Raw genomic sequence first — 72,089 nt, 5'->3', positions numbered from 1 at the left:
ACGTCAAAGTATCTTATTGTTACAGGATAAATCATCTGACTGTTATAGATTGACTCTGACACTATGTCTATATGTCACATTATCGTTATTGTTACAGGATAAATCATCAGGCTGTGATAGATTGATTCTGACACTATGTCTATAGCTCACAGTATTGTGATATGCTTACTCTGACGCCATTTCTTTTGGTCAAGGTATCATTATTGTTACAGGATCATTCATCGGACTGTGATAGATTGACTCTGACACCATGTCTATAGGTCACAGTATCATTATTGTTAGGGGATAAATCATCTGACTGTGATAGATTGACTCTTACACCATGTCTATAGGTCACAGTATCATTATTATTACGGGATTAATCATCTGTCTGTGATAAATTGACTCTGACACTATGTCTATAGGCCACAGTACCATTATTGCTACAGAATAAATCACCTGACTGTGATAGATTGACTCTGACACCACGTGTATAGGCCACAGTGCCATTTTTGTTACATGATAAATCATCTGATGGTGATAGATTGACTATGACACCATGTCTATAGGCCACAGTACCATTTTTGTTACAGGATAAATCATCTGACTGTGATAGATTGACTCTGACACTATGTCTATAGGTCAAAGTATCATTATTGTCACAGGATAAATCATCTGACTGTGATAGATTGATTCTGACACTATGTCTATAGGTCACAGTATCATTATTGTTACAGGATAAATCATCTGACTGTGATAGATTGACTCTGACACCATGTCTATAGGTCACAGTATCATTATTGTTACGGGATAAATAATCTGACTGTGATAGATTGACTCTGACACCATGTCTATAGGTCACAGTATCGTTATTATTACGGGATAAATCATCTGACTGTGATAGATTGACTCTGACACCATTTCTATTGGTCACAGTATCATTATTGTTATAGGATAAATCATCTGACTGTGATAGATTGTTTCTGACATCATGTCTATAGGTGACAGTATCATTATTGTTACAAGATAAATCATCTGACTGTGATAAATTAACACTGACACCATGTTTATAGGTCACAGTATCATTATTGTTACAGGATATATCATTTGACTGTGATAGATTGACTCTGACACTATGTCTATAGGCCACAGTATCATTATTGTTACAGGATAAATCATCTGACTGTGATAGATTGTCTCTGACATCATGTCTATAGGTGACAGTATCATTATTGTTACAGGATAAATCATCTGACTGTGATAGATTGACTCTTACACGATGTCTATATGTCACAGTATCATTATTATTACGGGATAAATCATCTGACTGTGATAAATTGACTCTGACACTATGTCTATAGGCCACAGTACCATTATTGCTACAGAATAAATCACCTGACTGTGATAGATTGACTCTGACACCACGTTTATAGGCCACAGTGCCATTTTTGTTACAGGATAAATCACCTGACTGTGATAGATTGACTCTAACACTATGTCTATAGGTAAAAGTATCATTATTGTTACAGGATAAATCATCTGAATTGTGATAGATTGACTCTGACACTATGTCTATAGGCCACAGTACCATTATTGCTACAGAATAAATCACCTGACTGTGATAGATTGACTCTGACACCACGTGTATAGGCCACAGTGCCATTTTTGTTACATGATAAATCATCTGACTGTGATAGATTGATTCTGACACTATGTCTATAGGTCACAGTATCATTATTGTTACAGGATAAATCATCTGAATTGTGATAGATTGACTCTGACACCATGTCTATAGGTCATAGTATCATTATTGTTACGGGATAAATAATCTGACTGTGATAGATTGATTCTGACACTATGTCTATAGGTCACAGTATCATTATTGTTACAGGATAAATCATCTGACTTGTGATAGATTGACTCTGACACCATGTCCATAGGTCATAGTATCATTATTGTTACGGGATAAATAATCTGACTGTGATAGATTGACTGTGACACCATGTCTATAGGTCACAGTATCGTTATTATACGGGATAAATCATCTGACTGTGATAGATTGACTCTGACACCATTTCTATTGGTCACAGTATCATTATTGTTATAGGATAAATCATCTGACTGTGATAGATTGTTTCTGACATCATGTCTATAGGTGACAGTATCATTATTGTTACAAGATAAATCATCTGACTGTGATAAATTAACTCTGACACCATGTGTATAGGTCACAGTATCATTATTGTTACAGGATATATCATTTGACTGTAATAGATTGACTCTGACACTATGTCTATAGGCCACAGTATCATTATTGTTACAGGATAAATCATCTGACTGTGATAGATTGTCTCTGACATCATGTCTATAGGTGACAGTATCATTATTGTTACAGGATAACTCATATGACTGTGATAGATTAACTTTGACACTATGTCTATTGGCCACAGTACCACTAGTGGTACAGGATAAATCATCTGAATGTGATAGATTTACTCTGACGACATTTCTATTGGTCAAGGTATCATTATTGTTACAGGATAAATCATCTGACTGTGATAGATTGACTCTGACACCACGTCCATAGGTCAGAGTATCATTATTGTTACGGGATAAATAATCTGACTGTGATAGATTATCTCTGACACCATGTCTATAGGTCAGAGTATCATTATTATTACGGGATAAATAATCTGACAGTGATAGATTGACTCTGACACCATGTTTATAGGTCACAGTATCATTATTGTTACAGGATAAATCATCTGACTGTGATAGATTGTCTCTGACATCATGTCTATAGGTGACAGTATCATTATTGTTACAGGATAACTCATATGACTGTGATAGATTAACTTTGACACTATGTCTATTGGCCACAGTACCACTAGTGGTACAGGATAAATCATCTGAATGTGATAGATTTACTCTGACGACATTTCTATTGGTCAAGGTATCATTATTGTTACAGGATAAATCATCTGACTGTGATAGATTGACTCTGACACCATGTTTATAGGTCACAGTATCATTATTGTTACAGGATAAATCATCTGACTGTCATAGATTGACTCTTAAACCATGTCTATAGGTCACAGTATCATTATTATTACAGGATAAATCATCTGACTGTGATAAATTGACACTGACACTATGTCTATAGGCCACAGTAGCATTATTGCTACAGGATAAATCACCTGATTGTGATAGATTGACTCTGACACCACGTCTGTAGGCCACAGTGCCATTTTTGTTACATGATAAATCATCTGACTGTGATAGATTGACTATGACACCATTTGTATAGGCCACAGTACCATTTTTGTTACAGGATAAATCATCTGACTGTGATAGATTGACTCTGACACTATGTCTATAGGCCACAGTATCATTATTGTTACAGGATAAATCATCTGACTGTGATAGATTGACTATGACACCATGTCTATAGGCCACAGTACCATTTTTGTTACAGGATAAATCACCAGACTGTGATAGATTGACTCTGACACTATGTTTATAGGCCACAGTATCATTATTGTTACAGGATAAATCATCTTACTGTGATAGATTGACTCTGACACTATGTCTATTGGCCACAGTACCACTAGTGGTACAGGACAAATCATCTGACTGTGATAGATTTACTCTGACGCCATTACTTTAGGTCAAGGTATCATTATTGTTACAGGAAAAATCATCTGACTGTGATAGATTGACTCTGACACCATGTCTATAGGTCACAGTATCATTATTGTTACGGGATAAATCATCTGACTGTGATAGATTGACTCTTACATCATGTTTATAGGTGACAGTATCATTATTGTTACAGGATAAATCATCTGACTGTGATGGGATGACTCTGACACTATGTCTATTGGCCACAGTACCACTAGTGGTACAGGATAAATCATCTGACTGTGATTGATTTACTCTGACGCCATTTTCTATTGGTCAAAATATCATTATTGTTACAGGATAAATCATCTGACTGTGATAGATTGACTCTGACACCATGTCTATAGGTCACAGTATCATTATTGTTACGCGATAAATAATCTGCATGTGATAGATTCACTCTGACACCATGTCTATAGGTCACAGTATCATTATTATTACGGGATAAATCACCTGACAGTGATAGATTGACTCTGACACCACGTCTATAGGCCACAGTGCCATTTTTGTTACAGGATAAATAATCTGACTGTAATAGATTGACTATGGCACGATGTCTATAGGCCACAGTACCATTTTCGTACAGGATAAATCATCTGACTGTGATAGATGGACTCTGACACTATGTCTATACGTCAAAGTATCTTATTGTTACAGGATAAATCATCTGACTGTTATAGATTGACTCTGACACTATGTCTATAGGTCACATTATCGTTATTGTTACAGGATAAATCATCAGGCTGTGATAGATTGATTCTGACACTATGTCTATAGCTCACAGTATTGTGATATGCTTACTCTGACGCCATTTCTTTTGGTCAAGGTATCATTATTGTTACAGGATCATTCATCGGACTGTGATAGATTGACTCTGACACCATGTCTATAGGTCACAGTATCATTATTGTTAGGGGATAAATCATCTGACTGTGATAGATTGACTCTTACACCATGTCTATAGGTCACAGTATCATTATTATTACGGGATTAATCATCTGTCTGTGATAAATTGACTCTGACACCACGTGTATAGGCCACAGTGCCATTTTTGTTACATGATAAATCATCTAATGGTGATAGATTGACTATGACACCATGTCTATAGGCCACAGTACCATTTTTGTTACAGGATAAATCATCTGACTGTGATAGATTGACTCTGACACTATGTCTATAGGTCAAAGTATCATTATTGTCACAGGATAAATCATCTGACTGTGATAGATTGATTCTGACACTATGTCTATAGGTCACAGTATCATTATTGTTACAGGATAAATCATCTGACTGTGATAGATTGACTCTGACACCATGTCTATAGGTCACAGTATCATTATTGTTACGGGATAAATAATCTGACTGTGATAGATTGACTCTGACACCATGTCTATAGGTCACAGTATCGTTATTTTTACGGGATAAATCATCTGAATGTGATAGATTTACTCCGACGACATTTCTATTGGTCAAGGTATCATTATTGTTACAGGATAAATCATCTGACTGTGATAGATTGACTCTGACACCACGTCCATAGGTCAGAGTATCATTATTGTTACGGGATAAATAATCTGACTGTGATAGATTATCTCTGACACCATGTCTATAGGTCAGAGTATCATTATTATTACGGGATAAATAATCTGACAGTGATAGATTGACTCTGACACCATGTTTATAGGTCACAGTATCATTATTGTTACAGGATAAATCATCTGACTGTGATAGATTGTCTCTGACATCATGTCTATAGGTGACAGTATCATTATTGTTACAGGATAAATCATATGACTGTGATAGATTGACTCTGACACTATGTCTATTGGCCACAGTACCACTAGTGGTACAGGATAAATCATCTGAATGTGATAGATTTACTCTGACGCCCTTTCTATTGGTCAAGGTATCATTATTGTTACAGGATAAATCATCTGACTGTGATAGATTGACTCTGACACCACGTCCATAGGTCAGAGTATCATTATTGTTACGAGATAAATAATCTGACTGTGATAGATTGACTCTGACACCATGTCTATAGGTCAGAGTATCATTATTATTACGGGATAAATCATCTGACAGTGATAGATTCACTCTGACACCATGTTTATAGGTCACAGTATCATTATTGTTACGGGATAAATCATCTGACTGTCATAGATTGACTCTTAAACCATGTCTATAGGTCACAGTATCATTATTATTACAGGATAAATCATCTGACTGTGATAAATTGACACTGACACTATGTCTATAGGCCACAGTAGCATTATTGCTACAGGATAAATCATCTGACTGTGATAGATTGACTCTGACACTATGTCTATTGGCCACAGTACCACTAGTGGTACAGAATAAATCTTCTGACTGTGATAGATTTACTCTGACGCCATTTCTTTAGGTCAAGGTATCATTATTGTTACATGAAAAATCATCTGACTGTGATAGATTGACTCTGACACCATGTCTATAGGTCACAGTATCATTATTGTTACGGGATAAATCATCTGACTGTGATAGATTGACTCTTACATCATGTTTATAGGTGACAGTATCATTATTGTTACAGGATAAATCATCTGACTGTGATGGGATGACTCTGACACTATGTCTATTGGCCACAGTACCACTAGTGGTACAGGATAAATCATCTGACTGTGATTGATTTACTCTGACGCCATTTTCTATTGGTCAAGGTATCATTATTGTTACAGGATAAATCATCTGACTGTGATAGATTGACTCTGACACCATGTCTATAGGTCACAGTATCATTATTGTTACGCGATAAATAATCTGACTGTGATAGATTGACTCTGACACTATGTCTATAGGCCACAGTATCATTATTGTTACAGGATAAATCATCTGACTGTGATAGATTGTCTCTGACATCATGTCTATAGGTGACAGTATCATTATTGTTACAGGATAAATCATATGACTGTGATAGATTGACTCTGACACTATGTCTATTGGCCACAGTACCACTAGTGGTACAGGATAAATCATCTGAATGTGATAGATTTACTCTGACGCCATTTCTATTGGTCAAGGTATCATTATTGTTACAGGATAAATCATCTGACTGTGATAGATTGACTCTGACACCACGTCCATAGGTCAGAGTATCATTATTGTTACGGGATAAATAATCTGACTGTGATAGATTGACTCTGACACCATGTCTATAGGTCAGAGTATCATTATTATTACGGGATAAATCATCTGACAGTGATAGATTGAATCTGACACCATGTTTATAGGTCACAGTATCATTTTTGTTACAGGATAAATCACCAAACTGTGATAGATTGACTCTGACACTATGTCTATAGGCCACAGTATCATTATTGTTACAGGATAAATCATCTGACTGTGATAGATTGACTCTGACACTATGTCTATTGGCCACAGTACCACTAGTGGTACAGGATAAATCATCTGAATGTGATAGATTTACTCTGACGCCCTTTCTATTGGTCAAGGTATCATTATTGTTACAGGATAAATCATCTGACTGTGATAGATTGACTCTGACACCACGTCCATAGGTCAGAGTATCATTATTGTTACGAGATAAATAATCTGACTGTGATAGATTGACTCTGACACCATGTCTATAGGTCAGAGTATCATTATTATTACGGGATAAATCATCTGACAGTGATAGATTCACTCTGACACCATGTTTATAGGTCACAGTATCATTATTGTTACGGGATAAATCATCTGACTGTCATAGATTGACTCTTAAACCATGTCTATAGGTCACAGTATCATTATTATTACAGGATAAATCATCTGACTGTGATAAATTGACACTGACACTATGTCTATAGGCCACAGTAGCATTATTGCTACAGGATAAATCATCTGACTGTGATAGATTGACTCTGACACTATGTCTATTGGCCACAGTACCACTAGTGGTACAGAATAAATCTTCTGACTGTGATAGATTTACTCTGACGCCATTTCTTTAGGTCAAGGTATCATTATTGTTACATGAAAAATCATCTGACTGTGATAGATTGACTCTGACACCATGTCTATAGGTCACAGTATCATTATTGTTACGGGATAAATCATCTGACTGTGATAGATTGACTCTTACATCATGTTTATAGGTGACAGTATCATTATTGTTACAGGATAAATCATCTGACTGTGATGGGATGACTCTGACACTATGTCTATTGGCCACAGTACCACTAGTGGTACAGGATAAATCATCTGACTGTGATTGATTTACTCTGACGCCATTTTCTATTGGTCAAGGTATCATTATTGTTACAGGATAAATCATCTGACTGTGATAGATTGACTCTGACACCATGTCTATAGGTCACAGTATCATTATTGTTACGCGATAAATAATCTGACTGTGATAGATTGACTCTGACACTATGTCTATAGGCCACAGTATCATTATTGTTACAGGATAAATCATCTGACTGTGATAGATTGTCTCTGACATCATGTCTATAGGTGACAGTATCATTATTGTTACAGGATAAATCATATGACTGTGATAGATTGACTCTGACACTATGTCTATTGGCCACAGTACCACTAGTGGTACAGGATAAATCATCTGAATGTGATAGATTTACTCTGACGCCATTTCTATTGGTCAAGGTATCATTATTGTTACAGGATAAATCATCTGACTGTGATAGATTGACTCTGACACCACGTCCATAGGTCAGAGTATCATTATTGTTACGGGATAAATAATCTGACTGTGATAGATTGACTCTGACACCATGTCTATAGGTCAGAGTATCATTATTATTACGGGATAAATCATCTGACAGTGATAGATTGAATCTGACACCATGTTTATAGGTCACAGTATCATTTTTGTTACAGGATAAATCACCAAACTGTGATAGATTGACTCTGACACTATGTCTATAGGCCACAGTATCATTATTGTTACAGGATAAATCATCTGACTGTGATAGATTGACTCTGACACTATGTCTATTGGCCACAGTACCACTAGTGGTACAGGATAAATCATCTGACTGTGATAGATTTACTCTGACGCCATTTCTTTAGGTCAAGGTATCATTATTGTTACAGGAAAAATCATCTGACTGTGATAGATTGACTCTGACACCATGTCTATAGGTCACAGTATCATTATTTTTACAGGATAAATCATCTGACTGTGATAGATTGACTCTTACATCATGTTTATAGGTGACAGTATCATTATTGTTACAGGATAAATCATCTGACTGTCATAGATTGACTCTTAAACCATGTCTATAGGTCACAGTATCATTATTATTACAGGATAAATCATCTGACTGTGATAAATTGACACTGACACTATGTCTATAGGCCACAGTAGCATTATTGCTACAGGATAAATCACCTGATTGTGATAGATTGACTCTGACACCACGTCTGTAGGCCACAGTGCCATTTTTGTTACATGATAAATCATCTGACTGTGATAGATTGACTATGACACCATGTCTATAGGCCACAGTACCATTTTTGTTACAGGATAAATCATCTGACTGTGATAGATTGACTCTGACACTATGTCTATAGGCCACAGTATCATTATTGTTACAGGATAAATCATCTGACTGTGATAGATTGACTATGACACCATGTCTATAGGCCACAGTACCATTTTTGTTACAGGATAAATCACCAGACTGTGATAGATTGACTCTGACACTATGTATATAGGCCACAGTATCATTATTGTTACAGGATAAATCATCTGACTGTGATAGATTGACTCTGACACTATGTCTATTGGCCACAGTACCACTAGTGGTACAGGATAAATCATCTGACTGTGATAGATTTACTCTGACGCCATTTCTTTAGGTCAAGGTATCATTATTGTTACAAGAAAAATCATCTAACTGTGATAGATTGACTCTGACACCATGTCTATAGGTCACAGTATCATTATTGTTACGGGATAAATCATCTGACTGTGATAGATTGACTCTTACATCATGTTTATAGGTGACAGTATCATTATTGTTGCAGGATAAATCATCTGACTGTGATGGGATGACTCTGACACTATGTCTATTGGCCACAGTACCACTAGTGGTACAGGATAAATCATCTGACTGTGATTGATTTACTCTGACGCCATTTTCTATTGGTCAAGGTATCATTATTGTTACAGGATAAATCATCTGACTGTGATAGATTGACTCTGACACCATGTCTATAGGTCACAGTATCATTATTGTTACGCGATAAATAATCTGACTGTGATAGATTCACTCTGACACCATGTCTATAGGTCACAGTATCATTATTATTACGGGATAAATCACCTGACAGTGATAGATTGACTCTGACACCACGTCTATAGGCCACAGTGCCATTTTTGTTACAGGATAAATAATCTGACTGTAATAGATTGACTATGGCACGATGTCTATAGGCCACGGTACCATTTTCGTACAGGATAAATCATCTGACTGTGATAGATGGACTCTGACACTATGTCTATACGTCAAAGTATCTTATTGTTACAGGATAAATCATCTGACTGTTATAGATTGACTCTGACACTATGTCTATAGGTCACATTATTCTTATTGTTACAGGATTAATCATCTGGCTGTGATAGATTGATTCTGACACTATGTCTATAGCTCACAGTATTGTGATATGCTTACTCTGACGCCATTTCTTTTGGTCAAGGTATCATTATTGTTACAGGATAATTCATCGGACTGTGATAGATTGACTCTGACACCATGTCTATAGGTCACAGTATCATTATTGTTAGGGGATAAATCATCTGACTGTGATAGATTGACTCTTACACCATGTCTATAGGTCACAGTATCATTATTATTACGGGATTAATCATCTGTCTGTGATAAATTGACTCTGACACTATGTCTATAGGCCACAGTACCATTATTGCTACAGAATAAATCACCTGACTGTGATAGATTGACTCTGACACCATGTGTATAGGCCACAGTGCCATTTTTGTTACATGATAAATCATCTGATGGTGATAGATTGACTATGACACCGTGTCTATAGGCCACAGTACCATTTTTGTTACAGGATAAATCATCTGACTGTGATAGATTGACTCTGACACTATGTCTATAGGTCAAAGTATCATTATTGTCACAGGATAAATCATCTGACTGTGATAGATTGATTCTGACACTATGTCTATAGGTCACAGTATCATTATTGTTACAAGATAAATCATCTGACTGTGATAGATTGACTCTGACACCATGTCTATAGGTCACAGTATCATTATTGTTACGGGATAAATAATCTGACTGTGATAGATTGACTCTGACACCATGTCTATAGGTCACAGTATCGTTATTATTACGGGATAAATCATCTGACTGTGATAGATTGACTCTGACACCATTTCTATTGGTCACAGTATCATTATTGTTATAGTATAAATCATCTGACTGTGATAGATTGTTTCTGACATCATGTCTATAGGTGACAGTATCATTATTGTTACAAGATAAATCATATGACTGTGATAGATTGACTCTGACACTGTGTCTATTGGCCATAGTACATGTACAACAAGTGGTACAGGATAAATCATCTGACTGTGATAGATTTACTCTGACCCCATTTCTATTGGTCAAGGTATCATTATTGTTACAGGATAAATCATCTGACTGTGATAGATTGACTCTGACAACATGTCCATAGGTCAGAGTATCATTATTGTTACGGAATAAATAATCTGACTGTGATAGATTGACTCTGACACAATGTCTATTGGTCACAGTATCATTATTATTACGGGATAAATCATCTGACAGTGATAGATTGACTCTGACACCATGTTTATAGGTCACAGTATCATTATTGTTACGGGATAAATCATCTGACTGTGATAGATTGACTCTGACACTATGTCTATTGGCCAAAGTACCACTAGTGGTACAGGATAAATCATCTGACTGTGACATATTTACTCTGACGCCATTTCTATTGGTCAAGGTATCATTATTGTTATAGGATAAATCATCTGACTGTAATAGATTGACTCTGACACCATGTCTATAGGTCACAGTATCATTATTGTTACGGGATAAATAATCTGACTGATAGATCGACACCATGTCTATAGGTCACAGTGTCATTATTATTACGGGATAAATCATCTGACTGTGATAGATTGACTCTGACACTATGTCTATAGGTCAAAGTATCATTATAGTTACAGGATAAATCATCTGACTGTGATAGATTGATTCTGACACTATGTCTACAGGTCACAGTATCATTATTGTTATAGGATAAATCATCTGACTGTGATAGATTGATTCTGACACTATGTCTATAGGTCACATTATCATTATTGTTACAGGATAAATCATCTGACTGTGATAGATTGACTCTGACATAATGTCTATAGGTGACAGTATCATTATTGTTACAGGATAAATCATCTGACTGTGATAGATTGACTCTGACATCATGTTTATAGGTGACAGTATCATTATTGTTACAGGATAAATCATCTGACTGTGATGGGATGACTCTGACACTATGTCTATTGGCCACAGTACCACTAGTGGTACAGGATAAATCATCTGACTGTGATAGATTTACTCTGACGCCATTTTCTATTGGTCAAGGTATCATTATTGTTACAAGATAAATCATCTGACTGTGATAGATTGACTCTGACACCATGTCTATAGGTCACAGTATCATTATTATTACGGGATAAATCACCTGACAGTGATAGATTGACTCTGACACCACGTCTATAGGCCACAGTGCCATTTTTGTTACAGGATATATCATCTGACTGTGATAGATTGACTATGGCACGATGTCTATAGGCCAAAGTACCATTTTTGTTGCAGGATAAATCATCTGACTGTGATAGATGGACTCTGACACTATGTCTATAGGTTACATTATCCTTATTGTTACAGGATAAATCATCTGGCTGTGATAGATTGATTCTGACATTATTTCTATAGCTCACAGTATTGTGATATGTTTACTCTGACGCCATTTCTTTTGGTCAAGGTATCATTATTGTTACAGGATAATTCATCGGACTGTGATAGATTGACTCTGACACCATGTCTATAGGTCACAGTATCATTATTGTTACGGGATAAATCATCTGACTGTGATAGATTGACTCTTACACCATGTCTATAGGTCACAGTATCATTATTATTACGGGATTAATCATCTGTCTGTGATAAATTGACTCTGACACTATGTCTATAGGCCACAGTACCATTATTGCTACAGAATAAATCACCTGACTGTGATAGATTGACTCTGACACCACGTGTATAGGCCACAGTGCCATTTTTGTTACAGGATAAATCATCTGATGGTGATAGATTGACTATGACACCGTGTCTATAGGCCACAGTACCATTTTTGTTACAGGATAAATCATCTGACTGTGATAGATTGACTCTGACACTATGTCTATAGGTGACAGTATCATTATTGTTACAGGATAAATCATCTGACTGTGATGGGATGACTCTGACACTATGTCTATTGGCCACAGTACCACTAGTGGTACAGGATAAATAATCTGACTGTGATAGATTGACTCTGACACTATGTCTATAGGTCAAAGTATCATTATTGTTACAGGATAAATCATCTGACTGTGATAGATTGATTCTGACACTATGTCTATAGGTCACAGTATCATTATTGTTACAGGATAAATCATCTGACTGTGATAGATTGACTCTGACACCATGTCTATAGGTCACAGTATCATTATTGTTACGGGATAAATAATCTGACTGTGATAGATTGACTCTGACACCATGTCTATAGGTCACAGTATCGTTATTATTACGGGATAAATAATGACTGTGATAGATTGACTCTGACACTATGTCCATAGGTCAGAGTATCATTATTGTTACGGGATAAACAATCTGACTGTGATAGATTGACTCTGACACAATGTCTATAGGTCACAGTATCATTATTATTACGGGATAAATCATCTGACAGTGATAGATTGACTCTGACACTATGTCTATAGGTCACATTATCATTATTGTTACAGGATAAATCATCTGACTGTGATAGATTGACTCTGACATAATGTCTATAGGTGACAGTATCATTATTGTTACAGGATAAATCATCTGACTGTGATAGATTGACTCTGACATCATGTTTATAGGTGACAGTATCATTATTGTTACAGGATAAATCATCTGACTGTGATGGGATGACTCTGACACTATGTCTATTGGCCACAGTACCACTAGTGGTACAGGATAAATCATCTGACTGTGATAGATTTACTCTGACGCCATTTTCTATTGGTCAAGGTATCATTATTGTTACAAGATAAATCATCTGACTGTGATAGATTGACTCTGACACCATGTCTATAGGTCACAGTATCATTATTATTACGGGATAAATCACCTGACAGTGATAGATTGACTCTGACACCACGTCTATAGGCCACAGTGCCATTTTTGTTACAGGATATATCATCTGACTGTGATAGATTGACTATGGCACGATGTCTATAGGCCAAAGTACCATTTTTGTTGCAGGATAAATCATCTGACTGTGATAGATGGACTCTGACACTATGTCTATAGGTCACATTATCCTTATTGTTACAGGATAAATCATCTGGCTGTGATAGATTGATTCTGACATTATGTCTATAGCTCACAGTATTGTGATATGTTTACTCTGACGCCATTTCTTTTGGTCAAGGTATCATTATTGTTACAGGATAATTCATCGGACTGTGATAGATTGACTCTGACACCATGTCTATAGGTCACAGTATCATTATTGTTACGGGATAAATCATCTGACTGTGATAGATTGACTCTTACACCATGTCTATAGGTCACAGTATCATTATTATTACGGGATTAATCATCTGTCTGTGATAAATTGACTCTGACACTATGTCTATAGGCCACAGTACCATTATTGCTACAGAATAAATCACCTGACTGTGATAGATTGACTCTGACACCACGTGTATAGGCCACAGTGCCATTTTTGTTACAGGATAAATCATCTGATGGTGATAGATTGACTATGACACCGTGTCTATAGGCCACAGTACCATTTTTGTTACAGGATAAATCATCTGACTGTGATAGATTGACTCTGACACTATGTCTATAGGTGACAGTATCATTATTGTTACAGGATAAATCATCTGACTGTGATGGGATGACTCTGACACTATGTCTATTGGCCACAGTACCACTAGTGGTACAGGATAAATCATCTGACTGTGATAGATTTACTCTGACGCCATTTTCTATTGGTCAAGGTATCATTATTGTTACAAGATAAATCATCGGACTGTGATAGATTGACTCTGACACCATGTCTATAGGTCACAGTATCATTATTATTACGGGATAAATCACCTGACAGTCATAGATTGACTCTGACACCACGTCTATAGGCCACAGTGCCATTTTTGTTACAGGATATATCATCTGACTGTGATAGATTGACTATGGCACGATGTCTATAGGCCAAAGTACCATTTTTGTTGCAGGATAAATCATCTGACTGTGATAGATGGACTCTGACACTATGTCTATAGGTCACATTATCCTTATTGTTACAGGATAAATCATCTGGCTGTGATAGATTGATTCTGACATTATGTCTATAGCTCACAGTATTGTGATATGTTTACTCTGACGCCATTTCTTTTGGTCAAGGTATCATTATTGTTACAGGATAATTCATCGGACTGTGATAGATTGACTCTGACACCATGTCTATAGGTCACAGTATCATTATTGTTACGGGATAAATCATCTGACTGTGATAGATTGACTCTTACACCATGTCTATAGGTCACAGTATCATTATTATTACGGGATTAATCATCTGTCTGTGATAAATTGACTCTGACACTATGTCTATAGGCCACAGTACCATTATTGCTACAGAATAAATCACCTGACTGTGATAGATTGACTCTGACACCACGTGTATAGGCCACAGTGCCATTTTTGTTACAGGATAAATCATCTGATGGTGATAGATTGACTATGACACCGTGTCTATAGGCCACAGTACCATTTTTGTTACAGGATAAATCATCTGACTGTGATAGATTGACTCTGACACTATGTCTATAGGTCAAAGTATCATTATTGTTACAGGATAAATCATCTGACTGTGATAGATTGATTCTGACACTATGTCTATAGGTCACAGTATCATTATTGTTACAGGATAAATCATCTGACTGTGATAGATTGACTCTGACACCATGTCTATAGGTCACAGTATCATTATTGTTACGGGATAAATAATCTGACTGTGATAGATTGACTCTGACACCATGTCTATAGGTCACAGTATCGTTATTATTACGGGATAAATCATGACTGTGATAGATTGACTCTGACACTATGTCCATAGGTCAGAGTATCATTATTGTTACGGGATAAATAATCTGACTGTGATAGATTGACTCTGACACAATGTCTATAGGTCACAGTATCATTATTATTACGGGATAAATCATCTGACAGTGATAGATTGACTCTGACACCATGTTTTTAGGTCACAGTATCATTATTGTTACGGGATAAATCATCTGACTGTGATAGATTGACTCTGACACTATGTCTATTGGCCAAAATACCACTAGTGGTACAGGATAAATCATCTGACTGTGACTCATCTGACAGTGATAGATTGACTCTGACACCATGTTTTTAGGTCACAGTATCATTATTGTTACGGGATAAATCATCTGACTGTGATAGATTGACTCTGACACTATGTCTATTGGCCAAAATACCACTAGTGGTACAGGATAAATCATCTGACTGTGACATATTTACTCTGACGCCATTTCTATTGGTCAAGGTATGATTATTGTTATAGAATAAATCAGCTGACTGTGATAGATTAACTCTGACACCATGTCTATAGGTCACAGTATCATTATTGTTACGGGATAAATAATCTGACTGATAGATCGACTCTGACACCATGTCTATAGGTCACAGTGTCATTATTATTACGGGATAAATCATCTGACTGTGATAGATTGACTCTGACACCATTTCTATTGGTCAAGGTATCATTATTGTTACAGGATAAATCATCGGACTGTGATAGATTGATTCTGACACTATGTCTACAGGTCACAGTATCATTATTGTTATAGGATAAATCATCTGACTGTGATAGATTGATTCTGACACTATGTCTATATGTCACATTATCATTATTGTTACAGGATAAATCATCTGACTGTGATAGATTGACTCTGACATCATGTCTATAGGTGACAGTATCATTATTGTTACAGGATAAATCATCTGACTGTGATGGATTGTCTCTGACACTATGTCTATTGGCCACAGTATCACTAGTGGTACAGGATAAATCATCTGACTGTGATAGATTTACTCTGACGCCATTTCTATTGGTCAAGGTATCATTATTGTTACAGGATAAATCATCTGACTGTGATAGATTGACTCTGACACCATGTCTATAGGTCACAGTATTATTATTGTTACGGGATAAATAATGCATTTACGTTGGATAACTGTATATTGATTTGGGGTATGATCTACATATCATATAAGAATAAGAATAAGAATAAGAATAATTTTATTGCATCATACACCCAAAAGAGGGTCAACGCAAAACAAACAAGTTCACAACATAAAGAACATAGACAATTACAGTCCAATGATAATCACAAGATAACTAAACAAATACAAATACATAATACTATCTAAAACATGAAATACATAGAACAAATAAACGAAAAACAACAATCAAGTTTACAGGGTCAGAGTTTGATATATAAATATGCTATTGAGAATCTTACATTATTAATGGTCAATTATTATATTAAATTTAATCAATTCATTTGAAAGTTCACCTTTCAAATAAGTTCCCAAATGAACCCCGGAAATTTGTCTCCTGGTTTGATCTTCAATAACGTTTTGACGTCATATTTTAAATATTGTATATAAGTATAGGTCATTCTTTCTTAAATATTTATATAACTATAGGTACTGAATTTCAGTGAATGTTATATTAAAATGGGTACGTTTTTTGAGGAAAAATGGCACACCCCTACCAAAAAAATATCGAAGTTAATGTTAGTCAAAAGTAGCGAAATTTCTAGAAATATACCATGACGAATAACAAATAAATACAAATGAATCCAACCTCATACTGCCAAACTCTAGATCTTGAAGTAAACAACCCGCTTTACCGATCGCATCGCATGTTTACCGGGTATCTAGTGTATCATAAGAAAAAGAGGCATACAATTACCATGAATGAACATTGTGAACCTCCGACCCCAAGTAGATACTCAAGAGAGTTATTCTTACATGTTATTTCTTTTATATAGTTGATAGGGGGTGGTAAAGATTATTTTCGCGCGACTAGTTGGCCTTTTTCATTTCACGCGATTTATTGAATGACGGTCCTTATTCATTGTGTTTCGTGCAAATGATCAAGAACACTCCATGCAAGACATAGCACTATAAATCGTGCGCCGTGAAGCAGTTTTATTTTCTATTTAATGCGCACTGACCCCCTCCCTTTTCCCCCTGGTAGGACTTAATACAACACATCTCAAACAATCTTTCATTTCTATAGTAAATCATTTTTTTTTAAATTTCAGTTCTATAAGGGACTTACTTTGAAAGCAAAGAAAGGGGACTGGGCACTGTGTGTTTGTTTTTTGTTGTATTTTGCTTAGATTTTGTTTTTTCGTTTTGTTTTTATTTATTTGATTTATTTGCTTATTTGCTGTTGTTATATTTTCATTTATCTTTTTTTTAAAATTAAAAGTGCCGGAAAGAAGGGGGGGGGGGGGGGGTGTCATTCAGATTCTTGAAAAAAAAACTTATTTGTCCAGACAACGGCGACGACAAAGTATTTTTAAGTATCCTATATGACTGTCCATTTTCAATGGATAGTAACATGTAAAATTTAAAAGAAAATATATTTTTGAGATCTGAAAAATAAACCAGTTAAGACTTTTGTCGCGTTCTAAAAAAAATGGTATTGCTAAAAATTACTAGGAAAATGAGAAGGCTTTCTTCATATGTAATCCCCGTTTCAGAATCCTTGGTATTGACCCAAAAGGGGTAAGAGAAACAAAATTCAAAATCATGCAGTTCAAAAGAAGGCTCGCAATATATTTGTTTAAATCTAATGAAGTGTACATTACATTTATGGATTTTTAGGGTCATCGGACGCAAAAATGAAAATTGAAATGTCAAAAATTCATACGCATTTAAACAACAAGCGTGTTACATATAATGACTCCTAAAGGACACCGTAATTAACACCCCTGAAGAAATCAGTAGAGGACTTTGCTATGCACTTCACGTTACCCGTAGCAAAATACTGAACATCCATTTTAAGTGAACTAAGATGATCATATTCTGTGAACTATAGACATTTTGGTATTAAATGAGACTCTAGTAGGGATCATCCTGCTTGCCCTACATTCTCAGTTTTAGATTTTAATAGATAGTTGCCAAATTTTATGCAGTGTTTCTCCAGCCAGTGGAGGAATTTACAGAACAACAACACCCCCAGAAAGGATACGTTACAGGTCAGACATTTTAAAAGTTTTTGTTGTCTTATTTTGGTTTTCATTTTTTTTTTTTTATTAAATTTGACTATATACTGCACAATTATTGTAAAAAAAAACAGCAAAAGCGTACTTGGTATGTCCTACGTGGAGATTGTAAGTTCTCGTTGATGTTACAAGAAACAGTAAAATCATAAAAAAACTTCAGATCATAGATTTATTATCTATGTTCAGATTTACTGATTACTCGAATTCATGTCAATTTTTACATGCAAGTGGCTCCCCGTACGAACAATTCGTACGGCGAGTCCCAGGGCTCCTAGTACGAACTGCCATATAGATCATGAAACGGATACGAATTTCCAAATTTCGGTCTTGGAATAAATCCCGTGAATGGTGCATTGACTTTGACCAAAAAAAATCATTATGTCGAAATATAAAATCATTCAATTGATAGACTAGCCTGATGTTTAGTGACTATATGGACATGTATCCTACAAAATTTTAGATGAAAATGCCAAACACACTAAGAATACGCAAACATCTTAACTGACGATGGCTGGTTATTGTTAAAAGAATTGATGATTCAGAATAAGGAGCATCATGAATGGGATTGTTTTGCTTGTAAACAAAAACTTGGTGTTAAGGAAACTCTGGCATGTGATTGCTGTCTAGAGTGGCACCATCTGCAAATGTGTCCATCTGAAATGTGTGCCCAAACAAACGTATTGGATCTGTAAATCTTGTAAATAGTATCATGCGTTTAAGGCAAAATACAGATTTGAACTTAATATATTTAAATGTAAATTATATGTCTATTGTAACATTGAAATTAAATTTCCTACATCCATGAACCCCATAGTACGTAAGTTCAATGATGGCTGATAATTATTTTAAGTAATTTATATTTCTTATTTGATATGAGCATGATTATATTGATTCTATATTCATTATGTTTCCTTCTATTTCTCTCATTGCATGAATTTGTTTTCATTTTAAGTCATGTTTAAAATTTATTGACTGTTTTACATTTTATTTAAAATTGTTAAAGACATTTTAATCTGTGGCTCTATGTGGATTCTGCATATTTTAAGTATTTGATTTTAACTGGGATCAATATAAAACGATTGGGATTTGAATCTCTCAGTATTTCTATGATACAACAGTAAATTTTCTACGTCGTGTCTCAAACTTTCACCTATAACTTTTGATTTACTCCACATAAAATTATTCTAAAAATTATGTAGGGAAGCTGATTTATTACTGATTTGCAAGATTAAATTTTCTTTCGCATAACAATAAAATCCTAATTTTAGAAAAATAATAAAGGCATGAGGGGTAGTTTTCTTGTGAAAAGAGGTCGTAAAAATGTCAAGAAACCTTCCAATAAACAATTGAAGTTATCGATGATTAACGAGCGGCGGAATACTAGAAATCAAGAAAATTGCGTAACTTTAACTGGTTAGTTTACCTGTTAAATTCCACACTACTATTATGAAATTTAACCTGGATAAAGCTCTTAATATTGGCTTTGTAACCATATAAAATTTATGCAGGTGAGAATATTTACAGTGTGATTTTAGTTTTACTGACGTGACCCCACTAACGGAAATTTACATCAAATTTTTGGGGTTCAAAAACTGAACTTTTCATTATATATTTTTGAACTAAATATTCAACTAAATTTAAAGAAAAATATATCATAGGATGCCTCGAAGTTTCCTCTTTTCAGTCATATAATTTTAAAGTATGAAATATTTTTGGGAAAAATAGAGAGTGTTCCCAAATTCACGCCAACCAATCTCTCTCATTCACCACCAAATGTGATGCAAAGAAATTAATGAGAGAGACACCCGGTGCTGAATGAGAGAGATAAATTTTAGATCAATTAGAGGTAAGTACGTAAATTAAGACCCCTTATTCAATTTGTTTTAAAAATCAGAGAATGCTATTCTGTGGCAAATTCATTTCTCTATACGTTGGTATTCATTGCTTGCATGTAAACACAAAACTGACAACGTAAGACGTTTTCCCCTACAAACATGTCAATGGAAATACAAGAAAAAAAGTCAAACAATTGTCCAGAAATCAATGTTAATCTAATCTTATCTTACCAATTTCACTGTTGTAGAAAGTTTACCAGCAAGGTATCACTACCATGTCATATCAAGTGTCAGACTCTATCCGTTTTCTCTCAATCATTCTTTGAAGTTAGTGGTGATGCATGAGAACTAGTGGTGATGCAGGAGAAAAGTGGTGGTGCATGAGAGGACAACAAATTTCTTTATGCTTATATCAAAGTGTTCGACAATTATCATGTGAAATGACTGTTTCAAGTTTCAGTTATTCATCAAAACCTGAAATTGTCTTTCTGGGGACCTTAATTATCATGTTTACCTGGTTCAGTCGACATTGCGAAAGCAATGCGATGTCTGCCTTTTTGATTTTCTCTATTTTCTGATAATAAAGTTACCATTTTCATGTAATTTATCAAAATAGAGGAAGATTACCAATAGCAATTTTTGTCCGTCCCGCCTGCAACAAAAGTCATGAAGGCGAGACGTAGCGATCCTTAATTTCGTCATCGTCGTCGGCGTTGTGATGATCAACATCTGGCACACCCTGTGTTTAAATTCCTTTAAACATTAATAACTTAATCAAATCATTATGAAATCATTTGAAATTTAGACAGTGACTTTATGTTGAGGAGGCACTATCTATAACAATATTTTGAGAGAAAAAAAAGTTTTATTATTTTTTCTGAATTTTATTGGCAAATGGACAGTATGTTGCACATCATATTTTGTACACGCTATGGTTAAAAAAAATTTCAAACATCAATGACTTCATCAAATCTTAATCAAATCATTTGAAACTTGGATAGCAGCTTCTTCATGATCAAGAGATATAGCATGTTTCAAAACTAAATTTTGAGAAAAAAAAAAGATTTTCTTTCTGAATTTCACTGGTAATTGGAATAAGTTTTTTGCACTTTACATTTAGGTTCAGTCTGTAGTTAAAGTTCTTTAAACATCGTTTACTTTATCGGCATGTCTCTTTGGAATTCCTTCTAAATTGGATCGAGGCACCTTTATGATCAAGAAATTGTACCTAAAAATATTTATCTATTTTTCCACAATGTACTGATAAATGGACTTAGGTTTGTTTTTTTTTAATTTTTTTTTTTGCATTTCACATTAAAGGGTAGTGTATTGTTAAAGTTTTTAATTATCAATATTTATATCAAACCTTCATGAAACTAACTGAAACTAGTACCAAAGCTTTTAGTGATAAAAGTACAGTGTTTTTATCAAAATTTAACAACAATATAGATTTTTCCAAAATTGATTGATAATAAGACTTATTTTTTGTCAATTTACATTCTGGTACAGTCTGTTGTAAATCTTTCCGTCATCAGAGACTCTTATTAAGTATTATGAGGTGGGGAACATTTTTCTTCAGGACAGTTTTTGAAGATCAACAAATTAAGAGTTACATGTTATCACTGATTCCATGGAACCTTAACGAATTTTTATAGTATGGATTTATTTTTCCAAAGGCCACATCTGTCTAACCCCTCGCATGCATATGCACCAGTTCAAAGGCAGGAAAATATTGGCCATGGGTACATTTAGTAGTTCTATTTTGTATGTTTGTTGATGTTGTGACAAACTAATGTGTTATACTGTTCGATATATATATTTTTAAAATCTTGTCGGGGTCATTCAGAGCTTGATACCCTGTTGAAAAACTTGAGGTGACCACAGTGAATTTGTGTCTTGTATTATGACCGTTTTTTATTCATGCCTTTTTTCATGCCTATGCTGTTCTAAGCCAAGTCACCATTCATGCAAAAGTTACCTTTATCAATGAGCAAATTTGAAAATACTGATCATATACACCATTGGAAAAATAAAACCATATTATAAAAAACACTCCAGGTATTCTTCCTCTATTTTTACAAATTGAGATGAAAATGGTAAAGTTATACCGAAAATAGAGAAAAATCAAAAAGGCAGACACCGCATTGCTTTTGCAATGTCGACTGATTCAGGTAAACATGATAATTAAGGTCTCCAGAAAGACGATTTCAGGTTTTGATGTATAACTGAAACTTGAAACAGTCATTTCACGTGATAGTATAGAGAAATGAATTTGCCACAGAATAGCATTCTCTGATTTTTAAAACAATTTGAATAAGAGGTTTTAATTTACACACTTACCTCTAATTGATCTAAAATGTATCTCTCTCATTCAGCTCCGGATGTCTCTCTCATTAATTTCTTTGCATCACATTTGGTGGTGAATGAGAGAGATTGGTAGGCGTGAAATTAGCGTCATGAAGTGAAAAATTCTGCGGTAGATTTCTATAAAAACAAAAATTACCCAACTTTTAGAGCAAAATTTCTGTACTTTGGAATAAAACTCTCTGTCAAAAAACTATATCATCCCATGCAGGAATCTTTTCTCTTTAAAATTTTCAGATTAATCAGATGAAGCATTTTTGAGTTACTGTACGACATTCAAGAAATATGGCATTTTTTTAAAAATCAAAGTCCCATAACTCTGGACACATCGCAAAATTGGGAAAAAAAAGGTAACCAGACATTACCAATTCCAGCCTTATTTTAAAATTTCAGTTCAATTGGATGAAGCATTTTTGAATTCATGAACGACATACAAGAATAAAGAGCTTGGCCGAGTGCAGCATGATATGACCGCAATGATCGACAAGTGTTGACACACTTCTAAAGTGGACACAATAATATGTTTGACACAGTAATTTGCTGGACACAGAAATTTCATTAGTACTAAAAAGCACCACTTTGGCCCTTAATAGGTTGGAAGAACTGCAAGTCCTAGCTAAAATTATCTGTTGGAAATTTCATAAGGACTCTAAAGAAAAAAAAACCTTTGAAATTGGACGAGAAATAAAAAAGTTTGTTTTTTGGGATTGAGCACCACTTTGGCCCCAAATAGCTCGGAAACGGTACAAGCTACGTTAAATCCTTCGAGACTCTATCAGTGCAGAAGTTCATAAGGAAAACAATGAAAAAATCAAAATGAAAATAAGATGAAAAATAAAAATTTCATGAACAAAAAAGAGAAGTCCGTTTTAGCCCCTTTTAGCTCTGAACCCTTAAGTCCTAGCTCAAATCTGTAAAAATTCACTTATTTTCTATGATACTCTTTGATCTCACCAATCTTAGTATTTACAATTACGTGTATTTCATTTCTCAAACAAAATCTTCATATTAAGTGATCAATGACTTGTTTGTAGATCTTTTATTGCTGATCATTTTTGCAATTTTTTTTTTTTTTTCTATCTATTAAAACTTATTAGATAATAGCCAAAAACATTAAAATTGGCCAAAAATAGTCTTTTATATGCAATAACCCCTATGCGGGGGCCATCCGACAATTTTAACTCAAAAGTAACTAAGGTAGATCTTGTCAATCTGAACATTTGTCACCCTGTCAGATTTTCTCAATCTGTTACAGTTTCCAAGATGGCAGTTAATATTTGCATTTTACCCCTATGTTCTATTTTTAGCCTTGGCAGCCATGTTGGTTGTCCGGCAGAAATGTCGTTCACAACATTTAAACTAGTTACCCTAAGGATGATTGTGGCCAAGTTTGGTTCCATTTTGGCTTGGCAGTTTCAGAGAAGAAGATCTTTGAAAAAGTTAAAGGACTGACGATGACAGACGACGACGGACGCCAAGTGATAGAAATAGCTCACTTGGCCCTTTAGGTCAGGTGAGCTTAAAACTAGAAATTTATATACCTATAAATTTGCTTCCATTTGGTCTCATCAGTCAGGGTAGGAATCAAATTCATGGTTTCAAGAAATATCTATATCATCTGACTTTCCCTGAGACCTTCCTGGTTCTAAAAGTTAGTACATAATTGTTAATGTACATAACTATTCCAAACTTGAGCTTTTAATTTTTTAAAAATCATCAATTTTTATTTTTATTTCAAAAATTGTATTCAGAGGATATTTAATATTTGACAACAAATAAAAATAAATAATTCTAAGTTTAATTTAAACTGAACCAGGAAAGTTTCGACCTGCCAGTTAAGCATTAGGACATGCAAGTATTTACATATATATGAACATAAATACAATAAAAATTTGATGCCTGAAAACTGTAGAAGCAAGACAAAATACTCTACCAACTGAGGATTACCCCATACAATTTAGCTAATCTATTGGGAGTCCTCAAAACAAAATTATATACATAAAATAATATACAAAAAGGTGAGTTGACCAAAGAAATAAAAAACAATACCTTATATACAACAAACAAGCAAGTAAAATGTCATATGAAACAAGTATTAACTATTATATTAATTTTACACAGTATTTTCAGAAAATTTCCAAATCTTCAACTGTCCATGTTTTATGGGTGAACAGAACTTCAGCTGATAATGTGATTAAACTTTTGTTGTATACATCCTTTGTATAGTGTAATTCATTAGTTTGAAGTGCAGATTTTGAATATTCTATAGGAAAAGTATGATTTAAGGCGTATAATACAAGCATATCAATAACAATATAGACTAGCTACATCCCTTTTTGATATTTATCCCATGGCTTTTTTTCAAGATGCACTTTATATTTTCTTATCAAGTTAGTTATAAGAATAGAGGATGTGGTATGATTGTCAATGAGACAGTCATCTGGAAAGGTTCCAAGTACAAATAAAAATTTATCTACAGGTTACCGTACGGCTTTCAACAATGGACAAGAATCCACAACATAAAGTAAGCTGTAAAAAGCCCCTAAACAAGAAAATGTGACACAATTCAAGATAACAACAAACCTTTATAAATTTAGATTTACCTTTATAAATCAAGGCATCATGCATCCCCTGTAGGTCGATATTAACAGAGATTTTCATATACAATGCTATAAACCTCTTTATATAAGCAAAAGTAATACATGCATATAACTGCCAATAAGTGCACTCTAAATCTAAGACTACTTTTTAACTCATGTAATTTATATGAAAAGAGCAAAACCTAAGAAGATATAATTGTAACAGGATGCTGTTATAGATGTCCAAAGAAACACAAATTGAATTCTCCTTCAAATCAAAAACTATCTCCAGGGCCTGTATAATTCTAGAAATGCCCCTCAGGGCACTAACCTTGTATGATCAGTGAATGTGCCTTGCTAAAACATAGGGTAATCCAAGTTCGCCTCATCTGCAACATTCTTTGTACCTAAGACAAACCTATAAAACACAATAATTCATAAAAGTAAGAGCTTTACCTAAGGAGGGTCAACTATGCATGAAATGTAGGTCAAATTACATGATCCTAGACCATATAGTGACTGAGAAATGAACTTGACATAAACTTTAACCAAAGTCAATCAAGCATGAAATGTAGGTCAAATTGACCTATTTTGGTATGGATGCTGACAGGCTCCCAAAGTTACATCCCCACATCAAGTGACACGATCCTAGGTCATAAAGTATCCGAGAAATGAACTCGGATGTAAACTTTAACCAAAGTCAATAAAAGCATGAAATGTAGGTCAAATTGACCAATTTTGGTATGGATGCTGACAGGCTCCCAAAGTTACACTCCCACATCAAGTTATATGATCCTAGGCCACATAGTATCTAAGAAATGAACTTCGACGTAAACTTTAACCAAAGTCAATCAAGCATGAAATGTAGGTCAAATTGACCTATTTTGGTATGGATGCTGACAGGCTCGCAAAGTTACATCCCCACATTAAGTTACATGATCCTAGGCCACATAGTATCTGAGAAATGAACTCGGACGTAAACTTTAACCAAAGTCAATCAAGCATGAAATGGAGGTCAAATTGACCTATTTTGGTATTGATGCTGACAGGCTTGCAAAGTTACATCCCCACATCAAATTACATGATCCTAGGCCACATAGTATCTGAGAAATGAACTCGGACGTAAACTTTTAACCAAAGTTAATCAATGTGTACTTACATTTTTGATACTTACCAATCACTTGGTGTGAAAGTTGAAGGAGCCTTCCTTTTCCTCTTGCCAATTTTGAGTGATACAACTTCTATTAATTCATTATTATTATAGGTTCAAGATAGGAATTAAATATTAAACAAGATGAACTGTGAGCTATTACTCACAAAAGTCTACCCCCGCTAACCATATCATTATAGGATCTGCAAGTTCGTAAACAGGAAGTAGAAGAGCAGCAGACCTGAAAACCACTTACACAATACAGCACCCCAACCTGATACTTGATAACAAATATCTAATAGCTGTAATACATAGTAGTTGAGAAAAGTGTTACGAAAATTTTTCATTAATATCCCTGTCTAATTTATGTACTAAGTCCGTAAACAGGAAGTTGAAGAGCCACAGACCTGAAAACCGCTTACACAGTACAGCACCCCAACCTGATGCTTGATATCAAATATCAAATAGCTGTGATTCATAGTAGCAGAGAAAAGTCTTACGAAAATTTTTCATTAATACCCCTATGTCTAATATATGTACTAAGTCTGTAAACAGGAAGTAGAAGAGCGACAGACCTGAAAACCGTTTACATGGTACAGCACCCCAACCTGATGCTTGATACCAAATATCTAATAGCTGTGATACATAGTAGTTGAGAAAAGTGTTATGAAAATTTTTCATTAATACTTCTATGTCTAATATATGTACTAAGTCTGTAAACAGGAAGTTGATGAGCGACAGACCTGAAAACCACTTACACGGTACAGCACCCCAACCTGATGCTTGATACCAAATATCTAATAGCTGTAATACATAGTAGCTGAGAAAAGTGTTACAAAAAAGTGTTACGGATGGACTGACAGAGGACGGACTGACTGACGGACGGACGGACAGAGGTAAAACACTATACCCCCCTCTCCTTTGGAGCGGGGGTATAATTATTACTGTTAATTTACTTAGCTGGCACTGATAACGGTAATTAAAGAGAAATTTAAAATATGACAGGTGTGTTTTTTCTTTTATATTGTCTTAATTACATGTACTTAGCCAAGTGGCATTTATAACCATGCTAATTTTTATTCCGATTAAGTTGATGCCCTGACCTCTTTTGATCTCTAGTTAACACTTGCCAATAATATAAACATACAGACCATGAAAAGAAAACTTGTTAAGTATGAAAATGGGAAAGAACAAGAGCAAAGTCGGCTCTGGACCTGCAGCGCTGGCACTTCATGGAAACATAGGTGCTTACCAATCGCAGCATAATAGTATGTAGCATTGGATAATAAAGGGAATTGTGAAAACAAAAGGAAATTGAGTACAGGTTTTTTATATATAAAATGCAAGAAATATGACAATTTTAGCATGATATACATCTATTAAATTTTGGCCTTGGCAGCCATGTTGGTTGCCCGTCAAGGACTACGGATATAATTTTAAAAATAGATACCATAAGGATGATTGTGGCCAAGATTGGTTCCATTTGGCCTGGTAGTTTCAGAGGAGAAGATTATTATTTGCGAAATTTTAACCCTCGCTAACACTCGGGATTAAAATTTTACACAAACAATGCAACCCATGTTAAAATCTCCAATAAACCATGGCTGCCATGAATTATTTCTTAAATAGTCAAAAACGTTAAAATTGGCCAAAAATCATCATTTATGGGCAATAACCCCTTTGCGAGGGCATCCGACAATTTTGGCATAAATGGAACTTAGGTAGATTTTGACATTCTGAACATTTTTGCCTATGTCAGATTTTCTCTATCTGCAATGGTTTTCAAGAAATTAGTCAATATTTGCATTTTACCCCTATGTTCTATTTTTAGCCCTGGCGGCCATCTTGGTTGACTGACATGGACATCATACCCTAAGGATGATTGTGGCTAGGTTTCGTTCCATTTGGCCTGGCAGTTGCAGAGGAGAAGATTTTTGTAAAAAGTTAACGGACGATGACGAAGGACGCCAAGTGATGGGAATAGCTCAGTTGATCTTTCAGGTCAGGTGAGCTAATAAAAAGTAAAAGGGAACCAGGCATTACAAATTCCAGCCTAATTTTAAAATTTCAATTCAATCAGATGAAGCATTTTTGAATTAGTGTACAACATACAAGAAAAACGCATTTTTTTAACACCAAAGTCCCACAACTCTAGAACAACATATAGAAAAATCAGAAAAAAAACGAAAGAGAACCAGGCATTACCTATTCTAGCCTAATTATAAAATTTCGGATTAATCAGATGAAGCATTTTTGAGTTACTGTACGACATTCAAGAAAAATGGCATTTTTTGTAAAAATCAAAGTCCCATAACTCTGGACACATCGCAAAATTGGAAAAAACAAAAGGTAACCAGACATTACCAATTCCAGCCTAATTTTAAAATTTCAGTTCAATTGGATGAAGCATTTTTGAATTCATGAACGACATACAAGAATAAAGAGCTTGGCCGAGTGCACCATGATACGACCGCAATGGTCGACAAGTGTTCATTTGGGCAAGTGTTGACACACTTCTAAAGTGGACACAATAATATGCTTGACACAGTAATTTGCTGGACACAGAAATTACATTAGTACTAAAAAGCACCACTTTGGCCCCTAATAGGTTGGAAGAACTGCAAGTCCTAGCTCAAATCTGCTAAAATTCTCTATGTTGGAAATTTCATAAGGACTCTAAAGAAGAAAAAAAAACCTTTGAAATCGGACGAGAAATAAAAAAGTTTGTTTTTTGGGATTAAGCACCACTTTGGCCCCTAATAGCTCGGAAACGGTACAAGCTACGTTAAATCCGTCGAGACTCTACCAGTGCAAAAGTTCATAAGGAAAACAATGAAAAATGAAAAAATCAAAATGAAAATATGAAAAACAAAAATTTCATGAACAAAAAAGAGAAGTCCGTTTTAGCCCCTTTTAGCTCTGAAACCTTAAGTCCTAGCTCAAATCTGTAAAAATTCACTTTGTTGGAAAAAATATGACTACTTTTGACATAACTGAAAATCGAAATTGTCAATTTTATTTAATATAAAAAGAAATTCAGGTTTAAAGATATTTTTTAGCCTACAACTTTTGAAAATTTACTGGATTTTTTTTCCTTAAATTGACGATTGTTGTTGGAAGGGACTTGGACAATATTCATGACATGGTCAAATTACAACTAGATGGAAAATTAGACGCCTTTTTCGTGCCACCGTGACAATAAGTGAAGGGCATATTGTTTATACTGATCCATCTGTCCGTTTGATGTTTTAGAACAAAATAAAACATAAATTATGGATGGATGGACAACAGAGAGACGATAGATAATGGATGAAAATGCTTAGTGATGGCAAAAACTTGCAAGCCTTTCAGGCTAAGTGACCAAAACAGAAACCAATAATACAAATCAGCAATTCTTACTTTTCTTGTTTTCTTGCTTTTCAGCTACTTTACTGCTGCTTGGAGTATATATTTTTCTAGGAATTCTTTTCCTTTTTGGATAGGAAATTGGAGTTTCCATTGTTGGTAGATCTGCAAAAGATGAATATCATATTTGACAGATGTTTCACTATCAACTGTTTCATTACCAGGACCAAAATAAAAAAAATAATGTATGATCTGACAAAAAAAAAAAAACAAGCTGTGTCAAGTCTTGTATTGCTGTTTTATATTTCAGAATATTTATGTGTCCGTGTCGTTACCAATTCCACTCTGAATGTAAATCATAATAATTTTGCGCTTGACACGAACCAGCTAGTAACTATTGCAAGAAAGGTAACTAGAGGCTCCAAGGAGCCTGTGTCGCTCACCTGTTTTCAAATTTGTCTAAATCTTTCTTTGAGGATGATTTCAGACCCACTGGCTTTATTTTCTAGATCTTGTCCTACTTAACATTTTTGCTGTTCAAACTTTCAATATATCTATAACAGTTTAAAAGATACTTTTTAAAGCACTAAAATCGGTGAAAATATAAAAATAGAGGATATGGTAATAAACAAGTAATAAACATTTAAGGGCAATAAATCCAATAACAAGTGGTCATTTGAACTGTGTGTAGAGCTTTTATTGCTGAACATATTTGCAATCTAAAATATTTTTTTTTCTATCTATAATCACTGTGCTTAAACAGCTGTGGGTAACTTAAGTTACCCACAGCCCAAGATGGCGCAAGACATCTTCTGTTAATATAGATTTTAGTTATTTTAAAGCAAAACAAAGTTGTTTAACGAAGATAAAGCTTTCAAGAAGATGTATATCAGTTTCGCCCGCACTAATAAAAGTAGAAATAACTCAAGTATAAAACAATAAGTCGAAAAACAACTGATTTTAAAAGTCCAAAAGAGGTACGTAACTTTTACAAGAGATATCCGTAACTTTTTTTACGTAATTTACAGAGATGTCCGTAACTTCATGATGTGTCTTTAACTTTTCTCAGAATTTATATTGTTATACACAAAAATATAAAGGTAAGCTATGAAATATCGTAAGTTGGTATACAACAACATTTAGTTACAGTAAAGAGTAAAGGTTAACGCCTTACTTATTCCCAAAAACGGCAAGGGGAATTCATAGTCAGAAGTTCCAATTTTCGAAACGATCCCTTAAAGCAAAACACTAAACCCCTTCAACATTTTTTATTCTAGATTATATGTGATATCACTCTGTCTGTTTTACTCATAAAATTACAGCAACACAGTACTGCAACATACATTTTTACAATAACAAACCACGGCTGTCCTTCATCAACTAGTTTAAGATGAATATTAAGAAGCCGAAAAATCTGAACATGTAGCTTAAATGTTTTTCTTCTATGCGGTGCCAATATTCAAATTTTCAGATGAAATTACAAAAGGGAATAAACCGTACATTAATACTGAAACAATGAAAATATCTTAGCCTTATTTTTTAAGAAACCAGGACTAGTTGGGTTAATAAACTTTCTTCATTATTTACTTGTGTTACTCATCGAAACATAGTGCAATTACATATATGTAATTTCAAATAGATTTGCCAGGATCACATTGTTGTTTTTCTTCAAACAGTTGAAAATAAAATTTCTACTGGGATAATGATTTATTGAGTTCTTTGAAACCCTGTCTCTCCTTCGGTATCTGTTAATAGTGGAAAATCACTGGTATAAAGCCGATGCCCGTAAATGCACTTACGGTTAGACGTAGATGGCATACGAAAATATGGGCATTATATTTTCTAGCTTTTAAGCCTATAAAATTGTTACAATTGTTGAATTTTGCAATTTAGGAAAAGGTCAGTGTCTCAAGATTTAATATAGACCAGAATCATGTTTATTATATGTCTAGCTATTTCATTTTTAAAGCTCTTAGTGAGCTGTAAGATGCGTGTACCTGCTGCTTTTTCTACAGTTTAGATGCCCTTAACTTGTAAAGCGGATGCATGTAACTTGCAGATCTAATGATTGTAAATTGCAGTAGCTGAAGTTTATTGCATGTTTAATGTACAAATTATCCTGTATTGGTACACAATTTTATGTTTTATTTTCATGAACGTAGAGAGCGTGGCACTCTTCCTATACGAGGCATCGAATTTAACGTCCCTAATCTGACCGGACCTGACTGTGTATTTGTACATCCAGCACAGCTAAACGGACCAAAGTTAAGAGCTTAAGTTGGTATTATCCCCATGTTTGTGAGTGTCATTTTCTTCGGTGTCCGTGGAAAAGGAAAACAAATGTCAGATCATTATGTATAAAGAATCCTTATATACGCAAAAATTATGCATCCAAAGGCTACAACAGAAAAATTACCCACGGCCAGAGTTTTCGGTTAAGAAAAGTTACGGACATCTTTTGCCATTTTTAAAATTGTTCTTACGCTAAGCTAAGACAAAATGCATTACATTTTTTGTTTTCAGTTGATTATTTTGCCTTAGATACAATACATTGACAACTTGTAATGAATTATTAATGCGTAAATCTAAAGATATTTGATAAAATTAAAATCGCATTATTTTACGCCGCCATATTGGGCTGTGGGTAACTTAAGTTACCCACAGCCATTTAAGCACAGTGATAATAGTTTATGAGATAATAGCCAAAAGCATTCAAATTTGCCAAAAACTGTCATTTATGGCCAATAACCCCTATGCAGGAGTATCCAACAATTTTGACATAAATATAAATTAAATAGATCTTGTCATTCTGAACATTTTTGTCCTTGTCACATTTTCTCTGTTTGCAATGGTTTTTGAGATATTAGTCAATACAGTCGAACATGTTTTTCATTAACAGCCATATGTTTAATATATGTACTAAGTCCGTAAACAGGATGGCTTAGTATGACGGACAAAGGGACAGACAAAGTCCATGATTTGCTATTGGAAACCCCAGAAATTGGTAGGATCAAAATCTAAATTAGGAGGTGCACAATGGGAACATGTAACAAAGATTCTCTGACAGTTTCATGGAATTCCCTTCAGTAGTTTAGGGACGGAAGGATGAACGGACGGACACAACGAATACTATATACCCCGTTTTTTTAAGCGGGGGTAAAACTAAATAATGTATCAAATTAGTACAATAAAATATCAATGAAAGACTCATTTTTTTTTTTTACAAAATTTTAAAAATAAAGATTGATAGTCATGTTACTGTAAAGGACAGTTGAAAGTATAATTAAAGAAATTGTTCATTGAAACTTTAGGCCAAATTGTAATATATGGACTGGCAGGCCACTCCAGAAGGCCCTCAGTGTCTTGAACTATTTCTTAAATATTGACCTTAATCACATGAAATATTTGTACAAGGTAAATAAATCCTTGTATCCACCTCATCAAAAGTCATAAATTGTATAATATACAATTATGACCTTCATGGAAAGTTAATACAGTCAAACCTGTGAAAACCGGACCCTGAGTAATCCGGTTTCCTGTCAATTCCGGCCGAAAATTAAAGTCCCACTTCCTTCCCTTAATATTCTTTGCAAAAATGTCCCTTGTAAACCGGACCCTGTCTATTCCGAATTCCGATCTAATTATCGAGTCCCAATACAGTAAATTACTTTAATTATTAATTGTCAAAACCGGTTTGGCCTTTTATCATAACGGTATTGATTGATGTCAATCAACTGATCAAGTCGACAGAGATCCAACCACTTTTGAAACGAAAAAACTGCTATGGAAAATTAATCTTCAATGCCTACGGAGGAAACTTATGATGGACAGAAAAACAACTCGTGTTTATCAATTCAAACAATGTGGAGATTCCGACGCAAACAAAATCTGCGAAAGTGAAAATGAAGCCGCGAGCCAGAAACTTTAACTTCATATGAGTATTTCTTCACAAACATTAAATGTATGAATCATTTTTCAAATTCCAAAGATGATGGATTTCTTAACTTTCTCATACCAATGAGAGCAATGATTGAAGATGTTTCGTTCGTAGAAAAATGGTAAAAAGCAGGGACATGTCCAAATATATATTGTGTTCAAATCATCGGCACTCTAGGTTAAATAAAATTAGTTTCAAAATTTTCTATTATTCAATACACTAATTTATAATATGTCAGTAATCTACTGTACTATATAAGCTTATTATTTGTTAATTGCATGAAATATGCAGTTCTGTAAAATATCTGACGTCATGAACCACTGACTTCCTGTCAATCTGAAAACCTGAATAAACCGACCCACTGCCTAAACCGGCCCTTTTTGACGGTCCCAGAGGTGGCCGGTTTACACAGGTTTTACTGTATCCAAAATTGATAAATCGAGGAAGAGGTTATTTCCTGCGGGCATAGCCAAAGGGAAATTCCCCCTTTCGAGATTTAACAATTTTGGATATTAACTTTTCATGAAGGACATAATTGTTTTATTATACCACACTAAACATTGGACTTGTTTTAACCCATTTTACAAGCATCAGCGAAAAAGTTTCATTTCAAAAACTAACTAGTCTTTGAGACTTTCAGGAAATTTACCAAAGTTGGAATTGCAACTTTTGGAATCAGAGCATTTCAAAATATTTCATTAGTTTTTATGATATATATATATGGTAAGTCTTGTAGAATGATTCCAAAAATCAAGCAGTCTTTTTAAGACTTTCAGAAAATTTACAAAACTTGGAATTGCAATTTTTTGAAATCTTTGTGTTCCATGTAATTCCAATAAATAAAATGTAGCAAAAGAGATTAATTGCAAGTTAAATTTTGAAAAATTAATGAGTCTTTGAGACTTTCAGGAAATTTACCAAAAATGGAAATCTGAACATTCAAAAATATTTTGTTTGTTTTTGCAATGTAAGAATAGTAAGTTTTGAAGAACATTTTCAAAGATTTGCCAGTCTTTGAGACTTTCAGGAATTTTCTTAAAACTGGCATTGGCATTTTTTAAAAATCCAAGTGTGCATATCTTTTTATATGTTATTGTAAAACACAATTAGTTTCAAGGAACATTTCCAAAATTTAAACAGTCTTTGAGACTTTCAGGAAATTTACCAAAGTTGGAATTGCCATATTTGGAATCCAAACATACAGTATTGTTCCAACTGTTATACTAATACATAATAAAAAGCTTCGCCGAGCGCAGCATGATACGACCGCAGTTGTCGACAAGTGTTCATTTGGGCAAGTATTGACACACTACTAAAGTGGACACAATAATGTGCTGGACACAGTAATTTGCTGGACACAGTAATTTGCTGGATACAGTAATTAGCTGGACACAGTAATATACTGGACACAGAAATTAAGACCCTTGTAGCAGGGAAACCGTAAGTCCCAGCTTAAATTTGGAGAGAATCAAACGGGATGGAAATTTGTTAAGGAATCCAAACAAAAAAAATGTTGTAATTTGACGAGAAATAAAAAAGTTCTATTTTTGGAGTTAGCACCACTTTGGCCCCTAATAGCTCGGAAACGGTAAAAGCTATGTTAAATCCGTTGAGACTCTACCGGTGCGGAAGTTCATAAGGAACATAATGAAAAAAACAAAACCAAAATAAAATGAACCAGATGCTCCGCAGGGCGTAGCTTTATACGACCGCAGAGGTTGAACCCTGAACGGTTGGGGCAAGTATGGACACAACATTCAAGCTGGATTCAGCTCTAAATTTGGATTGTGATTAAATAGTTGACACAGCATAGGTTTCTGACACAGAATGAATGTGTTCTAATGAACTTAAAATTTTTGTTTTCTCTTAGAGCAATTCACTATGCTGTTGAATATTAATCCTCTCAAAACAAGAATGTGTCCTCAGTACACGAATGCCCCACTCGCACTATCATTTTCCATGTTCAGTGGACCGTGAAATTGGGGTAAAAACTCTAATTTGGCATTAAAATTAGAAAGATCATATCATAGGGGACATGTGTACTAAGTTTGAAGTCGATTGGACTTAAACTTCATCAAAAACTACCTTGACCAAAAACTTTAACCTGAAGCGGGACAGACGGACGGACGAACGGACGGACGGACGAACGGACAGAAGGACGGACGCACAGACCAGAAAACATAATGCCCCTCTACTATCGTAGGTGGGGCATAAAAATGTTTGAAATTTTTTTTTTTTTATTTATGAAATTTCAAATGAGAAAAATTGAACCCAATTTTTTTAATCACATCCCCCTTTCCCTTATTCCAAAACTAATCTCAATTAAAATTTCTAATGGAGTTTGCAACAATAACTACTCATTTAAATACATCATAAAATATTAAGATGTAAAAAAAACTGCTTGTTATCACTGAATGTTATTTATTATAATTTATCAGTTGGTAGTAAAAAGTGAATATACATTGTATATTGTATATAACAAAGATTTAAGTTGATTCTGAACAAAGAAAGATAACTCCAATTAAAAAAAAATCTTGCTATTGCACAATATTTTGCAATTAGATATTTCTTGCTTACTATTCTGGACAAAGAAAGATAACTCTAATTAAAAAAAAATTTGCTATTTCACAATATTGTGCAATTAGATATTTCTTGCCATTGCGCAATACTGTGCAATTGAAAAGACTTGCTATTGCACAACACTTAATATAATAATTTTAGATCCTGATTTGGACCAACTTGAAAACTGGGCTTATAATAAAAAATCTAAGTACATTTTTGGATTCAGCATATCAAAGAACCCCAAGATTTCAATTTTTGTTGAAATCAGACAAGTTTAATTTTGGACCCTTTGGACTTTAGTGTAGACCAATTTGAAAACAGGACCAAAAATGAAGAATCTACATACACAGTTAGATTTGGTATATCAAAGAACCCCATTTATTCAATTTTTGATGAAATCAAACAAAGTTTAATTTTGGACCCCGATTTGGACCAACTTGAAAACTGGGCCAATAATCAAGAATCTAAGTACATTTTTAGATTCAGCATATCAAAGAACCTAACTAATTCATTTTTTGTCAAAATCAAACTAAGTTTAATTTTGGACCCTTTGGACCTTAATGTAGACCAATTTGAAAACGGGACCAAAAGTTAAGAATCTACATACACAGTCATGACAGTTAGATTCGGCATATCAAAGAACCCCAATTATTCAATTTTGATGAAATCAAACAAAGTTTAATTTTGGACCCTTTGTGCCCCTTATTCTGTTGGGACCAAAACTCCCAAAATCAATACCAACCTTCCTTTTATGGTCATAAACCTTGTGTTTAAATTTCATAGATTTCTATTTACTTATACTAACGTTATGGTGCGAAAACCAAGAAAAATGCTTATTTGGGTCCCTTTTTGGCCCCTAATTCCTAAACTGTTGGGACCTAAACTCCCAAAATCAATACCAACCTTCCTTTTGTAGTCATTAACATTGTGTTTAAATTTCATTGATTTCTATTTACTTAAACTAAAGTTATTGTGCGAAAACCAAGAATAATGCTTATTTGGGCCCTTTTTTGGCCCCTAATTCCTAAACTGTTGAAACCTAAACTCCCAAAATCAATCCCAACCGTTCTTTTGTGGTCATAAACCTTGTGTCAAAATTTCATAGATTTCTATTAACTTAAACTAAAGTTATAGTGCGAAAACCAAGAAAATGCTTATTTGGGCCCTTTTTGGCCCTTAATTCCTAAAATGTTGAGACCAAAACTCCCAAAATCAATACCAACCTTCCTTTTTTGGTCATAAACCTTGTGTTAAAATTTCATAGACTATGTTAAATCCGTTGCAATATTACAGTTGCAGAATTTCATAAGGAACCTCGGCTCGGGAAATTTCACAGTCCCTTGACTGGTATTTTTCGCAAATACCCCTCCATAACATGATATATCTGTTCAAAATACCATGCCACTGCTAGACTTGGTACCCATAATGGGAGGTCATACTGTTGGAACCAACTTCCTATTGTAAATAGTTTGGAAGATTTCACCATTTTCTGCCTATCTCAAAAACGAAATTTCGCTCATAAATTTGCCCTAGGGCATGAATTTCATACCCTGATCACATACTCTAACATGCTACCAAGTTTCAAGTTTCCATCATTTCTAGTTTCTGAGATTTTGCATGACATTACATACATACAAACAGACGGACTGCATAACATACATGACATAATCCCCCCGCTTTCGCTTAGCAGGGGGGATAAAAACAGCACTTGACAATATTTATACCCTCTTCTTCATTGATAATATTCTCTTCTGAATCGATGAACTGTTCCCTCTCAAAATCTTCTTCTGCCTCTACACCTTCCATCTGAGTATTTCTATCTTCTTCTCTGTCTATTTCTAACTCTTTCTCTGAATAAGGAAAGATATTTCATTAACTAACATAAATTGCTTACCTGGATAGTCTTAACCAAACATATCAATGGCTAAATATAGCAATTTTAATGCCGTTTTAATTTTTTTTGTGTGATCTATGCATTCTTTTAGTAACAATTTTGAAGATGACTGAATAAAAAAAAAACTAGAGGCTCAGATGAGCATCAAGAATTGCCCATGGCAGCCAATTTTGTTGTCCAATCAGGACGAAATGAGGCAATTTTATAACAGACCTTACATAGATGCATCCTGCCAAGTTTGATTCCATTTAGCCCAGCGGTTTCAGAGGGGAAGATTAAAGTGTGATAAGTTATGATAGATGTTTCATGGTGGCAAAAGCTCACATTACCCTAATAATAATCTATAAAGCAATCAACAATGCTCATCTTTCATACATGTTGTCTGAAATAAATTAAATATTCTGCAATCATGGACTAATGCACAACATAATACATTAATCATTCAATTATTAAACAGAAATCAAAAACACATGTTTCTGAATTCACAATTCCATTTGTTTCTTTGGTAAAACTCTAAATTTACCTGAATCAGAGTCCAAAATGCATTGCAGTTGTTCTATTACCCTGGGCCTACTTATGACGTACTGCATCACCACAGATGGATTTGCATCTGCAAATCTGGTCCATTTTTCTTTAACTGAAAATATAAGATTTTCATCCAATGATAAACAGAGGACAGGTCTGAGCTTTTTTTTTGCAAAGGTTTATTTTGCCTCTCAAGCTTAAAATGACTTAATTGACAGTCCAAAATAACATTTGAAATTACAGATAATTTTATCAATACAAACTGAGGTGCTCAACAACCTACTTTGTTGACTACTCAATAACCTATATTGTGGTCAACACAGGAATTGTGTTACCAGTAGCTTGCTTCATACAGTAATGTGTTTGATATGCTTACTTTCTTGACAGTCTAACTTGCTTGCCACGATTATGTTGGTAGTTCACTATTATTGAAATATATTGGAAATCAGAATTAGAATAAACAGCTGCGCCACAAGTGCAATATACGCCCATTCCGAATTTTTTTTATAGTTCATTTCAAAACATATGCAGTGGAACCTGTCTTATCCGACACACCTCGGGACCAGAGAAATATGTCGGATTGGACAGGGTGTCGGAATACTCGGGTTTCACATTTGATAAAAGTGAAATAAGCCTGTAAGATACAAACGTGGGCAATAACACCCAAAATAGGTTTTACTAAGGAGATCCTTTAAAGAAAAATAGTGTTTATGAAACATTACACCACATCAAGTACGAATTCCCAAGATCTCGTAAATATTTAGTACGATAAATTTCAGTGAGATTGACAAGTTCTTAGAACATTTACAGTGTTAGTCTTCATCAATTGTTTAACTATTTTCCCAGTCATGGTTATTTGTATCATTTAGTCGGAATATCGTCTTCGACACTGGTTACATAAAGTAAACTGTCAAAATGAAAGCGTTTCACAGTCCAATTAGCAATATTTCTTCGTCTGGATTTTTTTCCCCAACAATTTACTCACATTGAATTAAGAAAGACATTATGAAAAGTATGTATTAAGATTTATATATTTTCCATATGTTGTAGAAATGTTTTTATCCCGTACTGAGCCTCAAATTTCCTATCCGATCAATAAAAAATAACAAGATATTTGTGTACACAGGTAATGGATTAAATTACCTTTAAATGCATGAAATACACCTGACTGAATTATGATTACCTTGTTTATAAATTGATTAAGGAGATCAAAGGGTCGGATTAAACAAGTATAATTAGAGTACTTATGAAGGCTGGGACTTGAAAATGCTGTCGGATTACGGAGTAGACGGGTGACGGAATACAGAAGATTTTTTAACAAAGAATGTTAAAGAAAACTTTCGGGACCAGTAAATTTTGTCAGATTTCACAGGATGTCGGAATATTCAGGTGTCGGATTAAGCAGATTCGACTGTAATTATCAGATCATGTCTATTTCAAACAAAACAAAAGAAGAAACACTATGTGAATTTTAAAAGCAAACAGACAATTATTTTTATAAAAATAAAATTTAATAAAATAATGAAAAAAATAATAAATTAAATATAGAACCAAAAAAAATCTAAATGAAAATAGGAAAAAAATATTCTTTAGTTATTCACAAAAAAAAAGTAAGTTACTTAGTCCGCTCCCAACTCCAGAACTCTAAAAGGACAATAGGGAAAATAACAAAAACCAAAGGCATTTACTCTACATAGGACCTACATGTAACATCATGTTAAAATTTAGTAAGAATTGGTCAAAGTAAACTTGAGTTTTTGTGAAAAATGTCAATTTTCAATGAACAAAGTCCCATAACTCTTGAACGACAAAAGTGAAAATCAATGAACCGTAACAAGACTCAAACTCAATCTGTAACATCAATAAATATCTATATACCAAAAATCAGTTCAATATCTCAAGGTGTTTAGTAAAAAAGTCTGGAAAACTGGTTGTTGCGCAACAAGTCAGAATGACAAACAAGGGTAAAACTTAAAACTATATGTCCCGACCACTTTGGTAACTTCCGTAAAAATTATTCAACCACAACCAAAGTAGAACTTAATCTGTAACTTCTCATGATAAGACCACATACCAAAAATATAATCAATTGGTTGAACATTACAAAAAAAAGTGTGGAATACTTAAAATTCACTGTAATTTTGTATGTATAGAAATATTTTATATTTTGGGCCACTTTTACCTTTTACCTATGTCTTTTACTTTTTATTGTTTTATATTTGGTTTGTTTAGCCCCACTGCCAGTGGTTTTACATTTACAATTTCTTTGATATTGAATTTTCTATGTCCAAGGGCCGTAGCTTCCGTGAAAATCATTGAACCGTAACCAAACTCTAACTTAATCTGTAACTCTTCATAATAAGGCTACATACCAAAGATATTATCATTTGGTTGAAGCATTACCAAAATAAAGAGCTACGCCAAGCGCAGCATGATACGACCGCAGTGGTCGAACAGGTGTTCATTTGGGCAAGCATTGACACACTACTAAAGTGGACACAATAATATGCTGGACACAATAATATGCTGGACACAGTAATATGCTGGACAGAGAATTCTGATTAGTAATAAAATCAAAGAGCTGAAAGCTCTGAAGAAAAATGACGCCACTGTCTCTAATATTGGGATAGTTTTTATGCAAGTCTTGATTTTCACATACCGTAATTAGTTTAACAATGCAACATGTATCGTTAGCATATAATTGATATTCGTATATGTGTGTGTGTGTGAAGTGAAGGTGACAACTGGCTGGTTTTTTAAGACAAATGAATAGGTCAAGACTAGCTGAATTGTACAAATAAATACTGTAGAAATGCTTGTATATTTCTCACTGGTACATAGTCTGAATCTGAGTCCGTTCGCTTCCATTCACGTTTGCGCCCACTCATTTTCACCCCTTTCACTTTCACACCCTACATGTTCGCACCCAATCTTAATTGGTTTTGTGTTTAATAACTATGTAAGCAAGTGTTTTCTTATAAGTATAATTGTTGTCATTGTCTCAAAATAAAGTGAGACAGCAATTTTTTTTTTGTGTTGAATAAATCTTAATTATGTTTTGGATGAGGTATTGCTAAAAATAATAATAATCCTTTCTAAATAAAGTGGTATTTTGTCAACGTTTTATTTTGTGTTGAATAACTCTTAATCATGTTTTGGTTAGTGTATTGCTATAACTTGTTTCATTGACTTGTTTCAAAATGAAGTGAGATTCTGACTATGTTTGTTTCTGCGTGTTGAATAAATTTTATCATGTTTTGGTTATATTAGTGGATTGCTATATTTTGGTTTCTATGTTTTATTGTTTCGTTGTTTCAGATCAATGGGACCAAGCTGTTAAAAACAATTATCTTTTGTGTTTTTTCCTTTAAAATCTTCAATGTTTTACTCATACCAAGCTATAAATACATTCAGTATTTACACCAAAGCAATTTAAAACAACAACCATAATTTTCCAATTATTCAACTTGAATTTGAATTAAAATTGGGCGTGAACATGGTGAATGAGTAGAGTGTGAATGTGCGAACGTGTAGGGTGTGAAAATGTATTGGGCACAAACAGACCTGATGCCACACAGTCTGAACCCCCTTCTCCCACAAAATATTAAGTAAATAATCTTTTTGTTACTGCTATCAAAGGTCTAATGAAACTCAGATAGTTTCAAACATTTGTCAAAGAATTCTAGTCAAACTGGCACCTAGTTAAATTGGCACCTGAACATCGTAGGAAGGCGTCCCAGAAAAATAATAAAATAGCCTTGCCAGGACTAATACATGAGATATTGTGTATTTTTCTGCATTATTTTAACCAGTTGAGCATTTTACAGGATTGTTGGTTTAATGCTGTTTAAACTTTACTGAAAAACAAACACCTTAAATTTGCTAATTATTTGGCATGAAAGTTTGATTTATTGAAAGGGACTCATAGTTTTCCATTTTATTTTAATAATTGACTTGTTTTTACAATTACACAAATTGTCTAATTGTTAAAACAACAGCTTTGGTAAGGGCTTCGTTGTTTACCTTTATACACTACATATTCACTTTCGTTTCGTGGTTTACCAAAATACACAACAACATATTCACTATGTACTTGGTAACAGTAATTAATTAATTGAATAGAAAATATTATATCAAATATTATTGGATGCCGAATTGACGTCGAATATGTGCCGATTTGACTAGATGCCAATTTAACCAGGTGCCGACTTGACTTGTACGTTTCAATTCCTCTGCGATCGTTTGCGGTATTTTCTTGAGAAAACCTATTTTCCATCATCAAAGAGAAGAAGAAACTGCTTTAAAATGATTCTGGAACGCTTCATGATTGTTAAAATAAGTTTAATTCACTCAAAAACAATTTTAAAACTTGCGATTAAACAGGAAGTTTCCAAAGCACGTGTAAAAGAAGAAATTAACCGGTGAGAGTGGAAATCCGTATATGACAGATATCCCTATAGTACGACTTTGAAAGTAAAACAGTTCAATCCTTTTGTAAAACAATCTTTAATATACCTATCACATTAATGTTTGAATGGTCTTAAGCTTATTCAAACCATATAAGTCGGTATGAAACACCAAAACGGAATGAACAATAACCGATTACGTTTTGTAGTTTACAAATTCTAAAACTGGTTCCCGTCAAACTACAACACTTTGTTCGAGTGTAGTGGAATACAAGCAAAAACCAGTGTAAACTGGGTCCTGGCTGGTTTAATACTACACAATGATGCATAATGATAACACAAGCAGATTCCAGTTTGTTTGGAAAATAGGAAATACGAAACCAAGCGCGGTAGGCAGAGCAATGTAATGAAGTTCAGGTCGGCAGTTATGGAACAATGACTGCGTCATTTTCCAAAAACTTTTTTTTGGTTTTTTTTTTATTTAGCACCACTTTGGCCCCTTATAGCTCGAAAACGGTAAAAGCTATGCTAAATCTGTCGTACTCTACTGTTGCGAAAGTTCATAAGGAACATAAAGAAAAACTAGAAAATGTGTCTGTAAGCCACAGATGCCCTGCCATTAAGATCAATATGAGGTTCCATGTTGTCTCATGTAAAAATTTACCAAAATGCTGCTGAAAAGAGCTGTATGGCAAATTTAAACCAAAGTCACTCAAGCATAAGATATGTCAAAGTGACCAAAAAGAGGTCAAACTGTGCTGCACTGTGCAAGAATACTACAACAGTGTAATATCATTGATACACTACCACAGATTCTGAGAAATGGCAGTAAATGCAAAACTTAACCAAAATCATTCAAGCATAAAATGTAGGTCATGGTATTCTAGAAGATGCTGAACTGTGCTGCACTATGCAAGGACACTACAATACATTAATATCATTGATATACTACATTAGGTTCTTGAGAAATAATCCTCGACACAAAACTTTACCAAAATCACTGAAGCATAAAATGTAGGTCATAGTGACCAAAAAGATGCTGAACTGTGCTGCACTAAGCAAGAACACTACCAATAGTCTAATATCATTGATACACTACCATAGGGTTCTGAGAAATGGACCTATACACAAAACATAACCAAAACCACTGAAGCATAAAATGAAGGTCATATTGACCAAAAAGATGCTGAACTGTGTTGCACTAAGCAAGAACACTACAACAGTCTAATATCATTGATGCACTACCATAGGGTTCTGAGAAATGGACCTAAACGCAAAACTTAACCAAAATCACTCAAGCATAAAATGTAGGTCATAGTGACCCAAAAGATGCTGAACTGTTGAACTGTGTTACACTACATAGGAACACCACAGTGGTGAAATATCATTCATATATTACAATAGGTTTCTTCACAATGGTCATTTATGAAAAAAGTTATTGAAGTCAATCAAGCATGAAATGTAGGTCAAATTGACCCAAATGTTGTTGATCAATGTAGTACTATTTAAGAAGAATATACTGATGAAATATCATTGGTACATCATTATCACATTCTGAGAAATGGACCTTAACGCAAAACTTAACCAAGATCGGGACAGACGGACGTACATACGTATGTACGGACGGACAAGGGTAAATCTATATGCCCCTTTCACTTCGTGGCGGGGCATAAAAAACAAAACCAAAATAAGATGAAAAATAAAAATTTGACGAACAAAAAAGAGAAGTCTTTTTTAACCCCTTTTAGCCCCTTATAGCTCAGAAAATGTAAGTCCTAGCTCAAATCTGTTAAAATACACTATGTTGGAAATTCATAATTTGCTGTTATACATTTTGAAATTGTTTAAAACACTAAGGTTTTTCTACTTCAAGGCATAGGATTTCCTTGGTCTTATTTTGGTGCCCTGTTTCGGTATATTTTGGGTTTATAAGCTCTTCAACTTTATAGTGATTTTGGATTTGCATAGTTTTAGATACATGTAAGAGCGTCACTGATGAGTCTTTTATAGACGAAACGCGCGTCTGGCGCAGAAAAAATCTTGCCTTGAACTTTGATGTGATTTATTTTTTTAACACCATGATGGTTTTCACTGCTGGTGGAGGTATTCTTCCTAGAGGTTAACCCGCTCCGCTAGTCAACACTTCGGTGCTTACGTGATTCATCAAACTAAATGTGCTGTTATAAATTTTGAAATTGTTTAAAACAATAGTTTTTCTACTTCAAGGCATAGGATTTCCTTGGTCTTATTTTGGTTCCCTGTTTCGGTATATTTTGGGTTTATAAGCTCTTCAACTTCATAGTGATTTGGATTTGCATAGTTTTAGATAAGAGTGTCACTGATGAGTCTTTTATAGACGAAACACTCGACTGGCGCAGAAAAAATCTTGCCTTGAACTTTGATGTGATTTTGGTTTTTTTTATGACTGGAAAATGTAATTTTAAGAATCATGAGAATTGAATGCAGATTTTTTGCATTTTATGGGCGTGTAAAAGCGTTGACCGTGCGCACATTTTTTGTATGAAGCGCTTCCACGCTTTATATAAAATGTGCTTCGGTCAACGCTTTTACACGCCGATAAAGTACAAAAAATATGCATTCAATTCTTAAATCAATGTGCATATAAACATGATAAACATCATAAACTCACAAGATTCCACAGGTGCACACGTCTTTCTTGTTATGAAATTTTTTATCCAGGTGTAAAGTCTATTCTTTTCTTTCCTTTTCCTTGAATTCTGTCCACAACTGTCCTTCTCATCTAGAGGGGGACTGTCATACTTGGTTCCTACTTCCTAAAGATAACACACATGAAAATCAATATTCAGCAGTTACAAAACTGTACACTAAATAATAATATACATGTATGTATGCAAGAGCAAAACAAGAAATCTGTGTGAACTGATGCTTATTAGTGATACTCCGCTCCCGAACTTTGGCGCTAAATACGGAAAATTGAATAATAGATAGAAATAAAATTGTATAATAATAACATCATGAAATAATGGGTGAGATATCACTGATGAAGATGCGTGTCAAAATTCTTTCAAATCTCCTTCCCAAGGGTATGAAGTTAAACTTGTAAATGTATTGAGTCTGCAATGAAATTCTTGTTCCATATTAAATCTAACTTGAAACTATGAGCACAACTCTATACCCCACCCCTTTTTCCCTCTCACTTGCCTAACCCTATAAGTCATGAGACTTACATCTGATATCGCAAGAAGTTCATCTTCCAATGATACAACCACCTAGGCTCTACAGTACAAAAGCTATGACATGAAGAACATGAAGAAGAAAAGCTTTAAAAATTATAAAGAAAAAAGTGGATGACATTTGGTACGTGACACATCATCTTCGTTTTGCTATCATGAAGATCAAAGTCAAGGTCATTGTGACATAATTTCATTCGTGACACATCCACCTCCCGTATATGATTCATCCACATACCAAGTTTGATAATCCTTTTTTTTTTTATTTTTTATTTATTTTTTCAATAGTCAGGATTTAACATCACCCTTACAGCACCACCTGACTAGGGTGTTACAGGGTTTCAAATATATAACAACAAAAGACTATTGTTTTATCAAGATTTACACAAACTAAAAAAATAAATATTTTGAAAATCTTTTTTTTTCTCTCTCTCTCTCTTTCACACTCTCTCTCTCCTTCTTTCTCACTCTCTCTTTCTCTCTTTTTTCACAATCTCTTCATATAGAAATATCTATAGATTATTTTAAAATAGAAGAAAAAAAAAAAAGAAGGTTTACATGTGCTATGCATATATTACATGTTGTTTGCTCTGTTCCATAAATAGGTCAAAAAGATATATATATTGATATAAATTTGGTTGTTAGATTACCATTCAGGATAAATAATAAGCATAGGGGCCCAAAGTTTTTCAAGTTCAAAAACTTTGTTGTATTTTCTTGCTGTATATAACTCTAAGTTATAAAAGTTTCTCAGTCTATTTTTTAATTCAATTGCATTTGGAAGCTTTTCTTCTAGCTTGCATTTATATATGTATTTTTTGGCAAAAATTACAAGAAAATTTAAAAATAAGCTTTCTTCTACAAAACCAAGAAAAAAGTTTTTTTTGTTAAAATCAATGTTAACATAGAAATTTTTCAGGCAAGCACAAAACAAATATAAAAAATTTGATGTCACTTGACAATCATAAAATAAATGTCCAATAGTTTCATCTTCACATCTACAAAAAGAACATAACTTTGTATCTTTGATTTTAATCTTATATAAAAATGTATTTGTAGGAATAGTCCTATGTAAAAACTTATATTGGAAATTATACAAATATGTATCTCTACAACATTTCTGAAGTATACAAAAGTATTTTCTCCCAGTCTTCAATGTTAGAATGTAGATCATCCTCCCATTTTGAAAATTTTACAACTGGAGGATGTGCACATTTTACAATAAGATTATTATATATGAATTTGATATTTTTACTGCTAGTAATTTTCTCCAAAAAATTTTCCTGCGGAGTAAAATTTTCTAAGTCAGTATCAGTGTTTTCCCTAATACACTGTTTTACCTCCATAGGGATATTTGATATTAAACTGTAATAGTGCATATAATTATTTGTCTGAACTTTTTGTTTAATCTGATCAAATGTGAAAAAATCTCTTCTTTGATGGTCAAAAATGTGACAGAGGTTTTGCACACCGGCAACTCCCCATCTGTTATATAATGGGAAATCTTCTGTTTTCACAAAATTCAAGATATCCATCGAGAGACACTCCTTGACATCAGTTTTAACGTGTGGTTTAGATGAGTGTAAAGCTTGAAAAACATCTTTCCAAAAAGGATTGCTGAGTTGATTTCCAATCTCTAAAAATTTGAAATTTTGTAAAGAAAAAGATCTTGCACCCCCAAATTTTTTCAATATCAACTTAAGAATATTTTGCCAGTCCCCATTCAAATTTGAAAAAAATCGCCTCACCCAATCGACTTTAAGATAAAAGTTGAAAGATTGTAAATGAACCATTTTCAAACCTCCCTCCTTTTTATCTGCAATCAGTGTATCACGTTTGATTTTTTCTGTTTTTCCATCCCATATAAAATTAAAGAATAATCTGTTGATTTCATTCAACATGGATTGACATATATTAGGTAAAGATGTAAGCAAATGAATCAATTTCGGAAGTGCAAGAGTCTTAATAACAGTAACCTTGCCAAGTAGTGTTAGCTTCCTATGCTGCCAACTTTTCAATAATTTTGAAATATCAATGATTTTTGCTCTGAAATTCAAACTGGGCATACACTCTAGATCCAAAGAGAAATTTAATCCTAAAACCTTAAAGTTTGAACAGGACCAGCTTAGATTTGTTTCAGGACATAAAACCAAGTCAGAATATCTCTTACTTCCAATCCAAACAACTTTTGTTTTAGTTGTATTTATCTTTAATCCTGAGACTTTGTGAAATTTTTCAAAACAAGAAAGGGTCTCTTTTAATGAATCTTCACTTCCATCCAGTGTAAGAAACGTATCATCTGCATACTGACTAATGAGTGGCAGATTCCCATTTATATTCACCCCTTTTATTTTTGGATTCCCTTTTAGCTGTATGGCAAGTAATTCCACCCCAATAATAAACAAATAGGGAGATAACGGGTCCCCCTGGCGACAGCCTCTTTCAAGGTTGAAAAATTGGGACATATTACCATTATTAATGACACAGCTCTTTGCATCTGCATAAAGCACATCAAACCATTTACAAAAAGAAGGACCAAAATTAAAACTAATCAAAGCCTGCTTTAAAAAATCCCATTCTATAGAATCAAAGGCTTTTTCGAAATCTACTAGTAATAACAATCCTTCTATATCATTTTTTTCTAGATAGTGCATTAAATCATATAGAAGTCTAGTGTTCTCTCCTATGAATCTCCCTTTCATAAAGCCCTTTTGTGTGTCACTAATAATGGCGAACAGTACCTTTTTAGCTCTACCAGCAAGAACTGCAGATGCAATTTTCATATCTGTGTTCATTAAGCTGATCGGTCGCCAGTTACCCATGTACCTCCTATCTTTCCCTTCCTTAGGAATACAAGTAATAATACTTTGGTATTGAAAATCTGAAAAATGGCCCAACTCATATCCAAATTGCAGAGATCTAAAGACAAATGGACCAATATCTTTCCAAAAAAATTTGAAAAAATCCACTGTAAATCCATCAGATCCTGGAGACTTTCCATTTTGCATCTGTTTTAAAGCTTCCCCACATTCCCTAAAAGATAAGTTTCCCTCACAAAGAAGTTTTTGTTCTGCACTGAGTTTTATGTCATGTTTAAAAAACTGATTGTCATCATTACTGAATGACTTAGATGTATAAAGTGTCCTATAAAACTGCTCCTGTTCAAACAATATTTTAGATTGATCAGAAATTTGATTACCTTGGTCATCAATGAGTTCAGTCATGGTTTTATTTAAGAAGGCTTTCTTTTCTAACTTACAAAAATAGTTAGTGCATCTTTCTCCATTCTCATGCCAATTTACACGAGAACGGAGAATAAGGCCCTCAACTAATGTCTGTCGTCGCTTCTCTAATTCACACTTTTTCTGATTGAGTGACGTCACATTAATTTCGCTAGGGTTTAAATTTACACTGTTTTCTAAAGACTGGATTTCTAACTCCAGTCCCTTGAAAACATCTTTTTCTTCCCTTGATTTTTTAATACAGTGGGAGATAGTAAGACTACGAATCTTCATTTTTAGAACCTCTAAAAATAGCTGATCACTGCAAGATAACTGAACATGAAGAAAATCTTCGGAATCACCCCCAGAGAAATACTCAGAAACAGTGTCTCTGATGCAGTTTATAACTAAATCTCCATATGCAGGTTCTCTTAAAAGCTGAGAATTAAATTTCCAGTATCCTTTGCCCCGCTTAGCTAAGGATGCTGTAAAAGTAAATATAATGGCAGAGTGATCTGTCCTGTATCCAGGAATAATTTTTGTTGATTCCATCAATGTAAAAAGGTCCTCAGATACAAGATAATAATCAAGACGGCTCTGTTTAATGGGAGATTTCTGACGCCATGTAAATTTTCTATCACTAGGATAACAAGTCCTCCAAGGGTCTAACAGCAAAAGTGTGTCCTTAATTTCATCAATCTTTCTCCTGGAGTTGGGGTTTCTGTCATGTATTACATTATAAGTATCTTCATTCTTATCCTGCACTACATTCCAGTCACCCAAGAAGATGAAACTTGTATTCGAAAATCTCATAGTTTTCTGTAGGATATCACAGAAAAAATCTGGTTTATCTGTGTTATAACCATATAAACATACCAAAGTTAACCTTTGATCGTATAGAGTCACGTCTAATATGATGTATCGTCCATGTTGGTCTATAAGAGATTCATGAACTTCGTAATCATAACCCCCTCTGAACATGACACAAACCCCAGCACTTCTACTATCACCATGACTGAAGTAACACTGATGACCCCATTCATCCCCCCATAAGATTTCAATATCTCTTGTACTGTGTGTCTCTTGAAAACACACAATCGAACTATTTTTTGATTTCGCCCAGTTGAAGACATCAGATCTTTTCTTAGCACTAGAGAAAAGACCCCTAACATTCATTGACAAAATTTTTATATGATTATCCATTATGTTATATTGACTTGAGATACAATATTTTTGTCTATACACAAGAGCAAGCAAAACAATGTAATACAATGAAATAAACTTAAATAAACTACATTTGCACAATCATTTACACAATCATTCTCTCTCACATTTATACTGTTAAGATAACCCACATCCATATAGATGTTCTCTTTGATGTGTTGCAGCTTTTATGGCATTAAATACTACAATTCTGAAATGCATGTTATTTTCACTAACAAAAATGACCTTCTATTTTAATTGATTCAAAAAAAAAAAAAAAACCAGAAATTCTTATATACACAATGTACAAGAGATAAACAAAAAGCTTAATTTAAAGTAAATATGTTGAAACAAGGAATTGAATGCTTGTCAAAAGATAATAATTGAAAGGTCATTATTAATCATAAATTTCACATTGAAAAAACATTAAAATGAAAATTTTAAGTCTAATAGCCCCCCCCTCAAAAAAAAAAAAAAAAAAAAAAAAATAATGAAAATTTGGGTGCATAGTTCCCATAAATACTAGTATGTTTTGAGTGTAAGTAAGATATCATATATTAAAACAATTAAATTTCAGTTGAAATGTATCTGTCATAGTCAAATATGTTCCTCAATTAGTTAACAGCTATTTCAATCGCTTAGCAATGTCATCAAAAATATCAAATTTCAAACGTCTACCTGCTTCAGTTTTCCCATATACAGCACAATTAAAATACCAAGCACTATCAAGTTGATCACTATCACGAAGTCTAGTAATCAGTTCCATGTTGGATTTTGTAACATCATCAACTAGTCTAAAAGTGCATTGTTTAGGCATGTTTTTCTTTTCTCTCATAATGCGGTATTTCACTTCAGAGTTGAGGAGTTTTACAATGACTGGTCTATGTTGTCCTTGTTTACCTGGTATCCTATGAATAGCCTGGATTTCATCAGGTCGAATGTTTACCTTTAAAGTGTCTTTAACAATTTTACTTTTAAAGATCTCTCTTAAATTTTCATCATTGTTTTCTGGGAAATTCATCACTTTTATGTTGAACTTTCTACTATACTGCTGGTTATAGTTAGACATTTGTAATGCTTGTTTGGAAATAATACCATTATCTTTAACATTTATCTGAAGTTCATGGATCATTTTTCTTTGGCTAGCGATCAACTCTCTTAAGCATTCATTCTCTTTTGACAGTTCTTCAACAGCTTTTGTCTGCTTATTTGTCTTATCTTTTAAGTTACCTTCTATTTCTTTTTTCATGCTATCAACCAATTTAGTGACGATTGATAGTTTGATAATCCTACAATGTAGGTACTAAGGTACAAAAGTTCTGCTCAGGACAATGAGCAGGACGGATGGACAGACAGACAGACAGACAGACAGAGGTGATTCCTATATACCCACACAAACTTCATTTGATGGGGTATAAAAACGTCAAATAATGCCTTCAAGTTTTTACATGATGTTAACAGTCTACAAACAAACATTTGGAACCATCTTATATTCTTACAGGGTATAAAAAATTGTCATGCATGTCCATCAGACAAACATATATTCCTAAAATTGAACAACAGTAAAAACAGCAGTCTACATGTAGTCAAAATCTTTTTACTACCTGTCTATATCCTACTATAGTACAAACCTGAACAATGTCAGTTTCTGTTTTCATTTCCAGATATATTTTTAAAATATATATCTCCAGGGGTGATGTCTTTGGTGTTTTTTTTATGACTTCCATCAATTTTTCTTCAAACAAGATAAATGGGGATGTAGGTGCCATGCTCATAAACTATAAAAAAAAATAAACACAGATTTGTTACAACAATATCATCTTTTGAGGAGAAACACGTCACATTTCAGCAATGCGTATTGCACACATATTTGTGTCAGGATGTTAGTGCTACAGATACATGTAGTGAATACGGCAATAGTGAATAATCAACAATAAGGGATTCTACACTTCAAGAGGATTTTCCAACTGAAGTGGTTCATCTGGTAAAGGTGGAAAATACGGGGGGGGAGGGGTCCGCCACTGTCTCACCATTTCTCCATAATTATTTTTATGGTTGTGTTTCCTATTCTTATCGTTGCGTTTTGTTGTTAGCGCCTTATGACAAATCCATTAAATATGTGCATGATGTGTACACTGGTTTTGCTGACGTATCTATTATACAATAAACTGCATATCGGAATCGGTTTTTGAGATCCGGATTGGACACGACTGGTGTGCGACTAAACCCGAGACTCGCCGAGCGTTTTACACTCCTACCTAGGAGTCTACTCCCGTATTCGGAAGAAGAAATATTTAAAATTTAACTGTCGAGAGTGGATAAATATCGTATTACACGAGATTTGGTGGTGGAATCTGTTTATCTAATGATTTTCTAACAATAGAAGAAGAATACGCAGGCAAATAAAGGCAACAGTAGTATACCGCTGTTCAAACTTATTCCTTCTTTGCGACTGATCTGCAAAAAGATGTGTTCTTTCTATGTGATGTCATCAGGCATGGTCGCCTTTTTTTCATGCCGTCACAATAGGAAATTCGGAGGAAAACAAGAAAATTCGACGTCATAATCGGATTTTAACCAATGAAGAACTGAGATCAAACGAAGCACACGTGGATTTTTTTTATACAATGGGTGCACTAGAAAGGGATAAATTGACTAAAAATTAGAGAAAAATATTTATAAAACTTCTGAGTAGTTGCTATTGTAGAGGGGGAGGACAGGGGGTACCCTTCTCCCTTCTTCCACCCCTCTTCTCCTTTCTCCTACCCCTCTTCTCCTTATTTTTTTTTTAATTTACCGGAAAAAAGAGAGATATTTTATTTTGTCATATTTTATTTTTTTGTCCAACTTTTTCTCCTTTCTCCCAGCCTTCCTCTCCTTTCTCCTACCCATTTCTCCTTTCTCCCACCCCTTTTCTCCTTTCTCCTACCCCCTTTCTCCTTGTCTCCCTTACCCCTGTCCTCCCCCTCATTGTACGTATTTTAAAAAATAACGATTTTTTAAAATAAAAAACAAATAAAATAATTGTTGAAACTTCATTTTAAAAAAACGGCTATTTTTAGGTTGTCCCGCGTAACATATTTCAGTTATTGTAACCACTAAACTATGATTTTCGTCAAAACTATTTAATATTTTGAAAAACGTGTTTTTCCATTATTAAACAGAATAGTTCCTCCAGTCCTGTATGCATTTTTATGACGTTATGATGACGTCATAGAAAAAAAACGCGTTCAATACTAAAAGGGCAAATCTGTCCCGCGGGAAAAAAAATTGGGATTCCAGATTTGAGAATCAAAAAATATTTATCTAAAATGAAAAAAGTGTAGTATTTGTATTTACTACATCAATGTTAATTTGCTTAATTTTATGAATTTAAAGACAAATATCCTGAAACATGATATATGGTAATTTATGAGCGATTTTTCAAAGGCTTACAAGTTTGTCGCACCGCCATTTTTTAACTTAAAAACGAACTCAACTCAAATTTACGTCAATTGTTTGCTTATCACTGCTCTTATAATGGTAGAATTTATGATTTTTTAAAATGTTATTTTTCTTAAATTTTCGAAAAACTGAAATACATCAATTTTCGATAAGTAGTTAAAAAGCACCGTCGATTTTGCCGAGTCTTACAAGAATGTCGCACTTGCTTAAAAACAACGTTTCAGTCGAATTTTCGGTTTGAACGTTACGAAATATTCGCGACGTTGTGTTACGCTTACATGTACGAACATATCGCGCGTAACGCCTTAGACATATCCTATCATATATTTGTTTCACTATGTCTGACGGTATTTTGTACAGAATATTCTACAATCAGACAAAACTATATAAAAGAGGGCCCTCATGGGGTTTTTGATTATGTGATTACTTGGCCGTTTTTTAATGATTATTTGATTATTAAGCCAAATATTTCATGATTATTTGATTACCTAGGACTGTATTTTTAGTTTATGATTATTTGATTACTAAAGATAAGCAAATATTTAATGATTATGTGATTATATTGGCAAAAAAATGGTGATCATGTGATTACTAGGACCCCCCATGAGGGCCTCATAAAACATAATTAAAAATTTTAAGATGTGCAAATCACAATGACATTGGTGTCCTGTATACTGACAGTGTAGTATATTCTTCAGGATGACAGTGTTCAATGATTTAATTGTTTGCATCTTTTTGTTGACGGTTTACCGTAGCGGTTGTTCAGGCGCAGAATGGTCGTTCGTTTAGATTAGTTGCCCTTGGAAAAACGCGTACACAATATTTTCCCAAAAGGTGTAAAGCAATTTTTAAAAACATTTTTTAATGTGTGGCAACATGTCAACATGTCATATTTGCTGTATTTGAAGATGTTTTTGATAATCAAATATCAAATGTGTATTTATTTGCCCTTGTGAAAAAATAAATTTACCAATATCTGTCTAATAGACCACAATAAATAAAAATATAGCTTGACTATACATTAGACAGGTCTGTGCCGATGATTAGCCATTAATTTTGTATATAGTGTACGGAATTCATCGGGGTCGTTTGACCTCAAAAAAAATAGAAACACAAAATTAATATGCTACTACGTTACACAAATCCCTGAGTGTAAATCTGATGTCAATTTATATTTCCCAATAGATGTACATGTATATGTATTAAACGAGTACCAAGGTCCTAGCTGTAATATATACCAAATGAATGTGGTCTATGGTCCAATATCCAAAATCTAAATACAAGGTTAGATTCAGCATATCATAGAACCCCAAGAATTCAATTTTTGATGAAATCAAATAATGTCAATTTTAGACCTTTTAGACCTCAATGTGGACCAATTTGATAACCAGGACCAAATATTAAAAATCTAAATACATGATTAGATTCAGCATATTGAAGAACCCCATATATTCAATTTTTGTTAAAATCAAATAAAGTTAAATTTTGGACCCCGATTTGGACCATCTTGAAAACTGGGCCCATAATCAAAAATCAAAGTACATGTTTAGATTCAGCATATCAAAGAACCCCAAGAATGCAATTTTTGTAAAAATCAAACTAAGTTTAATTTTGGACCCTTTGGACCTTAATGTAGACCGATTTGAAAGTTCGAGGCAATTTGGACTGCAAATGGAAAATGAAGGTTAATTGGATATGGACCCTTCAAAGAGCTGTTACAATGGTTCTTATCTTGCAGTGACCGTAGCACTCTCTACACGAGGCATCGATTTACAGTATGTATGAAAATTTAATTGGTCTATACTTTAGGTTCAAATAATATGAACCTCATGAAGACAAAGCCTTCCAAACTATTTATGGCAATACATTAATTTAGCATATCTGGGTATATGTAGGTAGAATAGTTTTGCACTTCCAGTCTTGAAGTAGTGTTGATGTGTATCTCAAGAAAACAAAGGCTGTCCAAAGTTGTGATGATAATACTTAGAATCCCAGTTGCTTACAAAGTATGTGTATATTTCTTTCACCACAAAGTATTTCTGTTAACAACTTAGTATCACTGTTCTCAAAGAAATTCTAATAACTTTCTAATATCTAAAAATGTTTGCACTAGCTGTTTCCTCTCTTCTTTTTTTAAGAAAATTGTATTCTTTGCTATATGTAACAACTGCTTCTTTTTTGCGTAAATATACTTTTCTAAACCAGTGAATGAATTTCGTTCAAACAAACTTCCACAAATTAATTGGGTTTTCGCTAAAGCAAATATTTGACTGTTCATTGCTATATATGGGGAGTGTATATGATGTATCCTCCATTTCTTCTAAAATTTTAGAATTTATTGAAACTTTCTTAGATTAATTCTTAACCATGTTAACTATATAATGCCGTTGTATAATTTGTTTTTTTCCTAATGTGAATAGGCGTTGCCGTCAGTTCATATTGTTTTTCAGAAGATTGGTAGAAGATTATTTCTTTACCCTTTTAAAGTATATGTGCTTTTGAGACATTTTCTGACTCCTGTCCTGTTCAAAAGTTTGAACGATAAGCTGCAGATTCTTTTTGTTATCAGGGGGTCTCATTGGGGTGTGCCGATCCCGGATCCCGCTTACTGTTTTGTCACATTCCCGTTTCCCGCTTACACTATGTACGTAAGCAATTCTCATTTTTTTGTCATTTCCTGGATCCCGCTAGACCTCATTTCCCGTTTTCACGACACAATAATTTGACTTTCACGTTTCACGCTTACAAAATAATCGGCAATCCCGCGTCACGCTTAGACCCCAATGAGACTCATTTATCATAAAACTTGTCCTAGATTTTTTCTAAAGATTTTGATTGATTGGTATAGGCTTGCGAATTATGTGGACAGTTTTTTTTTTAATTACCATTGCTTACCATGCATGTACATATTGTATATGTCACATGCCTTTTTTCCTCTCACACAATGCTTTGAAGGGTACATAGAAACAACTTATATCAGAGGTTAAATCAGCAATGTCTTGGGCTCATAGGTTAAATCAGCTTTATCTTGGACGAGTTCGAAAATCAGTGTGGATTACTTACTTTAAAAAGAATAATGCCCCTTGAAACATGAACTATTTGGGAAATTGTATACTAAGCGCTCTCATGTGTACAATTCTTGCCATATTTTTTTTTATGAAATAATGATTTCACCCAACAAAGGTAGGTGTGTTATACATCATGGTGTAGAAAATCTATTTATATATATATAATTTTAGTGGGGAAAACAAGCGGAAATGGAAATATAAAGGAAGATCACAAATTAAAAGGGTTTCCTTGTTAATGGTTTTAAGTACAATGTTATGTTTGGATTACCTGCTTTTAAATTATAATGTATAAAGAAATGTTGTACTGTCTTAAGGTGATTAGCTGTCATTGTATTTTTAGAAGTAACTGGTGTACTATGCATGATTGTTCTACCTCTGCTGTGCACGTGCTTAATGGCAATACAGCAAAAAACAGCTGTAAATGCACAATGTTAGGATCATATAGTGAACAGTGAAAATAAGTATTAACAAGAATGTGTTCATAGTACATGGATGCCCCACTCGCACTATCATTTTCTATGTTTAGTGAACCATTAAAAAAGGGGGTAAAAAATCTAATTTTGCATTACAATTGGAAAGATCATATCAAAGGGAACATGTGTACTATGTACTATTTCATGTGGACCATGCAATTTGGGTCAAAAGTCTGAGTTAGCTTTAAAATTAGAAAGATCATATGATAAGCAACAAGTGTACTAAGCTTCAAGTTGATTGGACTTCAGCTTCATCAAAAACTATACCTTGACCAAAAACTTTAACCTGAAGCAGGACCGATTCTATTTGAATGAATTAATGTTGATGATCATTAATGACCCATCCAATAAACGGATAACCTAGAACAACAGATTGTGACACCTGATGTTACTGTTGATTAGCTTGGAGTCGTAAAGAAAGCCAGGTAAAATTTCGTTATTGACGGATCATATCAATACGAACAAAATAATATACAATCCATCTTCAAAAAAAGGCAGGGCGCCCTGGAAACGTACAAAGGGCACAGGGCGGCACTCGGGTAAGGGCGGGTGGACCGCCCTGTGAAAAAGGACTAGCTTGAACACTGTCCATACACCAAATATAGTTGATTTATTGCATGTAGTATGTAGTATGTGATATTAGAACATTGATATTGAATTGAAAGTAAAAGGTTCAATGGGCCGGGTGTTTTATATATTATATATCATATCCATTTTACAATATCTTAACATTTAGATACAAAATGAAACATATTGTGCGCCATGTGGGGGCTTACATGTGTCACTCTATGCGCCATTTCTGAACAAAAAGCGCAATTTTCAGGTCTCGTAGCCCAGCTGGCTACTGATCTTTATAAGTTAATCTCTACCTCTGAGATCACCATCTTCCCAATCACTGGATGTATAACCCACATCAATGGTTTAATAGCTTTAGATTTTCAGTAAGAAATAAATTTAAAGATACCTTTGTGCCCTGTAACATAATTTTCAACTTCAAAAATTAAAAAACTAATGCTAAACAGCCTATACAAGTCCTTGTTCTATTAAAGTGTATCAATCCCAATCCCAATCAATTCTATACTCATATGTTAGTGAGGTCAAAGGGCCCCGTTGAAACCTGAGGTAGATGTGTTGAAATTCATTGTAGTTAACTAACAATATTTCAACGGGAACAGACCTCACCTTTCTTGGCTTCAGTGCATAGAGTATACATTAAACTATTTAACAAACATCGGTGTTTTTTTATGTATGATATTACAACATGTATAATTAAGATTTGGTGATCAGGAAGCTTGATAAATAGCAAGTACTCTTGACCTGAAATAAGACGAATGTGTTGTTTAAAATAAATAATGACAGTTAACTTCTGATTTAAAAATACGCTGTTTGTGTAAAAGAATTTCAAGGCCGACAACCCAATGTGAAAAACTGTATTTGATGTACATGTCGTGTTTGATTGGTCATTCATTCGTCTTAGTGCAATTCGGACAAAATGAGCCCCGAATGTAATTTTGAATAAAGACTTTTGCCTAATTGATGAACCAATCATTGTATTAAATGTGTTAAAGTTCTTTAATTTCCAAAGTAGAAAGTTATTCAAAGACGAATCTGACCTCTCTCAGTATTAAATAACTAATGTTTACAATAAAAGTGACATCACCTCCTCATTCTGCAATTCATAAACAAAAATCCCTACAGTTTGCCTAGACCCAAAGACCCAGGTGGGTAAAGTTATGAAACATTTTAAATTGAGGCCCAAAGTTGGGGTAGGGTGACCCTAGCAACTAGAGTGAAATTTAGAAAGACCCAAATTCAAAGAAAATGGGGGGGGGGGGGGGGGTAAAAGTATTAAAAAATTGCCACCACCTCTTCTTATACACGAAATACAATAAACAGCGTTGGTATGGCAATACTATAATATTAGTATAGTTAATTTCATAAAGTTTGATACAAATATGTTTTCTCTAATCTACAATGAAATAATATCTGTACAAAACTTTATGTTAACATATGGTTATTTTTCTACAAGTGGGTCCGTTATACCCAACCCTGCTTTCCTGCAATTATTTAGTCTCCAAAGTTTGTTTTTTTTATCATTTCTTCTTCTTCTTCTTCCCACTACGAGTCGAACTCTGTAGTAAAGTGTAATTGACTCGGGCGCATCTCAAACAGACAGGAGGCCACTCTTCTGGCCAAAAGTAAAAGTCCAGGAAATAAACTGGACGGTGTTTACAATAAAATATGATATTAATTACATATATGTACACTGGTTATCCTGCTGTCTATTTCAGATGTGGCTGGGTCCAGGGGATGGTATTCACTCTGGCCCTGAAGTCCTCTAGAGATCCAGACTCCACTACAAATTCGGGGAGTTTATTCCATTCTCTAGTTGTTCTTGGGAAGAATGAGTGGTAGTATACATCCCTCTTCACTCTAGTTTTTCTAAATTTATGGTTGCCCCTGGTCCTACTATCCCCTGTTGTGTAGTATTTGGCTGGATGAATGGCAATCATCGTGTTTTATTTTTAACAAACTGTCCTAGGTGGTCGTCAGTAGCGTACACAACAAAACAGAAATGCATTAAATTCTGTCCTGTGAAGTTGAATAGACTATGCACGGGAAATAGTGCAGCCACGCATATTAGAAGCATTTTATGCACACAAGCGCCTTGAAATGTCATGCCGTGCATACATTCACATTGCACAAGGTATGTTCAATTTGCACCTTATGTATGTCAAATTGTCCTTGGTCTTATGAAAATATTACTAGAGATAAGACCGTGGTGTCTTGTGTATGTAATATATGGTCCATGGTCTTATGAAAATATTACTAGAGCTAAGACCATGGCGTCTTGTGTATGTCATATGGGGTCCCTGGTCTTATGAAATTATTACTAGAGATAAGACCGTGGTGTCTTGTGTATGTTATATAGGGTCCCTGGTCTTTAAAAATATTACTAAAGATAAGACCGTGGCGTCTTGTGTATGTCATATAGGGTCCCTGGTCTTATAAAAATATTACTAAAGATAAGATCGTGGTGTCTTGTGCATGTCATATAGGGTCCCTGGTCTTATGAAAAAATTACTAAAGATAAGACCATGGGGTCTTGTGTATGTCATATAGGGTCCCTGGTCTTATGAAAAAATTACTAAAGATAAGACCATGGGGTCTTGTGTATGTCATATAGGGTCCCTGGTCTTATAAAAATATTACTAAAGATAAGATCGTGGTGTCTTGTGCATGTCATATAGGGTCCCTGGTCTTATGAAAATATTACTAGAGATAACACCATGGTGTCTTGTGTATGTCATATAGGGTCCCTGGTCTTATGAAAAAATTACTAAAGATAAGACCATGGGGTCTTGTGCATGTCATATAGGGTCCCTGGTCTTATGAAAATATTACTAGAGACATGACCATGGTGTCTTGTGTATGTCATATAAGGTCCCTGGTCTTTGAAAATATTACTAAAGATAAGACCTTGGTGTCTTGTGTATGTCATATGGGGTCCCTGGTCTTATGAAAATATTACTAGAGATAAGACCGTGGTGTCTTGTGTATGTAATATAGGGTCCCTGGTCTTTGAAAATATTACTAGAGATACGACCTTGGTGTCTTGTGTATGTCATATGGGGTCCCTGGTCTTATGAAATTATTACTAGAGATAAGACCATGGGATCTTGTGTATGTTATATGGGGTCCCTGGTCTTTGAAAATATTACTAGAGATACGACATTGGTGTCTTGTGTATGTCATATGGGGTCCCTGGTCTTATGAAAATATTACTAGAGATAAGACCATGGGGTCTTGTGTATGTCATATTGGGTCCCTGGTCTTATGAAAATATTACTAGAGATAAGACCATGGTGTCTTGTGTATGCAAATTTCCAACATATATTATCAACTACTATTCTATACAAAGAAAGATAACTCCAATTGAAAATTAATTGCTATTGCACAATATTGTGCAATTAGATATTTCTTGCTATTGTGCAATACTGTGCAATTGAAAATTTCTTGCTATTGCACAATACTTGATATGGAATCCTGATTTGGACCAACTTGAAAACTGGGCCCATAATCAAAAATCAAAGTGCATATTTAGATAAAGCATATCAAATAAGCCCAAGAATTTAATTTTTGTTAAAATCAAACTTAGTTTAATTTTGGACCCTTTGGACCTTAATGTTGACCAATTTGAAAACTGGACCAAAAATTAAGAATCTACATACACAGTTAGATTTGGCATATCAAAGAACCCATTGATTCAATTTTTGATGAAATCAAACAAAGTTTAATTTTGGACCCCTATTTGGAGCAACTTGAAAACTAGCCAATAATTAAAAATCTAAGTACATTTTTAAATTCAGCATATCAAAGAACCCCAAGGATTCAATTTTTGTTAAAATCAAACTAAGTTTAATTTTAGACCCTTTGGACCTTAATGTAGACCAATTTGAAAACGGGACCAAAAATTAAGAATCTACATACATAGTTAGATTCGGCATATCAAAGAACCCCAATTATTCAATTTTTGATGAAATCACACAAAGTTCAATTTTGGACCCTTTGGGCCCCTTATTCCTAAACTGTTAGGACCAAAACTCCCAAAATCAAACCCAACCTTCCTTTTGTGGTCATAAACCTTGTGTTAAAATTTCATTGATTTCTATTCACTTTTACTAAAGTTAGAGTGCGAAAACTAAAAGTATTCGGACGACGACGACGACGACGCCAACGTGATAGCAATTTACGACCAAAAAATTAAAATTTTTGCGGTCGTATAAAAATTTAATCAACCCTACCCCCAATTTGGATAGCCAGACGCCAATATTGACCATACCAATGTCAACCCTAGATCTTTTCACCCTAGGGACCAAACTGAGAATATTATCTGTCTATACAAGGTCAACTTCATCGTAAAGGCCTTGGATAAATTAACATGTGTTTTTCAACATAAAAAGGTGCTTAATTAAGCAGAAAAAATACGAGAAACCATCATTAAAACCTAAAACCAGATGCTCCGCAGGGCGTAGCTTTATACGACCGCAGAGGTTGAACCCTGAACGGTTAGGGCAAGTATGGACACAACATTCAAGCTGGATTCAGCTCTAAATTTGGATTGTGATTAAATAGTTGACACAGCATAGGTTTCTGACACAGAATGAATGTGTTCTAATGAACTTAAAATTTTTGTTTCTCTAAGAGCAATTCACTATGCTGTTGAATATTAATCCTCTCAAAAAAATGTTTGAAGAAATTTTCTTTTTTATTGATGAAATTTCAAATGAGAAAAATTGAACCCAATTTTTTTAATCACATCCCCCTTTCCCTTATTCCAAAACTAATCTCAATTAAAATTTCTAATGGAGTTTGCAACAATAACTACTCATTTAAATACATCATAAAATATTAAGATGTAAAAAAACTGCTTGTTATCACTGAATGGTAAAGATTATTTTAATTTATCAGTTGGTAGTAAAAAGTGAATATACATTGTATATTGTATATAACAAAGATTTAAGTTGATTCTGGACAAAGAAAGATAACTCCAATTAAAAAAAATCTTGCTATTGCACAATATTTTGCAATTAGATATTTCTTGCTTACTATTCTGGACAAAGAAAGATAACTCTAATTAAAAAAAAATTTGATATTTCACAATATTGTGCAATTAGATATTTCTTGCCATTGCGCAATACTGTGCAATTGAAAAGACTTGCTATTGCAATACTTAATATAATAATTTTAGATCCTGATTTGGACCAACTTGAAAACTGGGCCCATAATAAAAAATCTAAGTACATTTTTGGATTCAGCATATCAAAGAACTTCAAGATTTCAATTTTTGTTAAAATCAGACTAAGTTTAATTTTGGACCCTTTGGACTTTAGTGTAGACCAATTTGAAAACAGGACCAAAAATGAAGAATCTACATACACAGTTAGATTTGGTATATCAAAGAACCCCATTTATTCAATTTTTGATGAAATCAAACAAAGTTTAATTTTGGACCCTGATTTGGACCAACTTGAAAACTGGGCCAATAATCAAGAATCTAAGTACATTTTTAGATTCAGCATATCAAAGAACCTAACTGATTCATTTTTTGTCAAAATCAAACTAAGTTTAATTTTGGACCCTTTGGACCTTAATGTAGACCAATTTGAAAACGGGACCAAAAGTTAAGAATCTACATACACAGTCATGACAGTTAGATTCAGCATATCAAAGAACCCCAATTATTAAATTTTGAAGAAATCAAACAAAAGTTTAATTTTGGACCCTTTGGGCCCCTTATTATGTTGGGACCAAAACTCCCAAAATCAAACCCAACCTTTCTTTTATGGTCATAAACCTTGTGTTTAAATTTCATAGATTTCTATTTACTTATACTAACGTTATGGTGCGAAAACCAAGAAAAATGCTTATTTGGGTCCCTTTTTGGCCCCTTATTCCTAAACTGTTGGGACCTAAACTCCCAAAATCAATACCAACCTTCCTTTTGTAGTCATTAACATTGTGTTTAAATTTCATTGATTTCTATTTACTTAAACTAATGTTATTGTGCGAAAACCAAGAATAATGCTTATTTGGGCCCTTTTTTGGCCCCTAATTCCTAAACTGTTGAGACCAAAACTCCCTAAATCAATCCCAACCGTTCTTTTGTGGTCATAAACCTTGTGTCAAAATTTCATAGATTTCTATTAACTTAAACTAAAGTTATAGTGCGAAAACCAAGAAAATGCTTATTTGGGCCCTTTTTGGCCCCTAATTCCTAAAATGTTGGGACCAAAACTCCCAAAATCAATACCAACCTTCCTTTTGTGGTCATAAACCTTGTGTTAAAATTTCATAGATTTCCATTCACTTTTACTAAAGTTAGGGTGCGAAAACTAAAAGTATTCGGACGCCGGACGACGCCGACGCCAACGTGATAGCAATATACGACGAAAATTTTTTCAAAATTTGCGGTAGTATAAAAACCAACATAAAGGCAACTAACTTTTTAAAATGTTAGCAAACTTGATTAATAAATTGTGAAAAATTGTCTTTTAAGGGCAAACTCTTTAAGGGGTCAATTGACAATTACAGTCATATTTGCTCTAAAGGAGTAGGTCCGGTAAGGGCCGATTTCGGCCCCCAATTTCAGTTTAATCTAACGAGATATTTAGGACACCTTTTAAACAGTTAAGTGTCTATTTCAATTGATTTGATTAGTTTATGTAAATGATTTTAACTGATTCAGTCATTAAAAACGCTCCGATTGAAGCTTAAATATGTAAAATCTATCAAATATTCCAAAAAACGTCACTTTTCAGATGGTTTGCATCCGTGTTCATCCTCAACCTTTATATATGTTATGTTTTATCATCAAATACAACTTACATTTCAATATTATGAATGAACACGAATGCGGCCACTTTCATTTAAGACGGAAACCGTCTAAAATTTAACTAAAATGCTATAATTGTGAAGATTTCAGTGATTAAGCATGACTTTATGATGCTAGTACACGATATATGTACATTGTATTGTCAAAAACAGCACATATTTATGTAGCAGAAGCATTCTACTTTCCAAAAAATAGCTAAAAGATTACATTTTCACAATTTTGCAAAACTGCTTAATTTTGGGGCCAAAAAGGGGTCTTACTGAACCTACTCCTTTGTGAGATATAGGCCTATATGTTCTATTTTTAGACATGGCAGCCATGTTTGTCAATGGGTAAAAATCTTGGATACAACTTATAGATACCCTAAGGAACATTTAAGTAAAGTTTGAAGTCTTTTGCCCAGCAGTTTTAGAGAAGATTTTTCAAATAGTTTACAACAATAGGCGACGATAGACACCAAGTGATGACATAAGCTCACATGCGGCCCTTCATCGTAGAAATTGCTATTTAAGGTGGTACCTAACACTACAGGGAGATAACTCTGTAAAATGAGCTAAACGTTTTAATTACGTTGTGTTTTTAAGGGAATATTAAGCTTCTCAATGATCAAAATTAGTGTTTGTCAAACTGCTATATAACCAGTGTAATTTTTCTGATAAATTGGTTGGTTCAAATTTTTTGAAATTTTAATATTTTTGTCAAACGGTCAAAGTTAATACTTTGTCAAAATTTTATGAAAATTAAACGAGCCAAATTAATTTTCGTGAAGGTGTTGGGTACCACCTTAAAGGGGCACTAGCTGTCATATTCATGATCACCCATTTGACTCAAATTTTCATATTTGATGTATTACATGCTAACACGAATATCCAAATCACATTTAGCCTGAAATAATAGTGAACAATGCATGTACTTGATATTATGTATCAGAATTTCGAGTATACATATTTCAGTTTAAACAATAACTCATTAACTATTGAGATGACCTCCACTAATAAGTTAAATTGAAGATCACATGAAAAGGGATCCAATGAGGTCAATAATTGCTCATTTTAACAAAATTGAACCAAATTGGCTGCTAAAAGGAAATTTTTAATTCATTATAAAATTTCTCTTTTATTACTGATTGTGTCAAACAAAATCACATTCTGTTTTGTTTATGTCTCGTAACTTGTTCCCTTTTAAGATGTATTATACATATTGTAGCATACATTAACAGATACATGTATTTGACGTGAACAACAATGTTAATAATAAATCAATTGCCACATCTTTTATCTATGTGAAAATCGCCAAATATATAGTACTAAAATCTTCATCAACATTTTTAATTTGGTTGAATATCAGATGATATAATTATATAAGAAAATAAGAGTTTTTAGTGTTTTTAAAGGTATTTTATTCTGATGAAAGTTGAAAACTGGTCAAAATAAGACATGTTCATAATATATAGACCTGAATGAACAGAAATATAATATCATTTTAAAAAAACATAAAATTTGAGTGACAGGACATAGCCTTAAACAAACCAATATCTGACACATACTGAAAATACATAAAAAAAAACCAACAATTCCTAATATTTTTTCTAAAAAAGGCATGCGGCAGGTGGAAAATCATACATATTATATTAGAAACTACATAACCGGTTACCCTCTTTCATTTTTGTAAATAAAATAGTTTTGAATTTTTGTTATGTAACAAAAATGTTTGAGTGAGACCCTCCTACTCAATGGAATGATAACATCATTAAATTCGTTATTTTTATTGGATTTGCTTTGTCATTTAAGCTATATAAGAGCTGAAAATTGAATTTTATGTAAGTAAAGCAGTATTAAAGTTGCATGTAATTTTAATATCAACAATGAAAATTTTGACTAAATGGTTACCATGGCAACACAACTTTCATTGTATTTTTTTATTAAAATATCACTTTTTTACATTGAAAAGTATATATTTTACTGACTAATTAGCCAAATGAATATCTTCCATTTCAATGTCTTTATTCAAATTTAAAATGTATGCAAGTTTTATATATATCCAAGCAAATGGTTGCAAAGACAAACTAGAGGCTCTTAAGAGCCTGTGTCGCTCACCTTGGTCTATGTGCATATAAAACAAAGGACAGATAAAAATGTAGGTTCATGACAAAATTGTGTTTTGGTGATGGTGATGTTTGTAGATCTTACTTTACTGAACATTCTTGATACTTACTATTTTCTGTCTATAAAAAACTGGCCCTTTAGATGAAAATTCACGAACATTTACCAAATTAATGAAAATTGTTAAAAATTGCCTATAAAGGGCAATAACTCCTTAAGGGGTTAATTGACCATTTTGGTCATTTCGACTTATTTGTAGATCTGACTTTGCTGAACATTATTGCTGTTTACAGTTTATCTCTATTTATCTCTATCTATAATAATATTCAAGATAATAACCAACAAGAATGTGTCCATAGTACACAGATGCCCCACTCACACTATAATTTTCTATGTTTAATGGAATGTGAAATTAGGGTGAAAACTCTAATTTGGCATTTAAATTAGAAAGATCATATCATAGGGAACATGTATACTAAGTTTCAAGTTGATTGGACTTCAACTTCATCAAAAACTACCTTGACCAAAAACTTTAACCTGAAATTTGCACTATCATTTTCTATGTTCAGTGAACCGTGAAATTGGGATCAACACTATAATTTGGCGTTAAAATTAGAAAGATCATATCATAGGGAACATGTGTACTAAGTTTCATGTTTGTTGGACTTCAACTTCATCAAAAACTACCATGACTAAAAACTTTAACCTGAAGCAGGACAAACAGACGGAGGGACGAACAAACTAGCCCACAGACCAGAAAACATAATGCCCCTCTTCTATCGTAGGTGGGGCATAAAAACGACAAAATTTCCTTAAAATTACCAATTCAGGGGCCACCAACTGGTTGTCTGATTCATCTGAAAATTTCAGGGCAGATAGATATTGACATAGTAGACAAACTAACCCCTTGTTAGAATTGCTCTAAATGCTTTGGTTTCAGAGTTATAAGCCAAAAACTACATTTAATCCCTATGTTCTTTTTTTAGCCATGGCTGGCATCTTGGTTGGCCAAGTTTGGTTAAATTTGACCCAGTAGTTTCAGAGAAGATTTTTGTAAAAGTTCATGATGATGACGGACAACGGACACCAAGTGGTGAGAAAAGCTCACTTGGCCCTTTAGGCCAGGTGAGCTAAAAAATAAAAACCTGACCAGAACTTAGAAGTATAACCCTGCCCCATGCACAATTCAAGTTTTGTTTTTAAAACCTGAAAAATATTTTGACCAAAAAATAAGATAGGTGACAATGGTATTATAGTGTTAGGGTTAAGAATCTGAGAAAGTTTAATAAAAGTTAAATAAGTACATCAGGAAAAGTTGTTGAAACAAAATGGGTGCCACCATTTAAGGCAAAGTTCATAATAAAAAAAATTAAAAAAATGTTTACCTAAAAAATAAAATAGGAGGTTCACATTTGCATTATATGTGAAAGAATCTGAGAGAGTTTAATAAAATGAATTTGATAATGTAAAATTATAGATACAAAATGGCCTCCCACCTCCTTCCCCTATTATAAGGTAATTGCTAAATTTAAGAAAAGTGTTGTTATTACAAAAACTGACTAGACGCAAAACAAATCTCTGATTTTCAATAAAACTTTTCCCTATAACTTTGATAGAAATAATGGATTTGAAGTAAGAAGTAATTATTACTTACTTGAAGAAGTGAAGAAAAAAATACACATATAAATTAATTTGTAGGATACTTATACAAGTGCATTTTATTTACTTGTATAGGTAAAAAAAACATATTGACTTAGTTGTTGTGTCCCTTAGACATTCAGAATTTTTCACTTGTTTTAAGTAAAAAAGACATCCTATTGTCTTTTCTTGAATTCTTAGAATTTCTTTGGTCTAATAGAATTTTAAATTGTCTGCCCTTTGCAGATGTCTTTACTTATCATTTAAGTGTAATTTCATGGACAATAAAAATCCCATTTGTCTGTTATCTTCAGAACACTGCTTATTTACAAGCCCCCAAGGAGCAATTTTTGAAGGCCTTGCACAAATACTTAAGATCTTTGCCCAATCAGTTTCTTTGTTGAATTAATGACATGAAACATTGAACTCTAATAACAAATTATGAGCTACATGTAACCTAGGAAAAATCATTTAACATGTTCAAGGCATCATTTTATATCTCAAAACTTGAGAATTTTTGTGGAAATTGTAAGAAAAATTAACCTAAACAAGTGATTTTTTTAGAAAATTAAGGGGAGATTATTCAAACATTACAATTTACTTATATGTGTACATTTTTTTTTAAAGTAAATTAAAATTACTTGTACAAGTAGTACCCCTGACTGACTTTAGAAGAGAAAATATATATGTGATAAACTTATTGAAGATAGATCTCGTTTTTCACAGAATTAAAAAAAATATGATTTCATGATTTAAATGGAAATTTTCCAGTATCTTTTGAAAGTAAATGTTTAGTGTTTTTTCATTACCATGTATAACAGGAAAAAGATTCCTTCAAGCATTATCATAGACAACAATGGGGAAAAGTGATTATTTTTTTTAAAAGAATGAAAATTTCAACGAAAAATGTTTTTGTTAGTCATGTTAGTTGTAAGTTGGAAAAATAATAATTAAAAGTGTAAAAAATGTATTGCTTTGGGGAAAGAGGCGGTGAAAAAGAAAATTGGCCAAAGGGGAACCCTGATAAGAGCATACATTTGTTATAGATTGCTTTTTTTTAGAATCACATAAGACTGTCAAGTCTTTCACTTTGATCTAAAGGAGTAGGTCCGGTAAGGACCGATTTTGGCCTCAAATTTCAGTTTCATCTGACGAAAGATTTTGACCACTTTTTAAACACTTAAGTGTCTATTTCATATGATGCAATTAATTTATGTGAAAGATTTCAACTTATTTAGTCATTAAAAACGATCCGATTAAGGCTCAAATATGAGAAATCTACCAAATATGCGAAAAAATGTCACTTTTCAGATGGTTTTTGTCAAAAACGAAAGTGGCCGCATCCGTGTTCATCCTCAATCTTTATATATGTTATGTATTATCATAAAATACAACTTCCATTTCAATATTTTGGATGAACACGAATGCGGCCACTTTCGTTTTACACGGAAACCGTCTAAAATTTAACTAAAATGCTGGAATTGTGAAGATTTCAGTAATTTAGCATGAATTAATGGTGCTAGTTCTCAATATATGTGCATTGTATTGTCAAAAAGAGCCCATATTTATGTAACAGAACCTTTCTACTATCCAATAAATGACTAAAAGTTTACATTTTAACAATTTTGTAAAACTGCTATATTTTGGGGCCAAAAAGGGGTCTTACTGGACCTACTCCTTTGTCAGTACAGCTACAAGATCCTCATCCTGCATGTCTTGTCCTACGATATGTTCTTTCCTACTGCCCAGGCTAGAAAAGTATAATGCAATTTGTGACATTGCAGGGCAGTCTTGAAAAGTGAACAATTTATTTCAAACTTTGTCCTTCAAATTTCTCATTTCTGTCTTAATTTCTTTAGGGATTGCCTTTCTCCAACTAGCTTCTCCTGCATTGTTCTTCATCTGAAGGTACTCTTTGACATGTTTTGGGAACCAAGGCGGAGATCTAACAGATTTCAAACCCCATCTTTGCTGAATTGAACAAACACTTTCTGATGGATCAGAGGCATTGATTTTTTAGGCACTGTTTTTTTCCTTGATAACTAATTCATTGCAGCATTTTGCCCATTGTCTTCTAACCTGGTCATATGTACCTTCATTCAGTTTTTCTAATTCATGATGACCAATAATCATGTGATTTTCAAGGTCCCTGTATGAATTAAAGTGCTGAGACAGCCATTTACAAAACATGAAAACTGAGCAGGAGCTTGTTCTTCATTTGAGTTTTCTTTAAAGTTGGTGGCTCCTTGTGTGATTGATAGAAGTGAAAATTGATTTACAAATCCTGTGTCATACTGCTTTTTCCTATGGGCCAAAGGCAAGCATATTTTAGTGGGTAAAAATAAACTCATTTCCAATACCACAGGCCTGTTTCACAGTCATTCCATTTGCGTTAAAATAGATGTCGTTGAAACTGGTTACCTTTT

General features: G+C 33.8%; 1 protein-coding gene across 4 annotated transcripts; it reads right to left on the bottom strand.

The window, feature by feature from the left end:
• Positions 1 to 26,468: 26,468 nt before the first annotated feature.
• On the bottom strand, positions 26,469 to 53,316 carry LOC139493239 (uncharacterized). 4 transcript variants are annotated; one of them, XM_071281468.1, is made up of 6 exons: positions 53,174 to 53,316; positions 46,557 to 46,701; positions 39,499 to 39,612; positions 38,806 to 38,931; positions 30,637 to 30,747; positions 26,469 to 26,505 (listed from the first exon to the last, which is right to left on the bottom strand). In XM_071281468.1, exons 1-6 carry the CDS (start codon positions 53,309 to 53,311, stop codon positions 26,495 to 26,497), a joined length of 645 nt encoding a protein of 214 aa, XP_071137569.1. In that variant the 5' UTR covers positions 53,312 to 53,316; the 3' UTR covers positions 26,469 to 26,494. The 4 variants fall into 4 exon arrangements, with proteins under 4 accessions (XP_071137569.1, XP_071137567.1, XP_071137568.1 ...); XM_071281466.1 differs by lacking the exon at positions 26,469 to 26,505 and adding an exon at positions 27,086 to 27,328; XM_071281467.1 differs by lacking the exon at positions 26,469 to 26,505 and having other exon boundaries at positions 30,541 to 30,747.
• Positions 53,317 to 72,089: the final 18,773 nt, after the last annotated feature.

The sequence above is a fragment of the Mytilus edulis genome, chromosome 10, assembly GCF_963676685.1.
Source record: "Mytilus edulis chromosome 10, xbMytEdul2.2, whole genome shotgun sequence".
Taxonomy (NCBI): domain Eukaryota; kingdom Metazoa; phylum Mollusca; class Bivalvia; order Mytilida; family Mytilidae; genus Mytilus; species Mytilus edulis.
Note: the sequence above shows the minus strand (reverse complement) of the source record. Positions and strands in the feature narration are given on the sequence as shown.

What these genes read in the sequence shown, in the direction of transcription:
- LOC139493239 (XM_071281466.1), bottom strand. Translation starts at nt 53,311, where the DNA reads ATGGCACCTACATCCCCATTTATCTTGTTTGAAGAAAAATTGATGGAA. An exon ending in GTGTGCACCTGTGGAATCTT is followed by an intron (nt 39,613 to 46,556) that starts GTGAGTTTATGA and finishes TTATATTTTCAG; the next exon opens with TTAAAGAAAAATGGACCAGA. An exon ending in TATTATCAATGAAGAAGAGG is followed by an intron (nt 30,748 to 38,805) that starts GTATAAATATTG and finishes CATCTTTTGCAG; the next exon opens with ATCTACCAACAATGGAAACT.